This window comes from Drosophila novamexicana, unplaced genomic scaffold, assembly GCF_003285875.2.
Source record: "Drosophila novamexicana strain 15010-1031.04,08,12 unplaced genomic scaffold, DnovRS2.1 tig00000564-arrow-pilon, whole genome shotgun sequence".
NCBI classification, from domain to species: domain Eukaryota; kingdom Metazoa; phylum Arthropoda; class Insecta; order Diptera; family Drosophilidae; genus Drosophila; species Drosophila novamexicana.
The window spans coordinates 1,807,425-1,868,099 of record NW_020824810.1 but is presented as its reverse complement, the minus strand read 5'-3'; the positions used below and the strand labels follow the sequence as shown (position 1 = coordinate 1,868,099).

Genomic DNA, 60,675 nt, shown 5'->3' with positions numbered 1-60,675 from the left:
TACTAGGCTATAAATATGCTTCAATTCAATTCAATTCAATTGTTCTCAATCAGTCAATCAATCAATCCATGCAGTTCAATATTTTGCAATATTCTCTCGCTCTCACTTCTCTCTACTTTTCTCACCCGTTCTCTAGCCACATCAAGCGTATGCATACTTCTGTAGCTAACTGTATTACATTCAATTTGTTTACAGCCATTGTGTACTCTATTGTAATTAATAAGCATTAAACACAAACATAATATTTGCTGTAAATAAACGCCATTTTAATGTTTAAGGCTCTATTCCAAATAACATAAATATATAGCTGAATGTATATATATATATATATTCAGAGCTAGTTTTTGGGGTGAGTCGCGATTCGACTTTCATTTGATGTGCACTTTTCAATCACGGCTAGTGGTCTTTCTTTTAAAAGGAAGCTAATGAAAGTAAGGAATTTCGGCTGTGCCGAATATTAAATACTCTTGCAGAGAAGGAGCTGTGTCAGCTGGGGAGAAGGTATCCCTATTTATATTTCGTGAATAAAATTATCCTGCATTACTTTCCGAACGTTGCCAAGATGGGCGATAACTATCTAGCCCTAATCACATATTAAAATACCCTGCAACCAATTTAAGGGTACATTAGCTATGTGAAAATGTGTGTTTAATGCCACAGAAGTCATCTACACCATAGAGTATACATATTTTTGCTGAACATCAACAGCCAAGTCAACGTCGTCATGTCCGTCTGACTATCTTTTAGTCTGTCCGTCCGTCCTACTAGACAGTCTGTCCGTCTGTTATTCCGTCAGTCTCTCCGATCAGACAATTAATTCTATTTGTCCTTATCTATTGATCTCGAGTCCCACATGAACTAAAGACTTGATACGTTAATAGTCGCTTCTTCGATTGCCTGCGCCGATCAACTTTCAATTGATAGCTGGCTTTGTTTCTTTGAAATCGATAACAATATCCTTTGCTACTTTCACGATTTGCAGGCTCTCGCATAGCTTAAAGAAGTCCAGCCATGTTGTATGAAACATTTAACCAATTTATAATTGACTCTGCAAGGGTATTGTAAAAATATTATGCAAAAGCAAAGTTTAAGCAAACAAAACAAAAAAAGTATAATAATAAATACAAAAAATAAAATAATTTTTGGCAATTAAAAAGCTGCTCGATGCATTCGCAACAGCTCAATTGATGGGCAAGAGTTGAACTAAAAGGGGAAGCAGCAAAAAAGTTAGGGTAAACAGCTTGTTGAAGCTAATGGAGTTTGATAGTTGAACCAAACACAAAAAGGATATATACATTATGCATTAACACAGATATATGTTTGTGTGGTAACTAATTAGTTTTGTGCGATATAAGAGCATATGGAAATGCAAATTAATAATGTGCTTAACGGAAATCGAATGGAAATGTCGGGAAAAGCGAGCACTGTAAATAAATTCATTAGCAGCGAGTGTAGTTTTAATTAACTCTTGAATTAATATATATATGTACACAAAAAATGGAAAAAAAAAACTAAATACAATTTAAATGTTGAAAACTGTGGCACAATTGGCAACACACACACACATACACGAGCAACAGATATCTATGGTATATATATAATAAATAAAATAAATAATTAAAAGAACAACAATAACAATTATTGATAAACACCTTTTGACTAACAAAACACAAATGTAAACAGCAAATGCAGCTGATGCATTAACAAAATACAGAAGATTAGTTAAATTGAATAAAAAAATAAAAAGGTGTGTGCGTGTGTGTGCGCGTGTGTGTGTGTGTGTGCATGTGTGTGTAATTAGTTTAAGTAATGACAAACAACATGTAAATAAACTTAATTTTGCATTAATCGAAAAGACGATAACTAATATTTATATAAAATATATATAAATATATATATATATATATATAACGCATACAGGTGCATAAGCGTTGCACACACACACACACACACACACACAAACACACAGCGGCACAACAAATTTGTCACTTGATGTGTGTTAACTATAAGGGCAAACACTTTAGAGTTCATTCAAAGTCAGCAACACATACAAATAAACCTTGTGTTTGTGTATGTGAACGCAGTATAACTAAGTATTTATGCATAGGTACTCATATATATATATATATATATAAATAGACACACACACACAAACACACACACAGCAAGAGATTTAAACGAAATAAGAGTAAAATTAATTATGAGTTAGAAAAATTAATAAAACATGTCTTTTATTTCCAAAATGTTAACGAATTATTTATGCAAATCGTTCGATTTGCTGTTTAGGCACATTTCAAAGGCAACATAAATATAGAAACTCGTCTTAATCGGATCAAAAATACAAATTTGTTGAGTTGAGTTGGAGGCAAAAAGAACGAAAAAATTCAAAATGGGAAGCTAGGCTGTATAGTTAGGGCGAATAGGCAAGTACCCTGCAATAATGATTCGATTATGGGGAAATATATAAACGAGGAAAAGTATCTAAAATTATAAAAAACAGTTTAGGCTGATTGATTGACTGATTGATTGATTGATGGATTGATGGATTGATGCTGAGCGCACTGTTCAAGTCGAAGTAAGCCGGAAAGCTGAAAAATGTCTAGGAAATGCATGAAAATCGTTTGGAATGGATGCGATTTTCATTCCATTCGTTTTGAAATTAACTTTTTTGAGCAAAGCTTTACCAGTTAGTTGATAGAGCATACGAACAAAAAATCTATTCAAGACAATCTTCCAGATGCGCATAAATTAATGCATACAGTTATCTAGACTTTGTCACATGATCCGAAAGAGCTTGAACAACTATTTTAAGACACATTTAAAATCTTAATAGCGCTGGCTAATGCCTTATGCTAATTATGATTGGAGCAAGCGTAGGGCGCGCCCAGTTTGCTTCTAGTTACATATAAATATATATATATATATATATATCTGATAGATGTATATGTATATAGTTCAAGAACCAGTTAGACTCACGCAGCTGTCAGGTTTTGGGATGAAATGCGTTCGTTGACTCGGGCGAATGTGTGCCAATTGAATTAATTTATTGACATGGATTTCTCGAGAATGTCGCTTTGAGCTATCTATGCCCATATAAAAGTAACTAATTGCAATATTTGGCAAATGTTTACCGCTTGGCCGGGCCACAGAGGTGAATGTATAAATAAGACTGTCGTCTGGCATTGGGAACTTAGTATCTTTGATTTTACACACAAAATGCATTCAATCTGGCTGAGTTTCTGCGGCCTTTTATTGGTGCTGAGCAGCCACGGCTGCCTTGAGGCGGGTGCGTAGCTAGAGAGCCAAACGATTGAGCTCGATCAGACTGAAACTCAAGTTCCATTTGCAGCACCAGCCAAGAAGCAGGTGGCAACCAAGACGGAGCAGCTGGTGCGCGTCTATCCCATCAATGAGGAGCAGTATGAGCGGCTGCTGAAGCTGACCGATGGCAAGAATGTCATTTCGGAGGCGCGTCTGACCAGCGCCGGCTTCACTTCGGTGCGCAACACTCTCGACTCCGGCTGGCATTCGCTGCTGCGCATCATGGGCCTGACCACGACCAGTTACGCGGAGGAGACCAAGGTCGACATCGACGGCCAGCCCCTGTGCGTCATGCAACGCAGTCTGGCCGACGCTGCCAAGCCCGCTGAGAGCGAGCCGCGTGCTCCGTTGGCCCGAGCTGCCGGTGAAGACGATTCGGTTATCAATTGCATTGTGGTGCTCAAGCGGGATCCCGCCTTGGAAGTGCTCAGCTCCAGCAATCCCGACTTTGCGCCCTACTGGTACCATGAAAATGAGCAGCAGTTACAGCTGAAACCCCAAACTGCCGAGATAGTTGCTGAGCAGGTGGCTGCGCCCGAGGACGAGCACGAGCAACGCCTGGCCGCAACGAGCACAGTTGCGCCCAGGAAGCGCAACCAGTCCAAGTCACAGTCCAAGTCCAAGCTGCACAGAACCCGCACCTCGCTTGACTCGGCTGCGCGTCAATATGGCTCGCCTTATGCCCCGCCTCCGCCGCCACCCCCACCACCAGCTCCTTATGGTGGCGGCTATGGTAGCCCCTTTGGCGGCCCTTATCCCTACGGCGGCTACAACCAGAGTCCCTACAGTCAATACAATCCATATGCACCGCCTTTTGGCCAACAGCCGCCGTTTGGCCCCCAGCTACCTTTTGGCCCACAGCCATACTATCCCTCGCAGTTCTATGGACAGGTGCCTCCCTTTAATCCCTATCCATACTATGAGCAAGCCGAGAAGGAAGACAAACACGATGATGATGACGACGACGACGAAGGCGACGAGTTCGGTGAAAGTGCGGAAGGCGAGTTTACGTTAGACTCAGCCTATGATCATGATTTTTACGAATAAACTAGCATTAAATACAATCAAACAAAGAATAGAAAGTGTTTTGATTTTACGCAAGAGCTGAAGAGCTCAAGCGTTGAGAAATAAGTTTAGAGTTTGCTTTTCAGTTGAGCAACATATGAACAACTTCTCTGCCTAAGCCAAGAACTTACAATAATACATAATATATTTTCCAATTTAATTGAATTTCGAATGTTTGAAGTTCGAGTTCGCAATCTCGTTGTCCAAATGTGTGGGTCACTTAGCTATCATGTCTGACGAGAACTTCTGGCTAAAAGGTTATCCTTTTCATATAACTGGGAAGTATTGCATACTTGGTAGAAGATAGTACCACATACATACACTAAACGGGGGTTTGATCCTCGTTTTTTAGTTTCCTGAATGAAAGCTTAGACAGCATTTAGACGCGAGCTTGCTAGAAGCAAGGTCTGATTATAGCTACACTATATATACACTATATATTTTCTCAAATTGGAACATTCTGGATTTAGAACTTGAATTTTCGTTGTTCAATTGCCCAAGCGACTGGCCCAATCAGAAGTCTCAGCCGCTGAGGTCTTTTCCCCAGTCTTTCTTCCAGTCTTTTGAGTAAACCTAGCTTCACTTAAAAGTATGTCAATTCGTTTTGTCTCTTAAAATTTGTTGCTAGGCCAAAAACAGCTCAATAAGTCCGCAAATTGGAGCGCATTTCTCTGCCAGCTGCCAGCAGCTAACTAGATCATAAATAAACAGTTATCGTTAAAAAGACAACACTCATTTAACTTAGTCTTTCACATGTTTTGACCAAATCGCATACCCAATTAAGGGCTTGGTGTTTGTTTTTCTGTTGTTTTGTCAAGTTAAAGCAACTTCTTTTGCAGAACTGGGTCAGCGGGTAAATTATGCACAACTGACCAAAGAGTGCCATTAAAGCGTATTATTGTTTAGGGCGTGGCCGTTTTGTCAATTTAAATGATAATGTCAGCCGCAGATAGACAAATCTTTATAAATATGTTGACGGAGCTGTCGCTGTTTATTCAATCACAGCGATCGACATGAGATTGTTACTGTTTCTGGCGCTGATCACGCTCTGCGCCGTCGCCGCCAATGCGGGTGAGTAGCTCATCGATCCTGGCCAGCTGTTCCACTCCATCCAACACCATGTTGACTACTTTCAGCCCGTACGCAGCTGCTGCGCATACACCAGGTGACGCGCGAGGAGTACAACGAGCTGCTCAAGCTGACCAGGGGCAAGCCGCAGGTGTCGGAGTCGCGTCTGTTGCGCAGCCCGCTGAGCGGCCTGGCCAGCAGCTATATACCCTCGTTCTTCTTCGAGACAAACGACAAGCCGAGCACAACTACAAAGGGTTATCCGCTGTGCGTGGTCTCGCCCAAGGATACCGAATATTATACGCCGCGACATATCAGCTGGAGTTTCGACAATAGTGGCAATAGTCAGAATAATAATAACAATAATAATGATCATGATGATGATGGTGATAGCGATGACCATGGTCATGGTGGCGGACATGATGGCGGACATGGCGGCGGACATGGCGACGGACACGATGGTGGACATGGCGGCGGACACGGTGGTGGACATGGCGGCGGACATGGTGGCGGACATGGTAATGGCAATGGCAATGGACATGGCAATGGCAATGGACATGGCAATGGCAATGGACATGGCAATGGCAATGGCAACGGCAGCGGCAACAATGATCGCCCCATTGTCAACTGCATTGTGGTCATCAAGGGCAACAAAAATAATGACGATAACAATGGTGGTCACGAACATCCGTACCCGACTCCAACTCCGAGTCCCAATCCGAATCCGAGCCCCAATCCCCATCCTCATCCCTACCCCCATCCCCATCCACATCCTCGTCCGCATCCGCATCCCAGTTATCCACTCTATCCACCATTTTACAGCGGTTACCCATGGGGCTATTATCCCGGCTGGTACTTGCCACCACCACCGCCACCACCACCACCACCACCACCACCACCACCGCCTAGGTGCGATCCCGAAAGAGATCCCAACTGCGAATAGTTAGTGTAAAGTAGTTTAGTGTCCAGAGCGAAAAGTAATAAAAATAAATACAAAAATATTCCAAACATTGTGCTCAAATTGTCGCCGCTTAACCAAGAAATCTAAGGTGTGAAACTTGTCGAATCGAACGGTTTTTCTTAACTTTTTCTCAGATAATCGCAGGAATATTCGAATTCTAATTGGACTAAAATCGTATGCTAATTTCGCGTTAGTTTTCAGTTGAGTGCGATCGAAAGTGTCACAAGGTTTGTGAACTAAAAATGCAGAGAAAACAAGTAAGATTTACTTGCCCGACGAGCAGTTACCCCGCACTCAACTAGGCTTGGCTTACATGGCAGCAATGAAGTCCATATAAATCGAAGATGGACTGAACAGACATAGGCTTGGATGGAGTCCATATTTCGTCCACCCGATCAAGAATATATATATATATTCTTTATATCATGCAAGCTCTTCATGTCCGGCTTTTACCATTTTCATTGCTTACAGGGTATATAAAGGCTTGGTCTAGGCAACAAAACAAGGCCAGGAGTGTAAGCAAGTGACACAACACTGTCACTTCCACGCACACACACACCCACATTCCCCTACACACACACACACACACACACACATGTTGTTGGCTTTTGCTGGGCCTGCCGTTGGCGGCACATTGGAACAACAGCAAGGACAACGCGCTGCTAGGCGAGTGAAAAGAGAATAAATTAAAGAACAACTCAAAATATCTGCGGGGCAATTTTTCACTAACAGCAGCGAAAGTAAGCGTATGCGTATGTGTGTGTGTGTGTGTCTGGTGTGTGCCACGGGGGCGTATGTGTGCCGATTTGCCAGCCTACGCCCGTTTGCTGTTAAGTGCAAGTGCATCGATAGCAACACACATCAGCAAAGAGAGACAGAGGGAGAGAGACAGAGGGAGAGAAAGTCAGCTAGAGAAAGTGCGCGCGTGAGATAAGCGAACACCAGCCCCGCACTCGCTTATCGACCGTGCCTCTATGTACTGCAAAATAATTACTTTCATATCCAGCGGCAATTAAATTCATTTAGTTTGGCACCAATTTTCCTGCTACGAACTAGCAGCAGTAACAGCAGCAACAACAACAACAACAATGTGGGGGAGACACGCCATGAAGACATTCATTCATGCCATATTCAAGTTGAACCCGTTGACCCACGCTGCCCCAGCCCCAACTACGTCTGGCTAGGCAGCTCTCTAAACTATGTCAAATGTTAACTTTTTTAGCCGCTGGCATTCCGCTTCTATGGCTTACATCTTGTTCAAGGACTCTACATAGTTTATCCATACACGCACACGCACGCCCACACACACACACACGCACTTAGCCACGCACAGCCACGCCCACTGCGCAATGGGCCTGCGTTGAAAGCAAACAAATTGCTGTAGGCATTGCAGATCTCCCTCTCTCTCTCTCTCTCTGTCTCTCTCTCTCTCTCTCTCTCTCTCTCTCTCTCTCTCTCTCTCTTGATCCTAGCTGAAATCAACTGTTATTCAACACTGCTTCAGAGGATTTGCTAGGCAATCGATTAAAGCCAGAAATCTGTTTACAAATTGATGATGGTAAAATTAATTTTAATGCAATTCAATTAACATCTGCTGAAATTGTAAAATAGAATCAATAATTAAGGTAAGCATGGCAAAATATCAAACTAAATTAAAGAGTTGAACTAGCAAGCAATAAAATGCTGGTTCAAACTCTGCGGCAATAGGTCAAACTTGATGTTTATTTATTAAATTCGTTATTTTTGGTTAGTTTTGTCTATTTCAATGCTGTCAGAGGTTCTTCTTCGTATACAATATAAATTAAAATATTATCGGGACTAACTGAATTATTAGTTGAGGTGCTTTAGACTTATCAGAATGACGTGTCAACTCTCAAGCGGATATATATATAGGATAATAATGTCATTTTATAATTACAGACAGCGCCTTCTGTTTGTTTCCACAATTAAGGAAATTATAGAATTTTCTTCAAAATGAAAATAACATAATTTCTTTGGCTCAAACACGCATTAAAGGTATATTTAATATAATGGCGTCATCTAAAATTAAACGCAGACTAAGCATATGTATGTACATATATATATATATTTATATATATATGTATATATACGAAAGGAATCGAATCATTTGACGGTTTTCACACTTATTACGAGCTCTTGATAAAACTCGTTCAGTGTCAGTTGTATAAAAGCCCACGCCCACGAGTGTCATTTGGCTGAGACGAAGAATTGATAAGTGCCTTGTGGTTGTTGCGGCCATTAACACGCACATGCACACACGCACACAATCAAGTGTATACAATAAGAGATATATAAGGAAGTGGGGCTGAGACTCACACACATTCATACACACACATTCATATATAACGAGCGCCTAACACACGTCAATCAAATATGGCGTCAAATAATCATTAAGAAGCACACACACCAATACACACGCACACGCACACGCCAATACACACGCACACGCACACACACACTTGAAGCGCATCATTTTAAAAGGAACAGCAAGAACAGGCTGTGGCTGTTGTTTTGTGGGCGTGGCTCCTGTGTCGGCTGTCATGTAGTTGACATTTGATTTGACTGACAAAAACTGATTTGCGGACTCTCCGGCATACAATTGAAGAGGGTCCCGTCCGCACAGTTTTGTCAATTTAATAATTGCCAAACATTTTGTAAGACAATATGCATGAAAATATTTGCAATAAATGATTCAAAAAAAAGAATAACAATAAAGGAAATGCTATAATTTTGTATAACAATTTTCAAATGGTGGCAAAGTTCACTAACGAGCTGTGATTTTTCCAGCTATCAGGCGAGCCACAAGCAGAAGCAGGACGCTAGACTGCAGGCCAATGCGATTGACGTCAATTAAGTGCTATAAGCGGCAGTCAGGCAGTCAACCAGCCATTGGCTCTAGTCAGTCTGTGGCAAGGGGAGGTGGGGTGGCTTGTGGATTTCGAGGGGGGCTGGTTTATTGGTGGCTCGTCTCGTTGCTGCTTTGTTTGCTGCTGTTTGGCAGCTGGTTATGGCATAGGCGCGCGCTTTTGACACACTTTACGGGGCACCTAGCAGATTGATTGCTGCCACTCAATTGGCAACACCACGCACACGCACACCAACACAGACACGCACACACCAGCACACACACACACACACACACACACAAAGTGATGCACACGCATAACCTTTGGCCTGAGCTCGCCTCTGCCTCGTTACACGCAACATTGCGCCAGCGAATGTTGCCTACTGTTTCCTTTTTTTGTGCTTTCTTTTTTATACCCTTTAAGCAAGTAGTTAAATTTTGTCACACGATGTGTAACGCATAGAAGAAGACATTTCTAATATCATTAGATATATATACCCTGTGTATATATATGAAACCTTAAGATCTATAGACTCCTATTGCCCGCGTAGGCGAAGCTTTCGCATTATCAATAACTTGTGTACAAGTAATCGATAAATATTGTATGTAGACGTTATGCATGTATGCATATGTGCATGTAAGCATATATGCATGTATGCATGTATGCATATATGCATGTATGTATGTATGCATGTATGCGTGTATGCATGTATGCGTGTATACATATACGCATGTATGTATGTATGTATATATGCATGTATGCATGTATACATGTAGCCATATATGCATGTATATATGTATGTATCTATGTATATATGGATGTATGTAAGTATGTATGTACGTATGTATGCATGTATGTACGTATGCACGTATTTATGCATGTATGTATGTATGTATGTAAATATGTAAATATGTATGTATGGATATATATATGAATGAATGTATGTATTGCACACTCAGAACCTGGATTTTTCACTTTTTGGCTACCTCCAGCATTTGAGATATATTGGAGGTTATTATCGGGCCTCGATGCTTACATACGTTTCAAATACATATTCGAATCAAAACAATTGCATAAGGATCGGACTCCAAACACCGGGGTCCCATACGAGCTTGAAAAAGAAGCTGCGGCAGCTCGAAGTTAATTTCAGGGTATCTGCAAGTCGGTCAGTCACTACTAGTGCATCTTACTTCAGTTTTTTCGTTTCAGCCAATGCTTGACAAGCGATTAGAATAAATTGCAACAAGCTGGCAAAGCGACAGCAGCCAGAGCAGAACCAAAGCCCGGATAGAGGCTTAACGCATGCATTTGACACGAATGTTGCGGCCTGACAGATTTCTGCTTGAACAAGCACTCAATAGCTCAATATATGCAACTGCCACCGGCTGTTGCAAGCAGCTAGCTGCTGGCTGCCTGCTGCCAGCTGATTGGTTGCAAGCTTTCAAGTGTTGCATGTGTGTAATCAATTTTAGTGGCGTCGCAAACTTTTTCAATCCGTTGCCATTCAATTAAAATTTTTGCAAAACTTTGTGAGCTCCAAAAGTGGCCCTACACACACACACACACACACACACACACACACACACACACACACACATGCATGCACAGCTATATATATATATTTATATAAATATTTATTTATACGATATAAAATATATAGATTTATATATCTGCTCGCCTTTGAGCGGGTTTTTATTGGATTGATTAATGTGCTTTGCCAGAAAACTTGATGAATTGGCATTTTCAAAGGCGCATTCGTGCCTTTGAAGCCAATCGCAATTCACATCTCTTGTCGATATATATAAATATATACATATTCATATTTATTTGAGTATTGATATAATTGAGCTCGGCATACATCCTGCTTGTTAAATAAACCTCTTCACACAGTTAGTCAATTTATTATTTATTTTATTAGCTTTAATTGAACATAAATTTCATTCTTGAACTTTTAAATTGAATTCCAACAAACTGCATCAATTTCTCCGATGGACTTAAATATTATTATAACTTTCAAATGTTAAATCCTCTTCGTATTGTTTGCCTATAATTAACCCTCTATTATGCTATTGCTTTAAGTGGCATACTGCCCGTCCCCCCTTCTCACATTGCTCTATCATTTCCAAGCAATATCCATAATCCGTAATGAAACTTAAATAAATATTTTGTATTCGCCTGCAATTACCATAATGCGAGCTGCTATGCCTCAAACATTTCTTCAATGTGTTAGACATTCAATGACGGGCACATTCAAAGGGCATTTAAGTCACATTTGATTAGTTTTAATTATAATTTGACTGCTGGAAAATGTTGGCTGACATTTTCAATTAGACATATGCTTTAAGCTCTGACAGGAAAATGGCCAACTGACTTTTCAACTGCACGCAAATTATTTTAATGGCATTAAGCTAACTAGTTAAATTCCCATATACACACACACACACACACACTCACACACAGAGACTTGAGCATCGTTATAATTTTGCAGGCGAATACAAAAGCCTGACGTGAGAAGCAAATTTGTCTTTGTGTGTGGAAGACTAAATTGAAATTCTATGCAAAACTTAATCAAAAATTGTTTAGCAATGCACAAGCAGAGCACAGCACAAAAAACAACACACAACACATACAGGCACACACACTCTTAAGAAATGACATCAAACTTTAGAAGAAATTGAAAAATAATAACAAAAAAGTTGCCGTGGCAGCCGCAGTAGCTGTTGTTCTTGTTGTTTCTGTTTTTCTTGCTCTAATTTAATGCGTAGAGTTTTCTTTTCAATACCCTTTCAAGGGTTTTTACAATTGTGTCACAAATTTGATCACGCACAAGGGAAGACTTTTTAAAAGAAAAAGGATATATTTATTTAATTAATTTATAGAGACATGTCCATCTCTCTGTCTATCTGTTACTTTTAAGGCTTATGTCAGGCAAGTTGGCCAAGAGCCGCTTTTCTGTTGCAGCCAATACGTAGGTCGACACCAGTCCGGATCGGAACACAATATCATATAGTTGCTATGTGTATAATCGTACTAAAAGGATGTATTAAATATGAATTTGCTTTTGTAGATATCTTGAGCAAAAGTTGCCATAATATCACGTAGCTGTATGGAGAGAATGGAGAATAGCTCGAAAATGAATTGTATTCCAAGACATCTTGGCTAAGCTCAGCAAATATGAGCCTCATTATTCTCCACACATATCTGCCTCACCCTAACACTCTATATGAGAACTTGGTCAGAAATATCGCAATTGCTCAAATGCATATCTGATGTTAGGGTATTCAGGCTTTGGTGTGCCACAGAGAAGCCTTCTCTCTCTCTTGTTTCTTTTTTTTTGGTTTTAATTTATATAGGAGCTCGCAGCACTCGGCACCTGAACCGGTTAGTCGCTGCCTGAAGATGTTGCTGATGCTGCTGCCATTATTCAATCTGATGGAGTCTTAGTAGGCCGCCACTTGCCGTTGTTATTGTTGTTGTTGTGGTTATTGCTGTTTGTATTTTAATAAAAACACTGGCAGCAACAGCAACAACAACAACAGAGTCGAGAGTAAATCTTATTATTTTATCCTTTGTTATTGCATTTGCAAAGCTGGCGACTGGCTTAGCCGGCGCCTTCTGCTACACTCTCTCTGTCTTGTTCTTGTTGATGATAATAAATCTGCATGTTGTTGCAGCTTATGGCGAGTTGCGATACTGGGCTGGGCTGGACTGGGCTGGGCTGCGGTGGGGTGGGGTGGGGTATGGGCTAGGAGGGGGCGTGACAGTCAGTTGGTTTTGATTTTGCTGTCACTTGGACCGACCCGTACAACGAAGAACGAACAACGTCATATGTCAACTGCATCAATATTTGCATTTTGATTGAAACTTACAAGCAGCAGGCAGGCAGCTGGCAAACATTTGCATATGCTAGCATAGAGATAGCGAGAGATTGGCAGGGGGAGTTCAGGAGAGAGCGCATACACATTCGTCTTGGTTAATCCTTGGCCACTTTAAATGACACAACACATGCATTTGCTGACTTTAAGACGCTTTGCGTCAATTATGAGCAGACATTTTTCTCTCGCTCTCTCCCCACTCGATATTGTCAATGCCAACTGCCAGTTATGTTGTTAATTTCACTGACAACGCACATTAAATGCAGACATGCGTGCAGTAAATGCAACTGCCAGCTGCCCAGAGCCAACAACAGACCCCCCCCCCCCCCCCCCTGCCTACCTTCCGCCGATATACTACCACTTCACCGAAAATTGTTAGCCCACAAAAGCTATTTGAGCATAATCAGTGCAAAGTGCAGGCCAGTCCGGCAACAGCTTTGCTCAGCCTCCCTGCAAATGGCTATTGCTATTAGTATTTGCCATGGGCATTGCTTGTTTTGTTCTTGTTGTTGTTGTTGTTGTTGCTGGTTGGCATTGTCGTTGTGCCAAATTGGGTCAAAATGTGTTAAGATATGACTCGCCATGCCAAAATAAATGAGTTAATCAACAGCCAGCGATAACAGCCGCAGTCAGCGGCAATCACTGCAACGGTTTTAGCCCTTACTTTAATATAAATTATTCGAATATATTTGATACACATGAAGAGTAAAAGTAAAAGCCCATAAGTTTATCTCAAAGCTAGTAATCGATAAGTGCAAGCTACCAGACCTAGTTCCATCTCTAAATAAGGTGTGACCAGCTGCAGTTAATACTTTCGACAGGTTCGACTCTAACCTAACGTATTTATAGATTGCATTATAAAGTTATATTCATTGGCAAAAGCAATAATTCATTATTGATGCCAAACGGCTGAAATGTTATCGATTTAAGTGTCAATAGCCATCAATTTGATCGATAATTAATCGACATTAGTGCCATCTCTAGAGCTTATAAGACAATCGATCCAAAAAACAAATACAATACTTTTGTGGATAAGTAATCGATATTTTTGCCCAAGTCTTATGCGTATCGAATGATCGATTAAAAGAAGTGTGACCGTATGCAATACTGTAATATTATCGACCCTAGTGCCATCTCTATAAGGCATCATATGATGTAAGTTATGTAATCGAGCTCTGCCCCTTCTCTAGTGCATATCATATAATCGGTTAAATGAAATGTGACCTACAGAAATACATGTTATCATCCCCAGTGCCATCTCTAAAGCCTTTTATATAATCATTTAAATGTCACGTAGCCAATGGAAAAACATTCCATTGATAGGTTCGCTTTTAACAAGCTACCAACATCATAATTAAAAGAAATAAATAATTATTATGATAGTCTCGATAAATGTGCAAATGTCAGCAATTCAGTGTCTGAACATGTGTGTATTAAAATATTTCGGCAATATTTGCATCACTTTCACATTATATAAATCAAAGCAATTCTATGCTATTCCCCAATTCTCCAGTCAACACGGGGCTGTCTGTGATTTCGATAGTTCCCACTGGCAGCAGCAACAGCCCAAAGGCAATCGGCAGTTGTTATGAAGCTAGGTATGAAAATTAATTGGCACTTGTAACTAACAAGGCTTTGCGTGCCACACACACACAGGCAGCACACACACACACGAATCCGCACAAGCATGACAATGAGATAATTTTGGCTAATTAACCCGGGGATTGTGCGTTGCATCACATCAATTGGGTCGCACAATATCGCCCACAACACAGCAGCTGGATTAAATAATTATAAAAAAATTTTGCAATTACTATTAACCCGATGTAGTCGTCCTTGCCACTGATAGACTGACTGACTGACTGCTCGAGTTCGCCCGGCTGGCTTATCGTAATTAATTTTGCGGCTGTTGCGCTTCAGCTTTGTCGTGTTCCTTTCGCGGAATTTCATTAGAAAGATTGTTTATTAAAAAATAAAGTAAATAGAATAAAACAATAAGTAGTACAAGCGACAACGCAGCCTGGCCACAGAGCCTGACAAGCCGCGTCCCTGTCAGCGCCTGCACTCAGATGGCAAGTTTATCATACGCCCAGTGCGTTTACCCCAACCCCCACCCCACCCCCTCCCTTTCTCGACGGCCTGCCTGACATAACCCGGCTTCGGGCAGGACGCGACTACTATCTTGAGCATAATCATAAAAAGTTATGCGCTTGCTAATTTGATTAATGGCATTTCCTTGGCCGCAATCCAAATTCGTAATGACTCTCTAACCGCCCTCGCCCGCACTCTGCCTCTCATTTTCTCTCTGGCTAGGAAATTATTATTACTTCTAATTACAACAGACAACAGACAACTTCATTAAGCCAGCAACGGAACTGGCGGGGCATTAAAACAATCGCATCTGGAAATCAAGTGCCGTAAATCATAAAATCTAATTAATGTCTGCCGGGCGAATATCCCCCCAACCTCCTCCTAAACGACATGCACACAAGCTGTAAAAAATTCGAAAAATAAATAAAATACATATATATTTTAAAGCGCTTTTTAAAAATTTCATTTCATTTCGATTGTCATGTGGCTTACATCGCGTATACGCAATGTGCCTCGCATACGTAACGGCTGGGAAATCTGCCAAAAATGGAAAGTTTGCGTATTTATAAAAATATTTTTTCTTTTGTGTTCGTTTTGCAGCACAAATAAATGCACCACAAATCGGTTTAAATTGAATTATAATAAACATTGCAATTGACAAAATATTGTGCCACAAAAATTGTTGATTCAAGCGTTTTCAATTTTCTACAATAACTCTTTCTATATAGATATAAATGTGACTTTGTTTTGGATTTAAATGGAAATAATAACCGATATGTTAAAATATGCATTGCAAATATGTCAGCTGCAAGGGCAATAATAGGCTTTATAATAACGAACAATTGTGTGCTTGTTAATGGAGCCAAATTAATATTAAATAAAAAAGAAGCGAAGCTTATGGATCGATTGCCTGCTTTGCATCTGTCTGAAGCTGTCGCGAATTGCACAAGTGCACTTGGCGCATAGATAAAACATTTATAAATATTGTGCCAAGCAAAGGTTTGCGAAGCAAAATGCGAGTGTACAAGCAATTTGGCTGAGCCTGTAGCTCAAGCAAGCTGCATTATATTGATGCCCAGCTCAATGCATATAAATATACTTAGATAGACGTTTATCTATTAGCTAAAAGGAAGTCTCGCACGGATGCGTTGTTACGTCAGATTTGTTGGGCAAATATTTGCATGACGCTTACAGCTGCGCTCTCAATAGCCGCCAGAGTGCCTGCATAATTGTGGCAACGTGCGTAACGCCTGGACAAACAGACAACAACTGGACGTGTCTGGGCTGTGGTATGCAATAGTGGGACAAGCGAAGACAGTGGCCACAACTGCTGACCAATTCGCGGCATGCACAAAGCTGATTATCATGGCAGTGACAAGCATATTGGTCACGTTACGCCCCCAACCCGACGCAGAACGTACGCCTCCATCAGTTAAGAGGCCACATGCACTTTACAAGCGACCAGCCCGTTAATAACTGAAACGTGCCTCAGATGGGCTGTATGGCATTAATGCGACGCTCGGCTGCTCTATTTGCGTACAACTGTTCTACGATTCTCGGCACAGTTTGGTCTGGCTTTCAGTGGGCGTGGCTGGCGCCCAGCTTAGTACAGGAACAGGAGAAAAGGACAACAGCCAGCATCAGACAGTCAGAGTCCAAGCATTGCATGCAAAACGGCAACTCCATTTGCCACGTTTTATTTTCAAATACACTTTCTTTCTGTATTATTTATTATGTTATGCACTTCGGGACGCATTTGGATAGATATTTGTCAAATACTTCATTTGAAACAGCGACTTTTCGTTTGATGGTTCGACACGCAGACACATAACCTGGTATTACCAGCATATATAATATATGAATACTTTTCTAGGATTTAGACACGTTCATTATTCAATTATAAGAATAAGCTTGATTTGAACCAGCGACTTTCGGTTTAATAGTCCGACTTATATGACTCACTGGTATTACCAGTACATTTGGATAATTGGCTGGGACTTGAGACACGTTCATTATTTAATAAGAAAAAAAGATTCACTTGAACCAGCGACTTTCCATTTGATGGTTCGAAGCTCACACAACTAAGCCTCTCATGGTGTTCGGTTCGCAGAGCATATTTAACTCGTAATACTCCATATGGATGACTCCCTATTATATCATATATGTTATGTTAGTTAAGATCCTTTTCTCATTTTTCTGTTTAGAGTATTTAAATTTCGGCACAGCTCAACTCTGACGTATTTTTCTTATTTGCACATTTTTTTTTTCATAGCAGTTTGCGTGCAAATTCCTAGTCCCAAGTTTTGTCCAGCTATCACGTTTGGCGCTTAGTCACGCCGAGAATCGCATGAGTCGCTGTGATTAAGTTTTGTTATCATTTCGGTTATGTGCGGCAATCGCTGCATTTGCATTAACTTAAATAACTCGCGCAGTATGTTTAGACTTTTAGTGCTGGTAATAGTCAATTGTAAATGGTTTGATGGCCCTTTTAATGACAGCTAATTGGGGGGCGGAAAATTGTTGGTTTCTAAACATTAATGTGGCCAACTTTGGCTATAAATTTAATTGCAGCACAATGTGGCAGGCAGTACTTTAAGGACTCATCAAGCAAGTCCTTCGGTAGCTGCCACTGGACTGTGGCAATGTTGATGCTGATTGATGCGATAGAGACCTTAACAGAGCGCATAATAGTCCAGCAGGGGCTGGCAACAGCTGGGGAGGGGGCGGGAGCTGAACCCCCAACGAGAGCCAAACCAAATGCAAAATTGCATAATTAATCATACGCGCATAAAAATGTCAACTGAAATGAAACGAGAAACTGCTGGCTGGCAACATGTTGCTGCTGCCCCAACACTGAGTTGCACGCACACACACACACACACACACACGGACACACACACAGAAACACTTTGCAAGTGATCAGCGCAACAGCTGCAGCTGCAACAGAAATAGAAACAGAAACTGAAACTGGGATTGAGAGCGGGTCTCTATGCGACAGTGTTCGGGGTTTTTCCTTGCTAGCATTTGCAGCGTCGAACATTTACAAACAAATCAAATTTGCATCAGAATTTCATTTATCTTGTTTTGCTTTTTTGTTGCCTGCTGCAAAGCTTTTGGGCGTGCAACGCGACGAAGTTGAAGTAAAATTGCATTTGCCAGTCGCGAAATCAGAAACAACAAGTGAGCTGCAAAGCTACAAATACATATTGGATAAAGATACAAAATATAGATAAAAGATATAGGTATAGATATAGATATAGATATAGATATAGATATAGATATAGATATAGATATAGATATAGATATAGATATAGATATAGATATAGATATAGATATAGATATAGATATAGATATAGATATAGATATAGATATAGACTTATAGATATAGATATAGATATAGATATAGATATAGATACAGATATAGATATAGATATAGATATAGATATAGATATAGATATAGATATAGATATAAGATATAGATTAGATATAGATATAGATATAGATATAGATATAGATATAGATATAGATATAGATATAGATATAGATAAAGATATAGATATAGATATAGATATAGATATAGATATAGATATAGATATAGATATAGATATAGATATGGATATAGATATAGATATAGATATAGATATAGATATAGATATAGATATAGATATAGATATAGATATAGATATAGATATAGATATAGATATATATATAGATATAGATATAGATATAGATATAGATATAGATATAGATATAGATATAGATATAGATATAGATATAGATATAGATATAGATATAGATATAGATATAGATATAGATATAGATATAGATATAGATATAGATATAGATATAGATATAGATATAGATATAGATATAGATATAGATATAGATATAGATATAGATATAGATATAGATATAGATATAGATATAGATATAGATATAGATATAGATATAGATATAGATATAGATATAGATATAGATATAGATATAGATATAGATATAGATATAGATATAGATATAGATATAGATATAGATATAGATATAGATATAGATATAGATATAGATATAGATATAGATATAGATATAGATATAGATATATATAGAGATATATATATACGAGATATAGTTAATACGCTCTCTCGCTCTCGCTCTCGCTCTCGCTCTCTCGCTCTCTCTCGCTCTCGCTCTCGCTCTGGTCTCCCGCGCTCTCTCTCGCGTTCGTCCTCTTTTCCCTCCCGTGTTCTTGCTGCTCTCTTCCTCCCCTTCTTCGCCCATGGGAATCCAATAATCGCGTAGACTTGAACTATTTATTGCAGCAGATAATAAGCTCATATTTCAATCACAGACTCAACGACCTGAGGAAAACAAATGACTTGCCAGATCAAAATAGATAATCGGATGCCCAGTGAGAGCTGTACTTCGAGCTTATCAATTAGCTGACACGTTGAGGGCTTGGCTTGTTGCAAGTATTGAAGAATGGAAGCCCGTGACTGTAATCAATATGCTGCCTGCAATCAATTTGACAGTCACTGCGCGCATGCAGAGAAACTTGGGGCATGCATCATCGTGCGGCAGCTTCAACAGCTCGAACATCAGCTACGACTCGACGCGGCAGCGTTAGCTCATTTATTAATGTCAAATGTAATTTCCCTACATATTTTGCTCGTCTCTCGCTCGAAAATTGTATACGAACAGGAACAAAAAACTATGCAAAACATAATAAATCGAGGCAGCCCGAGCAACAGGGCAAAGGGTCGCGGGGATTGTCGCAGCCCCATGAAATGACTTTAATGAAACACTATATGCCCGTTTATAAATATATCGTAATGCTCGTATATATATGACTTTTTGTGCAATGGCCAAACAAAGTTAATAACCGTTTTATGAGTCTATTAAAAAAGGATAATCGTGGGGTAGCTCGGGCTTTGCATATAAAGTTTAATTTTTTTTTTTTTGTTTTCGAAGGTTTTCATTGCGCTTGTTTGTAGTGGGGGAGGGGGAGGGCGGGCTTCTGTCTAGGAGCGTGCCACGTGTGTGTCTGTGCGTGTGGCATTTATGTAAACGATGCCACAAAAACTTCAGGCGCACAGTTGCAAAAACACATCATCAACTAAAGCAACAACAACATTGGAGGGTTGTGGCAGCAACCAAAGAACAAACAACAACAACAACAATAAAGGGCAACAGCCTGATGCTCTCTAATCGTTAGCCGGTGTTTTATACGCTCGTATATTATTAAACCCGACTGAACCTTTCTGAAAACCAGCCTCAACCCCACCTACCCGAAAAAAACACGCTAGTTACTTACTTTCTGTGTAAATAAATAAACAGGGTTGCCAACAACAAATAAACAAACGCAAACAAGAGTGCTCGTATCGGAAGTGCCAGACTAGGAGATATGTTGCACAGGAAGGGGAAATGCGGCTATGCTTCTTCTTCCACACTAGTTATAAGAAGTGCATTCCTGCTAAACTTTGGCTGTTAAAGTGCAAATTTTATGAAATTTACAGGGTATCCGACATACCACAGTGTGCACATACCATATTATGGGGAGAACCTTGGGGAGAATGGGGAAAGGTATCCAAGAAGGGAAATATTTATACACCTTATAAACTATAGGTGTTTAGCACTAATTCTACTCAAAATCGATAAATGTCGATATGCGAAATTTATCGATAGTCGTATTTATCGATATTAGATATTTGTCCACATTCAACACTGATCGATATTTGATTATGATCGATATTATATATTTATCTGTATTCGATATTTATCGATCTTGTATTTTTATCGATATTCTATGTTTAGAAATTTCAGTGATAACTCAAAAGAAGTACCCTATTCGCTTATAGCTTAGGAGAACACATGTATATTTCAATTATCAAGTAGTTTTCGAGAAACTTACCTCTGACTGTCACATACATTGCCACAAAAACAATATACCCTTCTCACACCTTTTCAATGGGTTCAGAGCGTAAAAAACAAATAAAAAAAAATGTGAGAGAAACTAAAAATTGTTTTTTATTTGCTGTTGCCTCTTAATGATTATCCTCTGTGTAAATCAAACCGCTTGTGAAAAGGGACGCAGCAGAAATTATGTAGATTAAGTCGAGAGCGTTTTTTTGTTGGGGCAGCAGCGGGCAGCGCAAAAGGATTCGTGCCCAAAAGTAGTCTATAAATATTATTTATGGAGATATGTGCCCAAACTGGCAGAATGATAAATTATCAAACGCCACATTTTTGGCAATATTTTGCCAGGTGAATGTTGTGGTCTAGGCTTTTAGGGATTTTTGCTTTTTCTATGCAGCATACCCATTAAATGTTGGGTAAAATGTTTGTCATACATTTATGCAGACAGATGTAACAGACTGGGATTGCTTTAAGTGGAAGTTTTGGCCAAATTGGATTCTTGACTAATCTGAAGCTCGAACAAAAATGCAGCTCCGCTCAAAATAGGATGATCCTTAGATTCTAGCCTTGATTCTAGGGTAAAGATGATTATTAACCAGCTTAGGCGCGTTTAAAGTTAAATGAAGCTTTTAGCTAGAGAACACATTCTCAAGAAGAAGGTGTGTCATCTGGAAATCTCTTTAGCTTGGGCTTAGTTCCGGTTAATGGGTATCTGCTAGTCCAGCACTCTTCACTCGAGAACTCTTGCTATGACTTTGTGCCATTGTTGAGCAGAAATCAATAATTAGAGCCGTGCCGGCAAGTTCGCGGTACCCAACTGAGCGGCCATCAGTTGCCAAGAGACTGAAGCATAGTTCGCGTATTTAATAAAATTATGCGAGCGCATCATAAATCAGCGGAAAATTGCATAATAGCTGAAAGTTGGGCAAGTGCGCTAAGCGTTGTCGGGGGCAACTGCATCCAATTATAAGCATTTTAAATGCACATGTGGCAAGTCGTGTTGCATGCAGATTTGCGGTGCTGTTGTTTGCCCCCTTCTTCACTCTCTCTGGCCATGTGGCAAGTGCCAAACTTCCGGCAATGCCCGACGCTTGGGGGGAAACATCTTAAAGCTAACGTTGTGCAGTAGTCAACATCCCTTTTCCGTTGCATAAATAATAACAGCAACAACAACAACAACACGAGCAGGATTCCCGCCGGCCCTGTTGCCAACTTCATGGCCAAACCAACAAGATTGTTGCCGCTGCCCGGCGGCAATGAAGCAACACGCAACTCGCAGCAAGCCAAAACTTTGCAACAGCTGCCACTAAATATTATATATGCTATCTTTGCACCCATAGACACATACATTTATTTCTAACTGCATGTATTTCCATGCGCATATGCATGCTCTGGCCAGGATGAGCATTTAAATTTACCGACTGGGCATTTGCGGATATGCGGACATGGCGCACTTCCGCAGTAGCCAACACGACAACAACAACAACAACAACTAACACCGGTAAAGCCCGAGCAACAGACCTTAGCATACACTGTCTTATATACTTATAGTTCCTGGGTGGACTCAAAAGTTCTGGCAAAAAAACTCGTTAAATATATAAAACTTGTTGTCCCGACCGTCTGCTTAACAAATCTTATTAAGTATACACTGACTGAAAGTGGAAAAAGCGTGAATTTGAATTGGTTTTTCAGTGAAATTTAAATATATTGTAACTAGATTTGAGCCACGCACCGACAAGGGAATTCCAAAAGAAAAATTAGCCTGGCAAGCACTTCAAGACTTCACGCTGGCAAAACCTTTCGAGCGACCCTCGCAGGAATTGTGAATCTCAGTTTGTGTGTGCGCGCTTACATAGCGTATGCTGATATGAAAAATATTACTTCCGCCATTTTGTTGGAGAATTTATGCCTTGGCGTAAGAAGGATTCACAGCCGCAACCGCACACACACAACACAAGACAACAGGGACAGGAACAAAGGCAGCCACGCCCAGCAAAAACAGACACCTCGATTGCGTGGGCGGGCGGGCACTTAATTCCCGGAAAATGAGCCGCAGGCAGCGCTTCTTTCATTAACAGGCAACAGGCAAGAGCCTGCCGTTGAAGCCAAATAATACGCGTTAAAACTGCCTCGATTCTCAGACAGGCATTGCCAGAAATTGAATTTACAGCTCATAATTAAGCGTTGGCATTTGTTTCAGCTTTGAAATAGGTATTTTGGGCACAGACGACAGACAGACGAGTTGCAGCACAGCTCGAATTGCGGCTAGACAACATAAATCTGGCCAATTGCAGTGGCAACAGCTGCAACCAGCGACTGCTGCAGTGGCCCAGCTCTTGGCAAGGCAAATGTTTGTTTTGGCCGTTTTGGCTTGCAATAAATGCTGGCCCAAAAAGTTTTGCCTAAAATGAAGATCCAGACCTCTGCTAGGCAACCTGACCATGTTTGTCAGCGGCAAGGCTCCAGCAATAATGCCACAAGGCATGTTGAAACTTTGAACACGACTGCTTTTAGGGCTTATCAAAAACAAAGCCAAATGTCTCCACTGATAGATTTAAGCATTGCAGTTTAAGCAGCATAGAAGCCAAATCTCCTTAGGTCTAAGCTGATTTTAGATATTTAAGCATATTAAAGACAATTTTCTTCATAACTTGTTACTTCTATGGATTCTTAGAAAGTGAAATAAGCGTGAATTCGATTTCGTTTCACAGCGAATTCCGATAATAATTTAAACATTTGGTATTTTGAATACATACCTATTCATATGGTAAGCATACGCTTGATAAACAATCCCAGATATCGCCGATTTCAAAAGTCGCCTGGTATATAAAATACATTTATATAAAGTCTAAAGTGGAATAAGCGTGAATTCAAATTCGTTTCACAACGAAATCAGCTATATGATAATATATTTTGACAACATATGTACGCAGATTTGAGACATTCTGCTTGATAATTAATTCAATATATGGATTCTTTGTTCCACAATTTTGCGTCGCATACAAATCAAAAGCGGAATAAGCGTGAATTCGAATTCGTTTTGCAACGAAGTTGGAGAATTTATAATACATGTTGACAACATATGTAGGCATATTTAAGATACTCAACTTATTATGAATTACTTGAATTAAAAGTCGCCTCGAATATTGAACAAATATGGAATAAGCGTGAATTCGAATTCATTTCACAACACAGTTAAGTGAAAGAAAAGTGAAATATAAAATGTATAAGAGTAGATATCTTCGATACCATAAACTAAGTACATACATTCTTTTGAGAAGTACCCAAAACTAAGATGAACTATTGATGATTAATTAATTATTAAGACTTTTAAATTCAAAGTGGCCTAAACTTAAAGCCTTTGTTTAAATTGAAAGTCATTTGATATTAACCCAACTCAACAAAACCAACAGCCACAACAATAAGCACACATGACAAGCACTAATTTAAGTTTTGGAGCACAAACGGAAATTGAGCCCTTGCAACATGTACGCGATGTGTGCAAATTTCCACGTTGAACTATGCTAATTCCGTGCCAATTATCATACATATTTTGCGTATAGATTACTGTAAACGAATATAAACAATGCAAAACAGGAACAGAAATTATGTATCGCAGCTTGTTTGCGAATTTGATGCTGATTCAATCATTCAATCAACGATTCGTGATTATCTATTTAGACTCCTGCTGAAAAGTAGCTCGCATGAGTTTGTTTAATTTGCGGTGCAAAACTGCGGTTTATGCATTTGCATGTCACTTAGCTGACATCGAATACGCACACACAAATATGGATACATTGCGGCTGCCAATTAAATATTCACTTTGGTATTCATGAATGATATGAAAAAACATGTTGCAGTGCTCTAGGCGGGTATGTGCGACTAGTAGATGCCCTCAACTAAAAGTAGAGCGGCCGTTAAAGAAATATTCTGTGCTTTCTCTTTTCTTAGTCCTCTATTCTTTCTCTCTTGCTTAACCTTGGAGCTTGTAGTCCGATCCTGATGATTTTTTCATAAATTCAAGTCTCTAGCTTTTACAGTTCCCAGGATATATTAGAGTTCATCCCACCGGATGGGCTTGACCAGATTAGCTCAGCGGAGCAAGAATGTTAATACCTCATGGAGTCAAAGAAGCCGCCTTGTGCCTATTACATGATCTAGCACAATATCCTGATACCCTTTTAACACTTTATGGCATTGAAAAATTGCAAACGCTGAAAATTGCGCGCATAAATTGCTAATTGACATATAAACACATCGGTTGCTGTATGCCTGGGATACACGCCTCTACGCGTGTGTGTGTGTGTGTGTGTGTGCGTGCATCGCAACAAAAACAACAAACAATAACAAATTGCACTCAAAAATTGAGAATTCAATTGTCGTGCAAATTGATTTCAAATGTCACATAAACGTCAAACTTGTATTTGATGGATACACTTTATCCCAGCTCAACCCCTAGCCGTCCCCTTCGTACATGCACACCTCGTTGGCTGCAGCTGCTGCTATTGTTTCTGTGCTGATAATAATGGCATCGAATGACACCACAATACGCTCACACACATGCACGGGCACCTATCGATTGGCAACACACACACACACACAGACACAGAGAGAGACGCTCACGAATCTTTTGACTTTTGGCCATGGTTAGATAGATGATTCGTCAGCGTTCAAGCCAGCCATGAATTTAGGTGAACACCAATCAATAATCACATTCGTCTCGACTAGCAAACACCCTAACAATCTACCCGCCCACCCGCTCCTACCGCACTCTGTGAGTGGCCCAGGCGACCGCCATGCCAACATGAAAAATGACCGATGGCAGCCAAATAAAGGAGAAAACTCTCGGCTCGAATGTAGTTCTAGTTGTTGTTGTTGGTGTGTGTAGGTGTGCCTGTGTGTGTATGTGTGTGTGTGGGTGTATTGGCGTAGCTGTACCTTGGCTCAGTTCACTTTGATTTACTTGACTGTGCCCGGGCTCGACATTTCGACACAAATCACAGCTGACCAGGCAGTTCGCCAGCGAGGCAGGACTTTAAATGCCCGGCCTATGCGCATACACATACATGTATGTATATACATGTATGTGTTTGTGTGTCCCTAGTCAAAGCAATACTTCAAATTAGTTACACTCTGCTACCACAGCTGAGGAATTAAATGTCTAGTTTAGCATTAAGAAAACAAAATTGGTTTCTTTTATGATAAGAAACTCTCTAAGAATTAAAAAGATTTTACTTGAAATAATCCTCGCTTGCAAATCGGGTATTATCCAGCTTTGCGCATATTAAGATTTGTTCCTTTTACATCTTGGAGGAAGTGTGAAACACGTCTGTAATAATTTTAATCGGATTCTAACGAAAGAAAGTTACAAGTGTTTTCCGCCAATTTTCCACAGCTGCGAGTGGAATTTCCAAAACCGATAAAAACATCGGAAGTAGTTTTTATGAAGGTTTTTATAAAAACAAATTTGAAGACGGACACCAAAAATTATTCGACACACATTTTCCGTCGAAAAGGCGTGGATTTTGTGAAACGTGTGAAACACATCTTAACTGAATTTTCCTCAGAATCTTCGAAAATAAGCTTACACTTCACACACATTTAACTTTTCACTCGCACTTTCCACCTTAAAGAGATAAAATTAGGAAAATGTGTGAAACACAAAATTAATTTCCAAAAAGTTATTGGAAAAAGAGTCTGAAAACAATAAAATATCATACAACTGCTTTTCGCCAATGTTCCACAATTGCCAGTGGAATTAACGAAATCGCCAAAATACGTTTAGAATAAATTTTTATGTAGTCACGAAAAAATAAGTCGATCGGAAGTAACTTTTGCTTTGCTTTTTACTTTGCCCCTAAGACTCTTGAACCATTTGCAACGCAAACGTTTTCTACGTATTTTCCACACTTGCGGGTGAAATTTTCTGAAAAGGTTCTCAAAAATGTCCACAAATTGAATTACTGCATAGCTTAATAGTTAACCTACAAAAGCGCAATTGAAGACCTTTCCCGGCAAGTGTTTTTCCTAATAGTAAAAAGCATTTTATTATTTATAAATTGTTTACCTGTTGTGAATAACAAGTCGCACAGTTTTTGGCTACGCGTGTGTGAACAAATCATAAATAGTCAATAGGAAAAAGTGAAAAATCAAAACAAAATAAGCAGCTGACTACAAGCCGAAGATTGTATACGCTTAACGCAAGAGGATTAAAGAAATCAGATCGTATTTAGCCAGGTCTACGCCATTTCCGAAATTGATAAGCCCCTGCCACCTAGGGTATAGCATTAAGTAACATCGAAGGAAAGAGAAGATGAACACAAACGCAAAGTTAAAGCTGAGCGCTGGCACGTGCCACAGATTTGGCCGGGCTGAAGCTCAAAGGCAATTGGCTTTCATTAGCTGTATATATGGCACATATATATATATACGTATAGGAGCTGACAGGATTTGTCAGACATTTGTCAAATTCGCGCTGAGAGTAGCAGCCAATGCGATGTGATGCGATGCGACGGCTGTCAACTTGGCTTTGTTTTTGTTTGCGCGCAAAAATGCACGAATCGAAATCGTGAAGAGGCAAAGCAGCCAAATGTTGTATACACATGCCCAACAGTTGCCACAGCTGCCCCAGCACAGCCACACAGGTGACATTTGCACAGAGACAATGCCCAGACACTGCAACAACCGGATTCGGGACTCGAACTACGTACGGACTGGCTAAGGGGAGTCCTGGTCGCCGACTCCGACTCTCCGTTTCCGACTGTTTGTTGAGTTTTGGCTTTGGTTGTCGCGGCGACAACTTCATCACTCAATGACGACGACGAGGACGACGCCGACGCTTGCCACTTGCCGCTTGACAGTTACAAATTATGATTGATTGAGGACAAAACCCAAGGCCCTCATACCCCGGCTCGGTGCCACAGTTATTGGGCAATCATTGAATTAGAGCACTTGCAATGTGCCATAAATATGCATTAGCCGCACTCAAAACTAGCGACAGGACAAGTGCATAAATCCATATCAAACGTATCCGAGTCAAATTTATGGCAAACGTTTGCCTCAATTGAAGCCACTTCATAAATTCATTTTTTTTGCTTTGCATTTGCCGGAAATGCTACACTTGCGCCTGCCAAAAGGCTATTAAAATTTAATGCCGGACAGAGCGTATTATTGAAAAGCAGCAACAGCAACAGCAGCAGCAGAAGCAGCAGCAAATCATAAATCATTTGGTCAATTTTAATGCAGAACAAGACAACGGCAACAATGAACAATGAGAAGATGTTAAAGCAATTATGAGTGTACGACGAGCAAATACCCATTACTTAGCAGCGGCAACAAGGAACAATAAGGAGATACTAGAGGGACAGGCTTCCTTCTGTGCATATTGTCCGATCTATATGAAATTATCAGCGTGAACAGAGAGTGAGAACCAAATTGAGTATATCAAGACTTAACTCTAAGTATTCTTATGAAATCGATATTTATCGATATTGTATAAATGTGAAAAGATATCGAAAACGAATAATATCCAGTTTCTTCTTATAATATACGCGAATGTATAGCAACTAGTCAATAGCTCTTTATATTGGAGAGCATAGTGGAAGTTTTTCTTAAATAAAAGTAAAGTGGAGTATTTCTAGCTGCAGTTTTCAGCTATTCTTCAAAATCGATATTTATCGATATTTCGTAAATGTGAAAAGTTGTCGAAAACGAATAAAATTCGTTTTCTACTTCTGATAAACTCGACTTTATAGCAACTAGTCACTAGCTCCTCAAGTTAACCACTTCAAAGCATTCTTAAAGACGAGCAAACTGTGTTTTCTTCTCCCAACTATACAATGCTATCATACACCGTGCCCATTCGGCTCAGGGTATAACAAATAAAAGCCCAAAAAAAAAAAAAGAAAAAAAAAGGGCAACCAGACAACGTCGGCTTGGGCCCATTACACGCTCACTTGCCTAGATAATTGCTATCTGGCCCTGTGTGTGAGGCTGGGCTGGATTGTGCACAATGTTGGCGCGTGTCGGTTTGACCTGAAGCTACAGCAAAACGATTGTCCAGTTTGCTTTGTTAACAATGGAAATATGGCATTCAGCTATTAAGCTCCAAAAATAGAAAATGTTTGACGAGTTATAAAGAATTACTTGTCTAATGGCATAATTATTTGAAAGTGGTTTCCCCAGAAAAACGTGACAATATCAAAGCAAAGATCTAACGAAATGTTAATTGATTGAAGTTCAATTTGTCGAGAATTTCGTTGTCTAATTTGATTAAGTGATACTTAGAACTGGGCTTGGAATTAACTATGCAGTTGCAGCCTGGACTTAGACAACTGTTTTACAGAGGTCTTATTGTGAAATCCAAATATGAATACAGTTGGAATATTAGAGAGGACTTACCAATTATTATATCCGTTTCCGTGGGTTGAACTTGCGTAGCTTAGTTTTAGTTCCAGACCAAGTTAGACATAATCAGCAGCTGTAGCTCGTATTGAAGTCTACAAATTGCTTCCAATTCATAAACAAACGCCACTCCAATATGCCCTTCCATAAGTGCTGCCCTTGATTGAATCTTATCAAGTTAGCAAGATTATTGATTCGCAATTTACGTACTTTTAGTGCATCTATAAGTCGTACAATCTGCACTAATAAGTTGCTCAACTTCTTGATAAATCACAAAGGGGCATGCCTCGGATATGGCTGATGATTGCAAAAGTTAAATGAACTTTAAGTTTTAAGGCAGCTTAGCGCAGCGCGTTTGATTTGCGTCTTATGCCAAAATTGGCCAGCTTTGCATATTGATGTGGGCATTAGGTGCAAAACTTTTCAACAACAAGTCGAGGCAACAAGTTGGCCCGGTAATCGGCAGCAACAACTATTGAATTGTGTGCGGGGCTCATAAGTTGCCGCCTCGCGTTGCGTATACGCACTGTGCGCCCGGATTGCATGTAGAACTCTGTCATTTGAGATTCCGGCCGCGTCCGGCCCGGGCTGTAAGCGTGACAAAGAAACGGATTTTTATGTTGGCCATAAAGTTGCCGACTGCCTCTTGTTGCCCCCCCTCGTCGACATTGGCTTTTGTTTTATTTTATTATGCTGATATTTTGGCTTTCGCTATTCTCAATGTCCTTGTTGTTGTTTTTGTTGTCCTTGCACTAAATCAAAGTGTCGTTTAGCCTGCGGCATGCAAAGCCCGCCTGACCAAGTTTATTGGCATTGATTGTTATGGCCTCATTTCGGTTTTTGCATAACAATTAGTCAGGCCAATTTGATTAGCGTTCGCCCATTAAATAATGCACCCGCTTTTCGGTTGCCTCATCCAATTTTCAACTGAAATTGAAAAGCACAAAACGAAAATTAATGCAAAAATAGGAAAGAACGCCTAACCACGGCACGCCGAAGATTCAATACCCTTAAAGACAATGAGGCGAAGATATCATTTTTCAAGAGAGCTTTACTTCCCATCCGTTATTTATACAGGCGTCATATCTAATAGAGTTATCCAATTGAATACGACTTTACAGGTGTGTTGAGAGAAAACTAAGCAAGAGAGGGAGAGAGAGAGAGGAACTAGGCAGAGCATCATGGCAATAGTTGGCATAGAAATGGATATGATCTTAGATATCAACTCGTTTGTTGATACGTCTCATATATATATACATATTTCATACTATTTAATGATAAAATAATAGCAACTAAAAGCATTCAAAAACAAATGCGGGGAATAACTATTTATCCATAATATATGGTTACCCATTCTTTGAAACAATACCCTAATCAATGAAATATAACTTCGCTTTCTCTTAGCACAAATGCCCAAGCTTTATAAAATGTCGAATAAAACTAATGAATTCTTTAGAATAAGACATTTTTGTTAATATACAATTTTGACATGTTATTAATATTAAAACAAGCTAAAGAAAACTTTGTTAATAATGATAATTCAGCCAAGATATGCATAATTAAGTCGAGCTTTATTTAATACTATGCTGAGCTAAAAGAAAGTTTACTATTGTTATAATTTTTATAACTATTTCATATAGTTATAAACTATACTGTTCTTAACCGAAACCTTTTTCAACTCCTAGAATAGAGATTTTCATTTGGACAGCTCAGCTGCCACATACAAATTTATTTAGTATGAAAAGTAAAGCAAATATTTTCTCAATTTGCAGCAGGTTGCGGTAAGCTTTATGACAAACTCATCAAATACATGTTAGCAGGGTATGTGTCATGTGAAGATGGGGCTGACGGGCTGAGGGGGGGGGGGGGGGGGGGGGGCAAAAATGCGAATATCATATAAACGAGAGGCGCAATGAACCGCGAGAGTTGCAAGCGGCAAGCGGCTAGCTGGAAAATGCACAAGAGACACAAAGAAAATTGCAATAACAATTTGGCACAGACCCGAAAACTTGCTAGAACGAATCCAAATAAAAAAAAAAAACAAAAAAAAAAACAATGTTCGAATTTGTGGAAATTTTTGTTGTCGTATTTTTTGCCTTTATAGCTCGGTATTTGCATAGAAAAATTCAAATTAAACGAAAATGTGCAAAGTACTGTGAATGGTTTTATCTGTTTTTGCATACCCTGTAAATAGCTGGAACAAAGGCATATTGAAATTGTGCAGACGTTTCTGTAATCATATATTATACATTTCTTAAGTACCTTCGGGTCTTTCCCTAAATCGATTTTCAGTTAATATAACATCTAGGATCGCAGTTCTTAACATATAATACTATCTAGAATATTAGCTAGAGTATTGACTTTTAGTAAATCTTATGTAGTTTTCCACAAAACTAAAGAGAGAGAGACATAATTGTCATAGATTCGATTTTAGGTATATTCCCATATCTGAATACAAACTTCAAGTCAATAAAACGATCGCATAATAAACACATAAGCTATTTAAGAACTAATTCGCAGGAGTAGAGGATATCTACTAGTCGGCTTTGCTGCAACTAAATCACTTTAGCTTGTTTTCTGCTTGCTTTGTTATTGCGCTTCTTCTTATAAAAATGCAACAATTGAGAAGGAAAAAAAAAAGCGAAAACTGACATTTGTAGCTGAAATGAGCAGCCGACCAGGAGGACGGACACAGCAGCAATTGACAAAAGATAACAAAGGCTGAAGGATGCAGAGCAAGGGGTGGGGTGTATGCTTTATAGAGTGTGCTCAAATTGTTCGTCTAATGACAAAGTAAATTGTTTGCATTTGCACTTCAGCAGCAGGAGCAACAACAACAACAACAACAACTGACCGATAGACTCTCAAGGACCTGTCCATCTCTGAACGCATTTAAGTTGAAAGTTTGCAATTGAATAAATAATGAAATAAGCCCCATTTCGAGTGCCAACCACAAGTGGATGTGCATGTCCTAGCGACGGCATGGTTAAGTTGTCTTGAACACAGCCCGACGGCCAGTACCAATCGTTGTTCATTATTCATATATACCCTGTAAATGTTGACATAAGGTCTATTGCAGTTGTGCATGTAACAGACAATCAGACTTGACATACAAGTGCAAGAGGAAGCACAGCTGCAGCTAGAGGCATGTGTATGTGTTTCTGTTTTATATAAGCTCTAGCCTGCCGACAGGGTATTTCCAAGTCATGCACTTGCCATTCGTTGCTGTTTACTGTTGTTGCTTAATTAAGACGCTGGCGCTTATTTGTCTTAAACGTCCCACCACCTCTCCCACCCCTTCCCCTCACGCAATCATCGTTTATCCACTTAACTTTTGGCCACGCCCCCTGACCTATTGTATTTGTACAGGCACCTTCCAGTCGCCTGGAAGAATGCACAGTGCAAGTGCACCGGCAGGCAACAAAAAAAAGCAGAAGGAAAAGAAAACAACAACAAGAACAACTGTCAACAACCGCTACTGATTGCAGCCCCTTTCCAGTGTGGACTCAAGTGGCATAGTTGGCATTAATGCGCGCCGCTGCAAGCAAACTTTTATTACAACAATGCCGGAAAGTTACGTACCTCAAATACCCTTTTAAGTTTGCGCACACTTTAAGATTTACACACACACACACACACAATTTAATAAAAACTTTGCACAATAAGAAAATATCACAACTTCTCGCGGTCACTGCGGCAAATGTACTCAATGCAAGCAGCTATCGATTACTGGCGAATAGTATCGATACTGGGAATGAACGCACGCAATCGAGGATCGCTTGCGCGTGTGTTCATTAGGCGCGTTCATTATTGCGAAGTTTTTGTGTTACTATGAGAAGTTTGTAAATAAAATAATTAATTGCTTGTCTCAAAAACTCTAAAAACTTTGCACAATAAGAAAATATCTCAACTTCCCACGGTCACCGCGGCAAATGTACTCAATGCAAGCAGCTATCGATTACTGGCCAATAGTATCGATACGGGGCATGAACGCGTGCAGTCAAGGATCGCTTGCGCGTGTGTTCACTAGGCGCGTTCATTATTGCGAAGTTTGTGAGTTATTATGAGAAGTTAATAAATAAAATAATTAATTGCTTGTCTCGTTTAACGTCTTATTACGCACTAAGTTTGTTAATTGTGAACTGCATGCTGAATCGTTTCGTACGACAAGCCGTGGCCGCAAATTTAAATGATATTTATTCGTTTTCTATCAATACTCTGCTGCTCGCGTAATGTTAACCGTTGTTTGTGCTCGTGTTTTTTCGTGGTGTTTGTGTAAAACTAATAACTAAAAGTGAATAAGTGTTAGGTAAGTTTCATTTGAACATATTTATTATATATTTGCATTGCATAACAGACAAACAATTCTTAGTACCCTATGCGGCTTGTACAAGGAATAAGCATTTTTAAAAGTGTTTCATTTATGCCTTTTGTTTTCGTTCACTTTGCACTTGGTATTTCATCTCCCAATCTCTCTCTCGCCCCCCCCCCCCCCCCCCCCCTCGCTCACTCTCACATGCTGCAATTGCCTTTGTGCCTATTCGTCACGATGTCTATCTGTATGTCAGTTGCTCTTTTCTCTTTATCGCATTTTTATACCCTGCAAGCAATGCAAATGAGTTAAAAGGGGCATATTGGAGTTGGCCAAACGAGTGCAACTGGCATAAATAGTTGGATCGGCTCTAATTACAATTAAATATTGCTCCTATAGAAAAGATCGGATGAAAAGTGATTTAGTATAAAAACCATATCAAGTATGTAAGCATATACTACACAGCTGCTATGCACTTGCTAGGGTATTCAATTTTCGGCACGCCAAACATAACTGTTCTTTCGTTATTTTATTTCTTTTGCGCATTATGGTTCTGCATTCATTGGCAACGCCATTTGTGCAGTTTGCACCATTGTCCGCATGCAAATTTCGTTCGGTTGCGGCCCACTGTTTACGGTTCGCAGCACCAACTGTCAACAGTTTTCATAAATCTTCATCCCACTGTGGACATCATCAGCGCTTGGACCTGGGCCTGCACTTGTCTCAAGATACAGTTATCTTAAGTGCTCTAAGTGCAAGCTGTCAGTCTGTTTGCCTTGCTTTGCTTTGGAGTTTCTTTTCGTTTTGTCTTTTCGTTTTTTTTTTTGGGGAATTCTCTTTGCTTTGTCGGGTTCGTTCGCTTAACTGTTTTTGACATGTTCTCATAGCTAAATAAATTCCCAAAATGCCAGCGAAATTGAATTGCACTTTTTTTTCTGTGTTGTTGTTGTCGTAGTAGGGGTATTCCTGTCAGACAATGCAATTTGTCTTTTGACATTTTCAGTGAAATGTCTGTGGAATGTTTCGGCACTTACTTTCCTTTCGCCCAGCCATTGTGTGTGTGTGTTTTTTTACTGTCTCGCAGCATTGATATGTTAATCTGAACTTTCACCTTTCGCTGGGGCTTTATTAAGACTTTAAGCAGCGCATAAAATCGAATTGGTCAAGGCCCTGCGACAGGTCAGCGTGTCAGCGCCTGACACGGCCATTTGTTGTTTCCATAACAATCAAGTTTTATGGCCAACAGCATTAACAATAGCGCACTTGGAGAAAATTTAGAGCATTTTTCACTTGCAATAGGAGAATATGTAAAAAGCTTGGCTCTACATTTTTTTGAGCATTGTTTAAAGCACGAATTTTCTAGATAAAATATTATTTCTCGAACTATTTTAAGTGTGATTATTCTAAAAATAAGTATTTTTCGCTTAAACTAAATCTTTCTAAATATACTTTACATTCTTAAACAAATATACATATATACGAAATCTTCTTGAAAGTTTAAGAATCGAACTTAGCACGCAGCTTTTCTCTGAGTGTATTCGCAGCACAAATCGTCACGGCTTCAAAAGTGCCGTTGCTTGTGGCCATTTGCGAAACCTGTTTTTTTCTCTCTTTATATATGGGTGGGGGCTATTTTGACAAAGTTTTGCACATTCTTAGAACATTTCGAATGATTCTTCATATGCAAATTAGACCCCCGCGACGACTCGATCTGCGACTGACCCAAATTGGAGGGCAATAAAATTGGTTGAGTGTGCGGATATCGGTTTAGTCGATGAGAGAACGGCACGCCCAACGCCCAAATTATGCTGGCCAAATCATTGTTATTGGTGCTCATCAGCCTGGCAGCATGTAAAGCAGAGACACGAATTGGTTACCAGTGAAAGTCCAGCTAATAGCCAAATCTCTTACAGCTACGGCCCAATTTGGCCAGGTGCCGCGCAAGCACTGGAGACGTGCGGCTGTCCACGGCGCCTTCGATGTGGATGCCTATGCGTACAATAAGCCCATGGTGAATCTGGTGGGGCATTTGCCACGACCCGGCCAGGCGCTGCCCATGGGCCAGCTGCTGGAGCAGCTTGCGCAGAGCAGTCGACTGCGGGCCCTGCCGCAGGGGCAGTACAGGAATCTCGACGGGGAGTCGTCGACCCGAAATGGAGAGCCGAGACAATCGGCTGCTGATTTCGAAGGCAGCCTGGAACCGTCGGCATTGGCTGCCCTAAACAGTCAATTGGCCAAGCTGCAAATGAACTTAAGTTTGGATCAAGCGAAAATATATTCGCACGAGTTTCACGTGGAGAGCAAGGGCAACAGGAAAATTGTGCTAATTAACACGCTGGATGAGGCCAAGACAGAGTCTGAGCAGCCGCTGAAGGAGGAGCCGGAGCAGGAGCAGCAGCTGCAGCTGGGTCCATTGAATGTACAATTGGCATTACCTGTGCTCGGGGAGGGTGAGGGTGAGGGTGAGGGTGTAACACAGAAGGTCGATTCTAGCAAAATTGTGATGAACACTGAAGCAATTAGCTCTATGAAGGCGAAGCAATCCGAAATGGAGGAGTCTAAGAAGACCAAAGTGCCAAATGACAGCAAAGAGCGAGCAAATGATGCGACAACAATCGAAATGGAATCAACAGCAACAACAACAACAGCTGTCGAGCCAGGACAGCAGCAGCATTTGGAGACAGTTGTCAATGCAAAGCAAGAGCAGGTTGAGCGACAGAAACAGGAGCTGGTAGAGCTACAGCAGAAGGTAAAGCAAACCCAGGCAAAGGAGGAGATGAAGGCGCATCAGCCGGGCGAGATGCAGCAGCAGAAGGAAAAGCAACTGCATCAGGCGCATCAGTTGCAGATGAAGTCAAAGAAGGGTCAGAGCGTTGATGACGTTGCCATTGCCAAGAAACGTGACAGGCACAATGACAATGATGCCCAAGCAAATGACATGAATATGCCGCCAAAGCCAGAGCCAGAGCCAGAGACCAAGCCAACTGCAGCTGGAGCTGAAGCTGAAGCCGGGGCAGCAGATAAGCCACTGCGCCTGGCCAGCAAACCGAAGTCCAAGCGCAGGCAAACACAAACAAAAACCAAGATACCAAATGAAATTGATACAAAGCCCAATGCTTCAAGTGCTGCGCAGTCCAACGCTCCAACGAGTACGGCTCGACCAGCTCCAACTGATGAAAAGCTGACGACTGCCACAGCAGATGTCAAAGCCCCGGCCATGGCAATCAACAGCTCCAGCCAGGCCATACGCAGGCCAATCCTAAAAATGGGTAACAAAATTCCCAGCAAGGGCAAAGGCAAACGAAGGGGCGCTCAACGGCGACCCAGTGCAGCAGCTACTGATGAGCAGGATATCGAAACTACGACAAATTGGTGGCAGATACTACCATATGCGGAAATTAGAAAATTTTTGAATACCATCTATGATAGCATGACCGACGAGGCGGACGACGAGCGTGCCCAGCGGATATGAGAGGCGGGTGGCGAGGGGGTCTCCATGTGTGTGTGGGCCAAAGCCAATATCAAAAGCTAGCTTATTGAGCATGGGCGGGGTCTCGGTCTTGTCCAGCATTGAATTGAATTTCCGCTTGGAGGTTCTTTGTGTTGATTACGACAAGCCAGCATGTAAGTTTTTCGGACTTGGTAATAGAAAAAAAAATATAAATAAAATATAATCGTAAATGCGCAACAATGAAAGCTAAAAACTTCTTAAGTTTCCCGTTCAATTTAACAGTTTGTATACACTTGTATCCTTTTTACGATTGGCTGCACAGTAAACAATTTTTGATAACAATTTGAAAGAAAACAAGATTTGCAACCTTAAAGCTGCTTGAACAGTTTTAATAGTTTTCAGTGTAGCCAGGCATGGAAATAAAATAATTTAATTTTATTTCCAGAAAGAAAAATTCAATTTTAACTATTTTGCTTACATTTTAAAGCTTTATATACACTTGTATCCTTAAGTCAAAAGCCAGCTAATGAATATTTATTTGCGCTTTTATTATTTAATGCCCGATTTTTAGCGAGTTTCACTTGCGCTTTCTATTTCCTGCCACAGCTTGAAGTATGCAAATCTCTTTAAATAATAAATAAGCATATTTCTTGATTTATTTGTGCGACCTTTACGCCGGTTTTCTCTACGGTCCGAAAGACTTTAAAGCTGTTGCGTTGACAACGCGTTGACTTCATTAAAATGCTGCTTGCCGGTTAATTTATTAATAACTAATTAAGCAAACAAAAAGACGAGCATAAAGATGGCTTAGTTCACGCCAAATAAACTGTGAATAAAATATACCCTTTTGTGGGATATGTTTATATTGTCAGACATCTGCGAAGCTATCATGCATATACATATATATTGTTGATCAGTACATTTAGAAAATGTCTGTCTATTTCTATGCAAAGTAATTGTCATATGCCGTACATATATCGACCCGACTCGATCCGACCCGACTCAATCGGTGGACTATATCATTGGAATTACAGGTGGAACATTTTTGTTTTATCTATCTCTATATGTCTTGTCCAAGCTGGGCATATGTAATGTATTACATATAGAGATATATTTAAATTTATATCTATTACAAATGGCATCTACATCGGACTATTTTATCATACAGCTGCCATTGGAAGAATCGGTCAGAAAATGAGTCTGTGTTCTTTTTTTTTGGCGTTTTTCAACATATCTTCAACAAACTCGCAAGCTACAAATATGCCTATAAGTGTATTTAATCTTCGTCTTGCCACAAAGATCTTTTCATTCTTGTTTTGGTTTATTTTTTTTTTTTGGTCCAGGTCAGCAGCTGTGACACGCGCCCGGCCACGGGTTAAAGTTGAAAGCGGTCGAACGGCTTCCAGTTGGCGCTTGGCGTGAATTAGACATTAATGAGCTAATAGTTTTTATTTATCGTGTGAGCACAGCCTCGGCTACTGAATAGCTGGAAACTAACATGAATCGTTAGCTCTTTAAGTGGCTTTTTTGTTTTGTATTTTATTCATTTTTTATTAGCTTGTTTTGATTTATTGAATTTAGACAGCCGTAGCGGTACTTTTGAACTTGGCTTTTTGTTTACATAAGCATTATGTTGTTGGCCAGCAGACGCTTTCTTTTCCTTGACTTTGACTTTGAGTTTGATTTTGTTTTTGGCCTTCGCTTTGGCTTTGGCTTGGACACCGTCTCCACCTGCGCATAGATGAGTAGCTCGTGGTTGTTGTTGATGCCGGGCACCGCAAAGCTGAGCAGTGACAGGTCTGGGGAAGCAGTGGATGTGCCAGCGGCTGGTCGAGTCACCACCTCCACCTGCTCGCCTACAGCACCTTGGCTGCTGGGTAGCTCCACCTGGAATGGATGGCCCTCGTACAGATGCAGCTGCCAGTCGCAGAGCTGCGGCATCAGCTGGCAACGGGCTGTCGCATTGCCAGCGATGAGCGCCACCTGGTCGTAGCTTAATTGAGGTATTTGCTGTAGTGCCTCGATGCCAGACGGGGCAATAGCGTCGCTGCGTTTGGCCAACTGTAAAAGCAGCCAGAGTATAGTTCCACGTAATGCGCACATGGCGTTTGCGACACCTTCTATTAAGTACCAGCTGCTCTCGCGGCTCGATTGCGACTGGCAAATAGTTTCAACTGCGCGAAATCCCAACAAAAACCCGTTCAAACTCGTTTATGAAAATGAAAGTGTATGAATTTGAACTCTTGAAACACCTAATTAATATTTACGCATATCATATCAAATTGATGTAAGATACGTGGAATATGTTTTAACTTTCCTGTGAATCATTTTATCTAAATGGTTGTAAATATTACTCTGTATTGCCAGTGTTAAAAAACTGCTCAAATTCCCAACTAGTTGGAGTTGAACCGTTGAACCTGCTCGCCTGTTAGTCCAACTATCATTTAGTCAAACTTTGACGTAACATAAAGACAATTACTAATTAATTGTTTACATATCTTATTATATTTCATTTATGATAGCGACTTCTTGGAACTAAATTAATGCTGGAAGCTTTTCGCTTAGCCTTAGGTGTTATCATATAAATTTTATTCTTGCCCCTGCTGTATTTTCGCTGACTGTTGTCTCCGCGTGTGGGTCTCAATGTCTGTCTGAACGGTCGTCGGGTGGTTGTAGCTGGAGCTATCAATATAAGTGGATTGCCATTGCCATCGGTTAGTTCCATAAAGTGCGCCTCATCGGGCTGATCGCAGAGCTTGGGATGATAATGGCACAGCGAGGTCACAGATTGCGGTCGCGATTTGATGGACAACTGTTGCTCCGGCTTGAGCTCAGCTTCTGGTGCACTATAATCGTCAGCGAAGTTCGATACAATATATTCCCTGATAGGTTGGTTGGTTGTGATAATGCTTGTAGGACGCGGTGTGCTTATAGGAGGCGGTGTGCTTGAAGGAGGCGATGTGCTTGTAGGAGGGAGTTTAGTGGGAGCTGATGTGCTGGGCCTAGGCGTTGTGGTTGAAGTTGCAGTGGCAGGAGTTGTAGTTAAGATAGTTGTAGAGGCCGTGGTTGTAGTCGCAGCCGCTGTGCTTGTAGTCAGAGGACTTGTTGTGGTCGTCGTGGGTCGTGGCCTGCGTGTCGGTCTGGGTCTGGGTCTAGGTGGCGGACGCGGCCAAGGCACGTATTCCACATACGGCGGATTATGGTAATAGTAGTTCTCCCAATAGTTGTTATAGTAATCATCGATGGCAGCAGGATCCACTTTCTGTCTGCGAACCTTCTGCTTCTTGTGCGGTGCGCTAAATGCGTTCGTTATGCGCGAATACAAATCGCTTATATCCCAACCTGGAATATTAATTCTCAACTGGCTGCGATCAACATTTGACTGGCTCCAGGCGGGCGCCGCCAACAAGAGCCACAGACACGCCTGACTAATAAACATCTGCGACAAACTCTATAGAAATCGATTGGGCCCGGGTCAGAACTTAACTAACAGCGACTTAAGCCAAGTGCTTTTATATAGACGGAGTTAGCTCGAAATGAAACAAGGCGCATGCCGATGATTGATGGTTGCCCAAGGCGCCACGAATCAAGAAAACTTTATTAGTTTTGACAATAAATTAAAAACAATACACGACGATTATCACTTGTTTTAACCACGACCACCGCTGTGCAGATTAACACCAACGGCTTAGGGCTACCAATTTAAAAAGACATCTATATTTTGACTATTTTTTAGTGTTTAGGTATTTGCTGCGCTCTTAAGTAAGTTCCGTACGCTGGCTTCATTGGATTGTTGGCAAGCTCTCGAATAGAAACTACACATAAATGAGAAGAGATCTTTCTTGGCTAACTGTGACTTGCTCTTGGGCTCATTTTCTGAATTCACGTTTTCCTTGAATCCATGCGGAATAGGCGTTGTTTGTGAACGACTGGAAAACCCGTGAAATTCCGTCGTTGTTTGAGTCGTCTGTTGGGTTGTTGGAGCTGTTGGCGTAGGCTGCGTGGACTTTTCCGATATATGCACAGTTCGCATGGCATAAACTGGCACAGGATAGATCCAGTAAGGATAAGATGGATATTTGTTGTAGGAATTCGCTTGTGAATGAGCCTGGCTTTCACTCAATAACCTGGTGATTTCGGTTGGTCTTGTAAATGTGGGCTCTGTTGGATTTGTTGAAGGTGTAGTTGGTTCTGTTGTCGTTGTTGGAGGTGTTTTAGTGTGTCGACCTGTTGGATTGGTTGGCCGAAGAGTTGTAGAAGGAGGTATTGTTGAAGGACGTTGTACCTTACGTTTTGCATAGACTGGCACAGGATAAAACCCAGGTGGTTTCATAGGTGGTAGAATCATAGGTTGATAAATGTATCCATTATTGTTATAAGCTCCAATTATATGCCGTGCTGCCACCTTAGGAAGCATTCCAACTGGCTCTGCCCAAGCAACTGTAGTCAGCATCATCAAAAGATAACCGAGACTGTGAAGCATTTTATTTAATTTTCAAGTTTCACTTTATTTCGACGGCCACCGACGAGCAATGCATCGCATTCAAAACTAAACTGAATCTAAGCCGATGCAACAGATTTTATACAGAAAGCCGACCAGGTCGACGACTCAACGGCTTATTGGTTCATTTTATCTAAATGCAGCGGGCTTTCATTGATATTTAAATGCAAATAAATAACTTTCTAGACTAATGAGAGCAGTTGTTGCGTTTGGAGCAGGTCACTTGATATATGTTTTGGGTACGATCAAGTAAGTCTTTAGGCGTGGCCTTGAAGCTTTTTTGGGCATTGGTGTGGATGATTTTCGAGTAATATGCGTGTTTTCTGTTACCAGGGGCTCTGCATGATTAGTTGTCGTCGTCGACTCCGTTGGATTTGTTGTAGGCGCGTGTTGGGTGAGTTGTAGGCGGAGGATGGGTTGCGCAAGTAGAATTGGGTTGGATGGAATCGGATATACTGGCACAGGATATAGCCAAGGTGGTGGCTAATGGTAATCGTTCTCGTATTTATTCGATCTCACATTTGGTCCAGATCCCAACAGCGATTGGACTGTGCTTCAACGACGAGCGCTCACTGTGATATTATACAGTTGCTCCATTTAAAGACAAAGGCATGATCATGGCTTAACATCTTCTGTTTTATTGCTCTTAATCGTAGATAAAATCAAATTTATTATCATTACAAGTATTTATAAAGTTAATAAATTATTAATAATTAAGGCTTGAATGACTTTCTAGGCGAATGAGCTGTGCTTTGTCGTAAACTCTTCAATGCAATTGAAGATTATATTTAGTTACACTCAATCGTATTTAGTTACACTCTGTATGTGCTCTATTCTGTGGAGAGAGCAGATTGTTGAGGTGCCACCAAGTTTAAAAGTTGACCAAATTCGTCCGTCACTTTGACCAGCTGCGTTTCATCGGGTTGACCACACAGGCGTGGACATATTAATGAGGCTGGATGTGGCGCTAAATCGACCTTGCCATCATTTATTGGAGTCTGCTTTTAGCCTTTTTCACGCTGAGTCTCAGTAGCTGAAGTCTCCCCCAACTCCTGAGACGATTTTGTCATAGGTTGATCGTAGCTCTTCAAATTTCTAGTTTCCTGGGTTGGCATTGTTACCGGCGCTTGAGTTGTAGTTGTTGTTGTTCGTAGTTTGCGCTTAAGCAACAGACGTTTGGTTTTTGGAAATAACGGCACGGTATTGCTCCATGACGGCGAATCATAGTAATAGTTTTGATTGTAATCGCTCAGATCTTCCAGTTGTTTTCTATACACAGACCAACGATTCGATGTGCCTCTAAAGACATTCACTATGCGGGAGTAGCTTTGACTAAGATCCCAAACAGGTAATTGCACAGTATATTCAACGGTCTTAACCGATCTACCCCATGCCGTACCTGCTGCTATCAGTAACCAGGTCACGGAGTTCAACAACATTTTGGGCGTTTAAGTTGCTCCTCTTAACTACGCAGTTGAGACTTTGACTTGATACTGAGCTGATGTTGTCGCAACTCAAAAGATTTTATACAATTTCACAATACCCAGTCCCAGCAACTGATACCAACTATTCCAACAGATAATCGCTTTATATTAACGACTTTACCTAGTTAAACTCAATGTTATCGTTTAATAAATTACAAATCATTTTATTATCTTATTTTGCCAATCACAAACTTGAGAAACTTTCTAGTCTAACGATCTCTAATCGAGTTAACTTGGCTAAAACTGAGTCGTGCTCGGCCTGGCTTTGTAGTAGGTGTAGCCCGGGCGAGCACCGACGAGGCGGCGACGCAGCGGCTTATGGTTGGGTGTTAACAGTATCAAAGGCCTGCCATTTTTGTCAGTTAGTCGCACAAATTGCGTTTGAGGTTCTAAAGCAACTCCAGGATGCTCTGTGCCATTGTCAAGGTCAGCGATGCTATCATCATCATTACTGGGTGCAAATACATGATCCTCGGCTTCGGATACAGGAGTTCGAATTCCAAAACTATCCAGTTTGTTGTTGACAAGACGGGGTATTGTACTCGGCAGGGCTGTCGAAGTTGGGCCTTCAGTTGAAGTGGGCAATGCCGTGGAAGTCGTCAACCCTGAAACCGTTGGAATCGCTGGTGAGGTAGTCGGCAATGCAGTTGACGTGGGTATCGCTGTTGAGGTGGTTGGCAATGCAGTCGAGGTGGGTATCGCTGTTGAGGGGGTTGGCAATGCAGTCGAGGTGGGTATCGCTGTTGAGGTAGGAATAGCTGTTGAAGTAGTTGGTCTTCCAGTAGAGGTTGGAATGGCTGTTGAAGTAGTTGGTCTTCCAGTTGAAGTTGGAATAGCTGTTGAAGTAGTTGGTCTTCCAGTTGATGTTGGAATAGCTGTTGATGTAGTTGGTAATGCAGTCGAGGTAGGAATTGCAGTTGAAGTTGTTGGCATTCCAGTGGATGTTGGAATTGCTGTTGAAGTAGTTGGTGCTCCAGTGGATGTTGGAATTGCCGTTGAAGTAGTTGGGGTTCCAGTGGATGTTGGAATAGCCGTTGAAGTAGTCGGCGTTCCAGTGGATGTTGGAATAGCCGTTGAAGTAGTTGGCGTTGCAGTTGTGGACCTTGTTGGCCTTGTAGTGGGCCTCGTAGTTGGTCTTATAGTCGGCCTTGGTCTTGTAGGCCGGCTGTTAGCTAAACTTAGCTGATACAAGTAATAATTGTAAGCGGCCAAACTGTTGTAATAATTATAGTAATTCCAATAATCATTGTAAAAGTTATTCGGGTTGTATAAATCGAAGTTGTAGTTTTCATTATCCTGTTCATGGTCCTGTTCCTGTTGCTGATGTTGAGGCTTATGTTGCTGCTTTTGCAGCTGACCTGTTGGGCTGCTTGCAGTCCCAGCTATTTGTTGAAAAATGTCGCGTATGTTCCAGGCTGGGACCTTTATTTGTAACTCAGCCCAAACAGGGCCAGCCAGCACCAATAAAAGCCAAACGCGATCAATTAACATGTTCCTAAGAAATTTTTTATTCACCGGCGACTTCACGTCTTAGCACCGCGTGCAGAACTGAACTGTTCGCAGCGTAGCTCGAGTGCTTATATATAATCTTAAACTATCCAGCCGCGCGATGGGAACAGCCAACCTTATAGACTTTGAGTTTGACTACAATAAAAACAATTTGTAAGCATCTCAACTTTATGGGCTTAGGCCAAAAGCAGGCCGAGTTAGAACGAACCTTTGCCGATTATCGCTAAAATAAATGCGAGAGCTGCGATCGGCACAAAACAAACTCTAGATAGCGTACAGCTGTTGTGGTCTGTAGCTGTAGCTGTAGACCGGTAGAACAACTGCTGCTGTTGGCTGCTGCAGCGTTTTATTTGAATACCGCGAATCAGCAAAGTGCTGATTATTATCCAGCTCGTACTTGATGCGTGAACCATTCTTAAAGTCTATGTAATCGTAGTCGGGGTCATTGTCATTGCTGCTATCATCGTGGCTCGGCAGCTGTGCCTCCTTCTCAACGGCAGCTGGGGGCGTTGGCGGCGGCGGCTTGGTGGTCTGTGCCGCCATCACCTGCTGCAGCAGGTCCGCCAGCACAGCCGGCTGTATGGTAGGGCCGGGTCCTCCATTGGCGGACATCGATTGTAGGCCCTGCAGCACGCCCTGAATGAACTGTTCACGTATCTGGGCATTGGCATCTGGGCTGGCATCGTTCTGTGCATTCTGTGGCGGCGCATCGGCAGCCACCTGAGGTGGCATACGTGTTATCGTGGGCTCATCTTGTGGTCGTCTTATGGGAATGCCGGGTAATATACCGCCGCCGCCCACACCGACACTGCCAGCCACGTCCAGCTGTGGCAAGGCCAAGGGATAGCCGAGCAGCAGCAGCAAAGGCAAGGTCGTGCGCGGCTGTATCCGTTCCGTTTCCACTTCTCCAGACTGGGCATGGACAGCCGTCCAGAGCGTGGTCAGAGCAATAATTTGGAGCGCAGCTTGTGGTTTCATATCGGTTGCGAGTTCGCTGACCAACTAAATGCCGCTGGAAGCGGTTTTGCATATTTAGCGAGCACCGAGCTCCACATAAATGCTAATGGCGCTGTTAAACAGAGCAGACAGGTGAAATCTTTTATAAATTTCACCCAAACAAAGAAGAACAAGCATATCATAAAGGTGGTCTTTCAGTCGTTTATTTACACACTAACTAATTAATAAATAATTCGCTTGGATCGATGCTTAGCCAGTCGCTGCTTTTTGCGGCGAGACTTGAGTTTTCTGTCTGGCTGAAATTTGGTTTTGGTCTTCGTCTTGGACTTGTAGCCGGCATCAGACTGGCGCCACAAGTCATCGCCATCGCCATAATCGGCCTCATCTATATCAGCATACTCATCGACGCCATAATCGTCAGCCTCGTCGAATTCATTACCCAAGCCCAAGCCGTCCTCCTGCTCTTCGTCATAATCCTCGTAGGCCAGCTGCTGTTGCTGTGCATTGAGCTGTTGCGATAGTCTTTGCAGCCATTGTCGATAGGGCGCAAAGTCGGCATAGAGCTGGCTACGGCCATCATTAAAATCAGCATTGTGCAGCTCATAGCCACGCCTGCGATAGCCTCTGCGAATCGCCTCATTGTTTAGATTGACATAATTGTAAAAGTTGGACGCTCCAAAGCCAGCATTTGAACTGTAGGAGGGCTGTGGCAGCACCTGTACGCCGGGTAGGCTATTGTAATTGCTTGAGCCATAGATTTGCGAATAATCAGGATAGCCGTAGCCATAGCCATAACCAGAACCGGAGCCATGCTCATCAGCATGTCCGTAAGCGTGAACATGTGCATGTGCGGGAACTGGTCCCGGCCCCGGTCCCGATCCCGATCCCGGTCCATAGGCATAACCAAAGCCGCCAAACAATTGCTGTCCGTTTGGCTGATTGGGTATTTGTATGTTGAGAACTTGATTGCTGCGCTGTATTTCACTGGCAGGATCATAAAAGCCATTGACAGGATACGGCAGAACAACAACAGGCTGAGCTGTTGGCTCTTGCCTTTGACCAACAGCTTCTTCCGGCTTGACAGCCGTCATCTCAACGGGCTTCTCTTTGGTTGTGTTGAAAAGTCTGCTGTATAGTCGGCCCAGATTGATAAGCGGCACTTCATTATAGATCCGTGTGAAATTAATGCTCGGCAGTTCCAACACCAGCCTATTATGATCCGCTTCACGTAGCTCCTGTTGCGCCCAAACAGCATCTGTCACAGTTCCGAGCGTTATGGCCAGCAGGAGCAGCAGCTCCAGCTGCTGGCGAATTGACATCTTGATGGTGACTGGCCCGAGTTAACAAGCTGGCCCTGCCTTTTATAACATGCTCTTGCCAACATTTTTACACATATTTTGGTATTCCAAATCCAAACTCAATTTGCATAAATAATTGACATATTAACTAATTAAAATTGATTTCTTGATTTAATTTACGGCTGACGTCAAAAACCATTAAGTCAATAGAACTCAGGTCACGCCCTAAAAAGTTAATTTACATTTCTTTCAGAAGAAAAAAAATACTTCCAGGGGCTATAATTCTTAACACTTTATTGACATTTTCCTGATATTTTCATAAGCCTGACTATAGAATAATTGAAATTTAACTATATTTAAGATTGTTAAAAAGTTTTTGGTGATAAATTTGCCATAATTTATTTTGGGGTAATTTCTAAACAAATATTTCATTTGGAAGAAATGTTTGAACTGTTATCAAATATTTGGATTATTTGGCATTATTTCGTAGATTTCTTTTATCACAATTTTGAGATTAAATATTTTGATCGCTATTAAAAAGTTTTTATGCAAACTGGATAAAGAAAAGCTTGGGAAATAATTTCAATAAATTTGAATTGTTTTATAAAACAATTTTTATTGATTCCAAGTATTTCTTTCCCATGAAGAACTTTACAACAAATATTCCCATTCCGCATTTCAATGCACATCATAATCAAAAACCTTTTCATCTCAAATAAATTCGCAAAAATTAACATTTCAATTGTATTTTAAAATATATTTCTTTTCGTTTTGCACATTCGATGCATAAATGTAAGCCAGTCAAAAGTTTGATCTAGGCAACCTGCTCCATTACCGTGGACTGAGCTTGTGCCTCGGCTTCTGGTTCGAGGGCCAAATAAACTAGCTTTGTGTGATTCCTGTTCTTCTTGTTCTTCTTCTTTGATTTCTGGGTACGACGCACTGTATACTGCTGTCTCTTGGGCTTGGTCTTCGGCCGTGTAGGCTCAACCTCATCCAGTTGCTCTTGCGTCTCGTCCAGATTGATGGCAAACAGTTGGCTTGTGGGCGGTGCATAGTATTGCTGTGGCTGCTGCTGATAGATTAGACTATTGGGTGCCACTGCTGCGACTGGGCTGGAGTACTGCAGCAGCTGGGGCTGGGAGCCAATGGATTGGGCAAGCAGCTGCTGGGACAGTTGGGCTAAATAATTCAACTGCTGTTGGTCTAGACCGGAACGTGTGCCGTCCGTGATGTCTCCGGTTGTGGTGCCGCCGGTTGAGGTGCTGCCGGTAGAGGCTGATGTTGTGCCTGAGGTCAACACGGGCGAGTAGGTGATGTTGATGAATGGTGGAAAAGCGTAGCCGCTAAAACCGGATCCATAGTGGTGATGCGGACGTGGACGTGGATAGTGTGGCCTAATGATGGGCTTAATGATTGTCGGCGGCGGTGGATGCGGATGATGCACAGGCACGGGGAACGGATATGGCTGCGGGTAGGGCTGTGGATAGGGTTGCGGATACGGGTGCGGGGGATGCGATGGATATTGCGGCGGCGGATACGATGGTGCTGGATACGAGGGCTGTTGCGGCGGCGGCGGCGGCTGTATAATAATAGGCCTATCGTCATGATGGTGGGGATATCTCGGTGGCTGATCTCTATCCGAATCTCGGATTATCGAAAAGACGCGTCCCTCGGCCGACGGCTCCTCGTCGTCAACCTCCTCCGAAATGGGCAAAGCAGCTCGGGCATACACATTCAGCGCCTGCGTTTGTGCCACAGCACAAAGCACCAGCAACAAAGCAATATATCGTAACATGCTCCCCATGTCAATGGATGGATATAGCCAATGCGAATTGACAAGCGAGCAGAACTGATCGACAGAAACGGCGGGGCGTCTTCTTATATAGATTCTAAAAGGCGTGCCAGCCTTTTGACATTAAGTTCGTAGTTCATTAAAGTTGAACCTATTAAAAATGTTAATCTAATCTATTGACAGTTGTCTTTATGTTGAGAAATGTATATTAATGTGCTATCAAATATGTGCATAACTTTATCGCAGTGTTTTTTTTTTTTTTTGTCTTATTTTACCATGTCATAGTTGAGATTTGCACAAATGAGATTTTAATTCTTTATTTTTATCCAAAACGAACACATAACTAAACATTTGCATAACCTCCGGCTGTTTGCGTCATCAAAAGTGTGAATGAAAGTTTGAATCATTTTAACTAATTAGCCGGGTCACAACGTTTATGCCCAGCTCGTGACAACCATTTCAAATGCTGGGCACAAACAAGAAGCTTTGCATTTGGGCCAGTGTAAAACTGATTAACTGGCAGAGATATATTCCCTGGCAGCAAAGGATTTAATTGTAAGTCCTGCAGCTGCAACTCATTCAGAGCTATTCCAAGACTGAACATTGACTGCGATTTGTTTGGCAAACGTTGAAGATTATTTCTTCAAGCAGGCTGAGCTCAACTCAGTTTTATCTGGACTGTCGATAATCGAATATAAGATACTTCCAAGTTTCCGCCACTGAACACTGCAAAATCTTTCAAGCTTTTATGAGCTCTGCGAGGCAACAAATTCTCTAATCTCTAGTGCTCTTATAAATTGTTGCGCTTTATCCATGAGCTAGATACTTAAAAAAAAGAAGAAAACAAGCCAATTTCCAAAAGTTCAGCAGTAAAACAAGACTAATTAGAAAAGAGGAATTAAAAAGTAATTGGAATATACGTCTTATTAGTTCAAATACTCCTGAAGATTTACACTTTATACCCATATTTAACTATAGAACAAGTAAGAGATTCTAGTCGGGAGCTCCCGACTAGGGGATACCCTGAACCCTCTTCTTCCAACATCAAATGCATATATATATATTTTATTTTAGAAGCTATATGTCAAGTTTGGTGACTCTATCTCTTATTATTTACCAAAATTTCCCAAAAAACAGGATATCGTTATCGATTTTTATCGATTGCTTGGAAACGGAGCAAGTTAATGATTATCGGAAACAAGCTCGATCTGCGCGGGAACTAGGAGCATCTACATCTAAAATTTCAATTCTTCAATTCAAGAGATCCTTGCGTTCTTACATACGGACGGACAGACGGACTGACGAACAGACAGACGGACAGACAGACGGACATGGCTAGATCGACTGGGCTATTGGTGCTGATCAAGAATATATATACTTTATGGGGTCGGAGATGCTTCCTTCTGCTTGTTACATACATTTGGATTTTGCACAAATACAATATAGCCGAAGTTATCCTTCGGCTAAGCACTTGCAAACAGCTGGTAAATTTGCGATTTATAAGCCGCCCAACATTTTGCGCTCATTCTTCACATAACTAAATTTACAGCCCGCGGGTATTAAACAACTATTAACTCTTAAACTGTGAACATTTCTGAGCCATTAATTTTTTTAATAAAAAGAAACGTAAACAGCTGTAGAACTTAAATATCCACATAACACATGTTGACAGTCATGCATTAATTAGTTTGTGATCACGATTTGCATATTCGAATAAATATTTATAGCGCCGAACAAAAATTTGATTTGACATGCTTTGATTTCCATCACTGTGGAATTTGTTGGGTGTTCTAAGCTGACTAAATTAGCTGATCTGATTTGCATAAGAATAGTTCGTTTAGGCCCTTAGCTGGCGAAATTGGGTTAAGTGTGGGCACATGCTGAATGCATGAATCGATTGGACGATACTGTGGCCATTTAATATATACATACCTTTTGTCTATAAAAACGTATTTGCGAGAGATCCATTCGGACATTAAGAAAGAAGCGTTTACGAAATGAGCTCGAAAGTGGCCTTGTGCCTAATGGCTTTGGCGCTCTGCTGTGCTTCTGCGGTTGCGCAGCCCATTGAGGAGGACTACGATGAAGACTATGCATCGGAACCATATGAGGAAGATATAGTCGGCGAGGGCGGAGTGGACGAATATGCAGTTGAGGCAATTCAGTGGCAATCTGGCGCTTATCCCAACTATTGCAATGTAACCTATCAGAATCGTGTCTACTATTATCCGGGCTATCCTTGCCCGCCGGTGCCGGCACCTGAACCACGGCCACCGCGTCCGCATCCAGGACCGCATCCGACACATCGTCCTCATCCTACACATCGGCCTCATCCTACACATCAGCCTCATCCTACACACAGTCCCCATCCTACACATCATCCGCATCCTGGACCTTATCCACATCCGGGCTATCCTTATCCAGGCTATCCGTATCCCAGCCATCCTTATCCCACACGAAGGCCAGAGTCCAAAAGAATCTGCATGAAAATCGCAGGCATCGGTCTTCTTTGCACACCAGCTATACACTTTCATGTTGATTAGAAATGTTTCGACCAATCAACTTAGATAAATATATGTATATAAATATGAAACAAAGGCTTTTGATAATCTACTATCTACCTGGTTGAAAAACCTTGATAAATAATCGAGCCATTAGCATGAAGTCTAGATGAACAAATAGTAATAGTAAAAGTTAGTTGGAAAGTTTCGAAATGAAACCAATTAATAATCCGCTCAGTAATAATTCATTTTAATTTACTAGCAAATATTTTAGATTTTAGAAATCGAATCTGTTTCAACGAATCATTCCAAATTTGCATTTGATAGCCGAAGTTTTGCTCTTTCACCGATTGGTTCACAACTTCATGCTAAACAGTTAAGAAGTTGACATAGAGCCAATTAATTTAAATTCTCGTGAAGCATAATAAATTCTACTCGAAAGACTAAACTGTATCAGTTTTTGTTATCAAATTATCTAGTTATAAATTTATTGCTTAAACTTCTAGAGTTGTCATTTATTATTTAAATATGAATCATTTGCAAATGAAGTCAATCTGCGAAGCAATCAGAGTAGAGCTGCCATACAGCCAAGTTCTCAGCTGCCTCATTTAAGAAGCTTAACTGATTTTCATGTTAATGCTCCACATTGAGCGTGGCCTTTATGTTCAGTACAAACAACATTGTGCTTAACTGTAACAAATTCATCTTTCGCAAATTCATCTAGCTAAAAGTATATAAACTAAAGTACACTGTTCTGTCAATCAGTTCCAACTGTCTGCTCTCATCATGAGCTTGAAATTTGATCTCTGCCTTCTGTTGGTCCTCTGCTGCGGCCTGGCTGCGGCCACGGATGACGCTGAGACGACGGTCTACAAGATAGAGGGTGCTAGCATCGAGAATCAGGATGTGTATGTTGCCGAAAACTATTTCAGCGATCCCAGCACCATCAAGGAGGAAGGCAGCGTCGGCAGCCCCGATGAGGATGCCACGGACACTGTTGGATCTAAGCGTGAGGGAGTGCCCAGCTCGTATCCCTTTTACTGGAATATGCCTAACTCATACTATCCGACGACGGCCGTCAAGACTTCACTGGTAACTCGGGCAGATCCACCAGCCGATACCGAAAATGGTCATCACGGAAATGGACACAACGGAAATGAGCATCCTGGACATGGACATCATGGACATGGACACCACGGGCATGAACATCCTGGTCATGGACATCTCGGACATGGACATTCCGGACATGGACACCACGGGCATGAACATCCTGGTCATGGACATTCCGGACATGGGCATTCCGGACACGAACACCCCGGACATGGACATCCCGGACACGAACACCCCGGACATGAACACCCCGGACATGGACATCCCGGACACGAACACCCCGGGCATGGGCATCCCGGTCATGAATATCCCGGTCATGAATATCCCGGTCATGAATATCCCGGTCATGGATATCCTGGACATGGGCATCCTCATCCATATCCTTATCCATATCCCACATATCCTGGTTACCCATTTCCTGGTTTCCCCTATCCCGGCTTTCCGTACCCAGGCCTCCCCTTTCCTGGTTACCCCTACCCTGGCTACCTGTATCCTAGCTACCCGCATCCAGGTTACCCAGAGCACCATCCTCATCCTCGGCCCAGGCCAAGACCGACACCAGCACCACGACCTGATTCGCAAAGAACAAAGGTATGCAAGGTGATCATTCCCTTTGGCAAAGTGTGCACATATTTAGACGATAATTAGGAACAAATTTATAAATAAATTAAACGAATGAATATAAAAACAAGTAATAGGTTCTAGTCGGGAGCTTCCGACAAGGGGATACCCTGAACCCTCGTCCTCCAACATCAAATGTATATAAATATATTCTATTTTAGAAGCTATATGTCAAGTTTGGTGACTCTAGCTCTTATTATTTAGTAAAATTGCCCAAAAAACGGGATATCAATAACGAGTTTTATCGATTGCTTGGAAACGGAGTAAGTTATCGATTATCGGAAACAAACTCGATCTGCGCGGGAGCTAGGAGCATCTACATCTAAAATTTCAAGTCTCTAGCTCTTATAGGTTCTGAGATCCTTGCGTTCATACATACATACGGACGGACGGACGGACAGAAAGACGGACATGGCTAGATCGACTCAGCTATTTATACTGATCAAGAATATATATACTTTATGGGGACAGAGTTGCTTCCTTCTGCATGTTTGGCTTTCGCACAAATACAATATAAACTCATTTTTAATGGGTTCAGGGTATAAAAAGCCAAACTTCGTGAAAATCGGATGAGATTTGGCCGAGATATGGGGGTGGTAAATTTTGACCCATGTCTATATACGAATCTTGGGGTAAGATTTGGACATGAATTTCGACTAAAAAATCGGTGTTCAGATTTGAATGCCAGATTAATCTAGAGGGAAAACCATGAAGAAAAAGCCAAACTTCGTGAAAATCGGATGAGATTTGGACGAGATATGGGGGTGGTAAATTTTGACCCATGTCTATATACGAATTTTGGGGTAAGATTTGGACATGAATTTCGACTAAAAAATCGGTGTTCAGATTTGAATGCCAGATTAATCTAGAGGGAAAACCATGAAGAAAAAGCCAAACTTCGTGGAAATCGGATGAGATTTGACCGAGTTATGGGGGTGGTAAATTTTGACCCATGTCTATATACGAATCTTGGGGTAAGATTTGGACATGAATTTCGACTATAAAATCGGTGTTCAGATTTGAATGCCAGATTAATCTAGAGGGAAAACCATGAAGAAAAAGCCAAACTTCGTGAAAATCGGATGAGATTTGACCGAGTTATGGGGGTGGTAAATTTTGACCCATGTCTACATATATACGAATCTTGGGGTAAGATTTGGACATGAATTTCGACTAAAAAATCGGTGTTCAGATTTGAATGCCAGATTAATCTAGAGGGAAAACCATGAAGAAAAAGCCAAACTTCGTGAAAATCGGATGAGATTTGACCGAGATATGGGTGTGGTAAATTTTGACCCATGTCTATATACGAATCTTGGGGTAAGATTTGGACATGAATTTCGACTAAAAAATCGGTGTTCAGATTTGAATGCCAGATTAATCTAGTGGGAAAACCATAAAGAAAAAGCCAAACTTCGTGAAAATCGGATGAGATTTGGCCGAGATATGGGGGTGGTAAATTTTGACCCATGTCTATATACGAATCTTGGGGTAAGATTTGGACATGAATTTCGACTAAAAAATCGGTGTTCAGATTTGAATGCCAGATTAATCTAGAGGGAAAACCATGAAGAAAAAGCCAAACTTCGTGAAAATCGGATGAGATTTGACCGAGATATGGGGGTGGTAAATTTTGACCCATGTCTATATACGAATCTTGGGGTAAGATTTGGACATGAATTTCGACTAAAAAATCGGTGTTCAGATTTGAATGCCAGATTAATCTAGAGGGAAAACCATGAAGAAAAAGCCAAACTTCGTGAAAATCGGATGAGATTTGACCGAGTTATGGGGGTGGTAAATTTTGACCCATGTCTATATACGAATCTTGGGGTAAGATTTGGACATGAATTTCGACTAAAAAATCGGTGTTTAGATTTGAATGCCAGATTAATCTAGAGGGAAAACCATGGAGAAAAAGCCAAACTTCGTGGAAATCGGATGAGATTTGACCGAGTTATGGGGGTGGTAATTTTTGACCCATGTCTATATACGAATCTTGGGGTAAGATTTAGACATGAATTTCGACTAAAAAATCGGTGTTCAGATTTGAATGCCAGATTAATCTAGAGGGAAAACCATGAAGAAAAAGCCAAACTTCGTGGATATCGGATGAGATTTGACCGAGTTATGGGAGTGGTAGATTTTGACCCATGTCTATATACGAATCTTGGGGTAAGATTTGGACATGAATTTCGACTAAAAAATCGGTGTTCAGATTTGAATGCCAGATTAATCTAGAGAGAAAACCATGAAGAAAAAGCCAAACTTCGTGGAAATCGGATGAGATTTGGCCGAGTTATGGGGGTGGTAATTTTTGACCAATGTCTATATACGAATCTTGGGGTAAGATTTAGACATGAATTTCGACTAAAAAATCGGTGTTCAGATTTGAATGCCAGATTAATCTAGAGGGAAAACCATGAAGAAAAAGCCAAACTTCGTGGATATCGGATGAGATTTGACCGAGTTATGGGAGTGGTAGATTTTGACCCATGTCTATATACGAATCTTGGGGTAAGATTTGGACATGAATTTCGACTAAAAAATCGGTGTTCAGATTTGAATGCCAGATTAATCTAGAGAGAAAACCATGAAGAAAAAGCCAAACTTCGTGAAAATCGGATGAGATTTGACCGAGTTATGGGGGTGGTAAATTTTGACCCATGTCTAGATACGAATCTTGGGGTAAGATTTGGACATGAATTTCGACTAAAAAATCGGTGTTCAGATTTGAATGCCAAATTAATCTAGAGGGAAAACCATGGAGAAAAAGCCAAACTTCGTGGAAATCGGATGAGATTTGACCGAGTTATGGGGGTGGTAAATTTTGACCCATGTCTATATACGAATCTTGGGGTAAGATTTAGACATGAATTTCGACTAAAAAATCGGTGTTCAGATTTGAATGCCAGATTAATCTAGAGGGAAAACCATGAAGAAAAAGCCAAACTTCGTGGATATCGGATGAGATTTGACCGAGTTATGGGAGTGGTAGATTTTGACCCATGTCTATATACGAATCTTGGGGTAAGATTTGGACATGAATTTCGACTAAAAAATCGGTGTTCAGATTTGAATGCCAGATTAATCTAGAGAGAAAACCATGAAGAAAAAGCCAAACTTCGTGAAAATCGGATGAGATTTGACCGAGTTATGGGGGTGGTAAATTTTGACCCATGTCTAGATACGAATCTTGGGGTAAGATTTGGACATGAATTTCGACTAAAAAATCGGTGTTCAGATTTGAATGCCAAATTAATCTAGAGGGAAAACCATGGAGAAAAAGCCAAACTTCGTGGAAATCGGATGAGATTTGACCGAGTTATGGGGGTGGTAAATTTTGACCCATGTCTATATACGAATTTTGGGGTAAGATTTGGACATGAATTTCGAGCAAAAAATCGGTGTTCAGATTTGAATGCCAGATTAATTTAGAGGGAAAACCATGAAGAAAAAGCCAAACTTCGTGGAAATCGGATGAGATTTGACCGAGTTATGGGGGTGGTAAATTTTGACCCATGTCTAGATACGAATCTTGGGGTAAGATTTGGACATGAATTTCGACTAAAAAATCGGTGTTCAGATTTGAATGCCAGATTAATCTAGAGAGAAAACCATGAAGAAAAAGCCAAACTTCGTGGAAATCGGATGAGATTTGACCGAGTTATGGGGGTGGTAAATTTTGACCCATATCTAGATACGAATCTTGGGGTAAGATTTAGACATGAATTTCGACTAAAAAATCGGTGTTCAGATTTGAATGCCAGATTAATCTAGAGGGAAAACCATGAAGAAAAAGCCAAACTTCGTGGATATCGGATGAGATTTGACCGAGTTATGGGAGTGGTAGATTTTGACCCATGTCTATATACGAATCTTGGGGTAAGATTTGGACATGAATTTCGACTAAAAAATCGGTGTTCAGATTTGAATGGCAGATTAATCTAGATGGAAAACCATGAAGAAAAAGCCAAACTTCGTGGAAATCGGATGAGATTTGACCGAGTTATGGGGGCGGTAAATTTTGACCCATATCTAGATACGAATCTTGGGGTAAGATTTGGACATGAATTTCGACTAAAAAATCGGTGTTCAGATTTGAATGCCAGATTAATCTAGAGAGAAAACCATGAAGAAAAAGCCAAACTTCGTGGAAATCGGATGAGATTTGACCGAGTTATGGGGGTGGTAAATTTTGACCCATATCTAGATACGAATCTTGGGGTAAGATTTAGACATGAATTTCGACTAAAAAATCGGTGTTCAGATTTGAATGCCAGATTAATCTAGAGGGAAAACCATGAAGAAAAAGCCAAACTTCGTGGATATCGGATGAGATTTGACCGAGTTATGGGAGTGGTAGATTTTGACCCATGTCTATATACGAATCTTGGGGTAAGATTTGGACATGAATTTCGACTAAAAAATCGGTGTTCAGATTTGAATGCCAGATTAATTAAGAGGGAAAACCATGAAGAAAAAGCCAAACTTCGTGGAAATCGGATGAGATTTGACCGAGTTATGGGGGTGGTAAATTTTGACTCATGTCTATATACGAATCTTGGGGTAAGATTTGGACATGAATTTCGACTAAAAAATCGGTGTTCAGATTTGAATGCCAGATTAATCTAGAGGGAAACCCATGGAGAAAAAGCCAAACTTCTTTGACCGAGTTATGGGGGTGGTAATTTTTGACCCATATCTAGATACGAATCTTGGGGTAAGATTTAGACATGAATTTCGACTAAAAAATCGGTGTTCAGATTTGAATGCCAGATTAATCTAGAGGGAAAACCATGAAGAAAAAGCCAAATTTCGTGGAAATCGGATTAGATTTGGCCGAGATATGGGGGTGGTACGCTGGGTTCAGGGTATAAAAAATATCTATAAAAAATTATTTGTGTTGTTTATTTAAGTTTTAGCTGGGTTACAGTAATATTTTGGCTACAAACCATTGTTTACGACTCAGTTCTTTAGGTTTACATTTCTGTGCATTGTCTATAGATTCTTCTAGAAGACATTACCTGACGTAGCATGGGGCAAATGACGATTAAGTGAACTGAAATTAACAATAACCTCCACGTCTCAACGCATTTCCCTATAATGCTTGAAACTCGTTCCTTGTTCCACTTGTTGCTCAGAAAAAAGGTCCTTTGTAATTAAATAAAAACAAATTTTCTTATTTGAATTGAAGCAAATATTGTTTGTTTGCATGGTTGTTCGATCTAGAAAGTAAGTGATTGATAAATTCCATAATCTCTATATATGTAACTGTTTGTCTTGAATGATTTACACGAGTTTTGGCTTTTTGTTCATGATGTGGCCTTTAGATCATTGGCATCATTTGACATCTAAGTCTCGGAACATAATTCTTGTTATATTTGAAAACATTGCTCGATTTGAACCGGCGATCTTATTAGTTCGACGCTTGTAGAAGCTTTTGCCAACATTTTTCCCATCTTCGAGGAGGACTTTTTCAACTATTCTCAGCCCGTCACACAGTCAAGATCAATTCTTGTATGTAGAAAGATATATTTTAGCCTTTTTCTATGCATAATATTACGTAATATTTAATTATTATTCGAACTTAAAGCACACTTGATCTTCGATATCAAATCCAAAAAAGTATTTCTTGAACGCTTTCTTTTGTTGACTTTAATATATATGACATATATGTATATGGCTTGAGGAAAAAACCCGTTAGGACTGATTTGGTTTTACATGCGAAGAAAGTGGGCGAGTTCTGATATGTTCTAGACTGATTTCAATTTAATAGCTCAACTGATTTGCATGCAAATGTCGCAAAGATTCGCATTTGAAATTGGCCAAAGAAAGTTTTCACTTTGGGCGTTGCCCGCGCGCCTTTTGCAGAGGCTGTGAGCAGATCTCTGTCAGATCTGTGATATGTGAATTAAGTTATCCCACAAAAAATCCGAACGCCTTTTGTGTGCAACTAGACAAAATGGGGTATAAATACAAATGACAAGCCAGCAATTAATCAGTTCGACACAAACGCTTCAGAAATGAGCTCGAAATTGGCTCTCTGCCTGTTGCTAGCACTTTGCTGCTGCTTGGCTGTGGCCAAGGATGTTCAGCAGGACAGCATCGAGGATCAGGATGCGTATACAGAAGATGATTATCTGAATGATCCGAGCAGTGAAGCCGAACAGGAACTTAACTCCATTGATGCGACACGTCAGAGTCAAAAGCGGATTTTGATATATCCCTTCTATCCAAGTTATCCCAGCTATCCCAGCTATCCCAGTTATCCCAGCTATCCATATTACCCGGACTGGCCCTATGGCTATCCAAGCTATCCGCACCATCCAAGACCACCGCCAAGACCGGAAGATCCCGAAGATCCCCAAGATCCAGTGCCACCACCGCCGCCACCACCACCACCACCGCAACCGCATCCTGGTCATCCACAGCATCCTGACCACCCTGGTCATCCTGGTCATCCCGGTTCACATCCTGGCCACCCAGGTAATCCCGGTCCATATCCTGGTTATCCGTATCCTGGTTATCCGTATCCTGGCTATCCCTATCCTGGCTACCCCTATCCCGGCTACCCCAAACCCGGACGTCCTACGCCCAGGCCCACCAGACGCCCAACTAGGCCACCCACAACACCCCAGTCGCAAATCTGCAAGAAAATAATTCCACTGGGCATTGTCTGCTTCTAAAGAGGATTTATTCAACTTAAATGATTTTAAAAAAGTTCATTTAATATCGATCAAAAATAAAGTTAAACTGGCACACAATATAAATAGAATTTAATATGCTTTTGTAGAAGCTTGATGAAACGAATGCTATGGCAGATAAATCTTGGATAGGATTTGGGACAAAATGAAATGGAATATATGAAGGTGGAGGAGCACACATGAGGTGTACGAAATAAAGATATTATGTTTTAAGTGGAGTATCTATATCTCAAACCTATAAATCCTTAAAAATACTCTAGACCGCGCATCTTTAAGCTGAGCAACTGCGCAAAATGATTGCCAATCTGTTAACAAAAGCTGTCCGTATTTATGTCTTTGGTATATAATGATATTTTTAAAAATTATTTTCAACGTCGCTGCGGGAGCTTGTTTTCGATTTTTCAACTGAAATTGACATTTGGCTGAGGCTCATTAACACAATTGTCAAATGCAGACTTGTCAGTCGCCGATAATTGCCCAGGACGCTGGAAATAAAGTTTTGTGCATGCCGAAATGAAACGCGCTCTATATACATACGCATATATATATATATATATATACATATATATATATTGACGAGCTTTTAACATGTTTAACATCAATTTGTCCGTTTGTCAATTTGTGGAGTCGCTGCTCTGGTGACAGTTAGCCGCCGCGCATCAAATAAATATTTAAATTTGTTCAATAAACGCGCCGCTGATAAATATCTTTAAAATGTAAATGTAAAAAGAAATGCCTATGGCCATAGAAGCTGAGGGCCTAACAAGTTCGTTGACTTTCGAATTCCACATTTGGCGAGTGTGTGAATGCGAGCAGCAATTCATCTGAATGCAGTGCAAGCATTTTGAATGAGTCCATTTGCAGGCTCATC

General features: G+C 41.0%; 9 protein-coding genes across 9 annotated transcripts; 5 read left to right on the top strand and 4 right to left on the bottom strand.

The window, feature by feature from the left end:
* Positions 1-3,216: 3,216 nt before the first annotated feature.
* LOC115762326 lies at positions 3,217-4,368 on the top strand. Its single transcript, XM_030704493.1, has 2 exons — positions 3,217-3,286; positions 3,350-4,368. The coding sequence occupies exons 1-2, from the start codon at positions 3,217-3,219 to the stop codon at positions 4,366-4,368; spliced, it is 1,089 nt and encodes a 362-aa protein (XP_030560353.1).
* A 1,031-nt stretch (positions 4,369-5,399) lies between these two features.
* On the top strand, positions 5,400-9,290 carry LOC115762325 (zinc transporter 7-B). The gene is made up of 4 exons (XM_030704492.1): positions 5,400-5,458; positions 5,518-5,798; positions 5,940-6,144; positions 9,224-9,290. Exons 1-4 carry the CDS (start codon positions 5,400-5,402, stop codon positions 9,288-9,290), a joined length of 612 nt encoding a protein of 203 aa, XP_030560352.1.
* A 26,385-nt stretch (positions 9,291-35,675) lies between these two features.
* LOC115762324 (immunoglobulin G-binding protein H) lies at positions 35,676-37,513 on the top strand. The gene is made up of 2 exons (XM_030704491.1): positions 35,676-35,721; positions 35,784-37,513. The coding sequence occupies exons 1-2, from the start codon at positions 35,676-35,678 to the stop codon at positions 37,340-37,342; spliced, it is 1,605 nt and encodes a 534-aa protein (XP_030560351.1). The 3' UTR covers positions 37,343-37,513.
* A 1,380-nt stretch (positions 37,514-38,893) lies between these two features.
* Positions 38,894-39,445, bottom strand: LOC115762447. Its single transcript, XM_030704647.1, has one exon. It carries the CDS (start codon positions 39,422-39,424, stop codon positions 38,939-38,941), a length of 486 nt encoding a protein of 161 aa, XP_030560507.1. The 5' UTR covers positions 39,425-39,445; the 3' UTR covers positions 38,894-38,938.
* A 385-nt stretch (positions 39,446-39,830) lies between these two features.
* On the bottom strand, positions 39,831-40,760 carry LOC115762323 (mucin-2-like). The gene has a single exon (XM_030704490.1). It carries the CDS (start codon positions 40,758-40,760, stop codon positions 39,831-39,833), a length of 930 nt encoding a protein of 309 aa, XP_030560350.1.
* Positions 40,761-43,475: 2,715 nt separating this feature from the next.
* On the bottom strand, positions 43,476-45,793 carry LOC115762322. The gene is made up of 2 exons (XM_030704489.1): positions 45,200-45,793; positions 43,476-44,836 (listed from the first exon to the last, which is right to left on the bottom strand). Exons 1-2 carry the CDS (start codon positions 45,791-45,793, stop codon positions 43,544-43,546), a joined length of 1,887 nt encoding a protein of 628 aa, XP_030560349.1. The 3' UTR covers positions 43,476-43,543.
* Positions 45,794-47,884: 2,091 nt separating this feature from the next.
* Positions 47,885-48,877, bottom strand: LOC115762321 (pollen-specific leucine-rich repeat extensin-like protein 1). The gene has a single exon (XM_030704488.1). The coding sequence runs from the start codon at positions 48,875-48,877 to the stop codon at positions 47,885-47,887; it is 993 nt and encodes a 330-aa protein (XP_030560348.1).
* A 1,985-nt stretch (positions 48,878-50,862) lies between these two features.
* LOC115762320 (protein PYRICULARIA ORYZAE RESISTANCE 21-like) lies at positions 50,863-51,408 on the top strand. The gene has a single exon (XM_030704487.1). The coding sequence runs from the start codon at positions 50,863-50,865 to the stop codon at positions 51,406-51,408; it is 546 nt and encodes a 181-aa protein (XP_030560347.1).
* A 1,324-nt stretch (positions 51,409-52,732) lies between these two features.
* LOC115762319 (basic proline-rich protein-like) lies at positions 52,733-59,786 on the top strand. Its single transcript, XM_030704485.1, has 2 exons — positions 52,733-53,067; positions 59,357-59,786. The coding sequence occupies exons 1-2, from the start codon at positions 52,733-52,735 to the stop codon at positions 59,784-59,786; spliced, it is 765 nt and encodes a 254-aa protein (XP_030560345.1).
* Positions 59,787-60,675: the final 889 nt, after the last annotated feature.

Excerpts from the sequence above, each read along its gene's own strand:
- LOC115762447 (XM_030704647.1), bottom strand. The coding sequence starts at position 39,424 with ATGTGCGCATTACGTGGAACTATACTCTGGCTGCTTTTACAGTTGGCC.
- LOC115762323 (XM_030704490.1), bottom strand. The coding sequence starts at position 40,760 with ATGTTTATTAGTCAGGCGTGTCTGTGGCTCTTGTTGGCGGCGCCCGCC.
- LOC115762321 (XM_030704488.1), bottom strand. The coding sequence starts at position 48,877 with ATGGGGAGCATGTTACGATATATTGCTTTGTTGCTGGTGCTTTGTGCT.
- LOC115762325 (XM_030704492.1), top strand. The coding sequence starts at position 5,400 with ATGAGATTGTTACTGTTTCTGGCGCTGATCACGCTCTGCGCCGTCGCC. Across the intron at positions 5,459-5,517 it reads GCCGTCGCCGCCAATGCGGG|TTCAGCCCGTACGCAGCTGC; the intron begins TGAGTAGCTCAT and ends ATGTTGACTACT. Across the intron at positions 5,799-5,939 it reads TTTCGACAATAGTGGCAATA|GTGGACATGGCGGCGGACAT; the intron begins GTCAGAATAATA and ends GCGGACACGGTG.
- LOC115762319 (XM_030704485.1), top strand. The coding sequence starts at position 52,733 with ATGGACATCCCGGACACGAACACCCCGGGCATGGGCATCCCGGTCATG. Across the intron at positions 53,068-59,356 it reads CTGATTCGCAAAGAACAAAG|CTATCCCAGTTATCCCAGCT; the intron begins GTATGCAAGGTG and ends CAGCTATCCCAG.
- LOC115762320 (XM_030704487.1), top strand. The coding sequence starts at position 50,863 with ATGAGCTCGAAAGTGGCCTTGTGCCTAATGGCTTTGGCGCTCTGCTGT.
- LOC115762324 (XM_030704491.1), top strand. The coding sequence starts at position 35,676 with ATGCTGGCCAAATCATTGTTATTGGTGCTCATCAGCCTGGCAGCAT. Across the intron at positions 35,722-35,783 it reads GCTCATCAGCCTGGCAGCAT|CTACGGCCCAATTTGGCCAG; the intron begins GTAAAGCAGAGA and ends AATCTCTTACAG.
- LOC115762322 (XM_030704489.1), bottom strand. The coding sequence starts at position 45,793 with ATGAAACCACAAGCTGCGCTCCAAATTATTGCTCTGACCACGCTCTGG. Across the intron at positions 44,837-45,199 it reads GCATCAAGTACGAGCTGGAT|GACGTGAAGTCGCCGGTGAA; the intron begins AATAATCAGCAC and ends ACGCGGTGCTAA.
- LOC115762326 (XM_030704493.1), top strand. The coding sequence starts at position 3,217 with ATGCATTCAATCTGGCTGAGTTTCTGCGGCCTTTTATTGGTGCTGAGC. Across the intron at positions 3,287-3,349 it reads CCACGGCTGCCTTGAGGCGG|CACCAGCCAAGAAGCAGGTG; the intron begins GTGCGTAGCTAG and ends TTCCATTTGCAG.